This window comes from Seriola dumerili, unplaced genomic scaffold, assembly GCF_002260705.1.
Source record: "Seriola dumerili isolate Sdu_G_001 unplaced genomic scaffold, Sdu_1.0 BDQW01000068.1, whole genome shotgun sequence".
Classification (NCBI taxonomy): Eukaryota; Metazoa; Chordata; class Actinopteri; order Carangiformes; family Carangidae; genus Seriola; species Seriola dumerili.
The window spans coordinates 11589869-11658613 of record NW_019174323.1 but is presented as its reverse complement, the minus strand read 5'-3'; the positions used below and the strand labels follow the sequence as shown (position 1 = coordinate 11658613).

The window sequence follows — 68745 nt, the reverse complement described above, 5'->3', positions numbered from 1 at the left end:
GAGCAAATAGGATGACCCCACAGCTCCACACATCTGCTCTCCGCCCATCATATTTCTCCCCCTGCCAAACACAGAATCCCATTCAATTCATTCACCACTGACCATGTGAAAACACAAACGAGCGTTAATCGATTAAATTCACTGAGATAATTTCAGCTGATTTAAGGCTGGTTATTATATATTATATATAACTTTTCATCGTGGAAAAGAAATCTCCACCAAAAGAAACATTGTAATCCATTTGAATCCAGCACTTAGACAATCTCCGTCCAAAACACTGTAAAACCATCTTTTCATTGATAGAACTGGATAATCTTCTTGTATGCTGAGTGCCCTCAAGAACAACTCTTACTGAAGATATGCCTTCTTAAAAATAGAATCTATGTTTCCATTAAGACTCATTAATTATTCCTCCCAATTTTGCAACAATTAGTGATTTCTTTGTTTTTAGCTCATGCAGCTTTGTAGCTGTGTATGTGTTTGCTAAATGAATAATGTATTAATAACATTTGCTAATTTTAATTATAAGCCAACATTTGAGGAAGACACTGTGCAAGAGCAGGACTCTCACCCGTATAACTTCAGGGCACGCATAATGTGGTGATCTGAAATGAAATAGAAAAGTGTTAGTAGCAACATTACTATGCTTACAATTCTGGACAGTCAAACTAGTAAAATAAATGCAATATATAAATGTAACACGTGTGTGTGTGTGTGGTACTCTGTATATAGGCAGAGCTATCACTGTTGATCTAATGTCTTCAGTAACTACTGTACTCTTTATTGTGTTACATTCCGAGTCCCTGAAATACAAAATATGACCTTTTTTTTATGTGAGTACACATTATTTCTGAACACACACACAGAGAGTTGGTACTCACCCACAGCTGGTCTCTAACAGACTGTCTCCCACCTGTAGGGAGGCCATGCCAAAGTCAGCAATGCGGATGTTGTTCTTCTCATCCAGGAGCAGGTTCTCAGGCTTCAGGTCTCTGTGACTGCACAAACACAGAAGAAACGTTTGTGCTTAACTGCAACAGCATGGGTTTTGAAAAGAGGGCTTTAATATTGGCTCATGCTCATTTATTTCTTGATACAAAAAGTCTGTTTGCCAAAAAGAAATGTAAGAAATTGTCTGCAAACATCAAGTCTGTAAGAGGAATGGTCTATTAAAGATACATTTTTGATGTTACTGACTAAGGCAGCAGGAACTTCTAAATTATTCTGCCATAACATCTTAAACTGGCATTAATTCTTTACTGTTTCAGGAGAGGGCTAAGAATCAACAGCAGTAGAGCAAAATTATTTATTTTCCTTTCAGACCAAAGGCCCCCGAATAGTTTAGTAACTTAGCAGAGGAACCCGAACAATCGCCCTGACCCATACCACAATTTAAGAACCAGTGCTTTATGCAAAAACTAACCAGATGGAATGACTGTGGCAGAAATCCAAAGCAGAGATGATCTGCCTGAAGAACTTCCTGGCCTCTTTTGGAGTCAGCCGGCCCTTCTTCACCAGGTAGTCAAACAGCTCTCCTCCTGACACATGCTCCAACACCAGGTACCTGCAGACATATAGAGACAACAGTGTGATCTGAAACTTTCATCCAAAGAGATAGGAGGAGGACTAAGGGGGAAAAAATGAAGACACTCTTAAACTGCTAGATACTAGCAATTCATTATGTTGGATTCTAGGATCACAATACTGAGATAATTTACCTTTTTTATTTACTCACTGTCAGCCAACTTGCCCATCTACTCCAGCAGCTGTGTTAAAGCATTTTTGCAAGTATTTTTTTCCTCAAGATAGATCAAAACCTTTTTGGTATACTTGTATGAGATGAAGGAAAAGTGAGAATTACAGTGATGAGAGCAGATTAATATAGTTCTTAGAATAATATTTATACCCATCCCACTCCAAAGTTCAGTATTCAGCAAGAAAAAAAAGCATGCAAACTGCAGTGAGCCCAAATGTGAGGCTCTTTTGAACGCAGAGGGAACTCACAGATATTTGTTATTTTCGTAAACATCATGCAGCTTCAACACATGCGGATGCTCAATCAGTTTCAGAATGGCAATCTCCCTCTCAACCTGGTTAGAGAGAAGAGACAGATACAAAGAAGAGGAAAGAGAAAGCAATGAAGACACTAAAGCAGAGCACACGAGCCGGACAGTGTCATTTTTGAAGCAACAGAGCTGAGGTTAATTAATGCATTAATGCAGATGTTAAATATAGAAAATACGGAGCAGCTTATGTACAGCATAACACACGTTGCCATATACAAAATTAGCATTGTTATCATCTGTGTGAACAACAGCCTCAACAGCGTGATACTGTACCTTCATCAAGACCGACTCAGACAGCTTCTCTCTGTTGACTATTTTGATCGCTACCTTCTGACCCGTAATACAGTGGACCCCCAGCTTGACCAGTCCTGAATGAATGAGATGCAAAAATAAGAGAGAAGCAGGCATGAAACACAGAAAGAGGCCTCATCTACCATATCTAATTCTACATAAAATAGTAGCTTTAAATTATTTGTCACATTTCAAGAAAGTTTTGTCATTTCAAAACAAGAGAAAATAATCTGTTGTACTTACCTGTCTGCCCCTTCCCCAGTGTTTTTTCCAGTCGATAGGGCCCAACATATTGAGCTGACTGACTTAGAGACAGTTCCTTACTCATACTGCTCTGACTGGAGGCTAATACACTACTATTACTACTACTACTACTACTACTGCACTGTGATTATAGCAAGTACTTTGATATTATACAGCTTACTGTAAGATACAAGATGGTGCTCAACATAGAATAACGACTAGCTTTTATTTCAGTGATAACACTGCTACTCTGAAGTTACTGGGTGAACATGTAAAAAAACGCAAGCCAGGGCTGATTTACAACATCTGGATGACAAATGAACATTCTTCATCTAAACCTGGTTAATAAACATGGCTAAATATCTTTGCCTTTTTGCTCTGAAGCACGGTAAACATGTATATCATTGATATTTAACAAAAACAGCGTGCTAGTGATAGACTAAAGCTGAAAAACTGAGATGACAATAAGTTACTAAGCTGTTTTATGCGTTAAATACAGACCACTACCATAAAGATAAACATGACAAGGTAGGAAAACTAATGAGTTTTACTTCTGTACATTAGTTTATTTGTATAACTTGCACCTTGTTATATGTATGACGTTAACTGTATGTGACGGTTAATAAGAAAATTATCGCAGTGTAACGTTGACGTTATATAGCCTTAAAACAAGAAGGTTTTTTCACGTCTGGTACGAAGAGTATTGTCATTTGGTGGTTGAGTCTTGCAACAAAACGTCAAATACGTCAAGTTGATGTTAGCACTGGAAATTAAATCAATTTTATTCTCTCTGTCAGGCCTATTTTACAGGTGCAACAACATGCTATTTTAGCCTCGCCGCCGCTCTCCCACACAGCAGCGAGGCTAGCTTGAGTTAGCCTCAACGCCTTGACCAACGGCCGTCTCGCCCGCGCCGCCTGTCAAAAAAACCCACACCTCCTGAAGTTTCTAGGCATCGCCAAACGGTAAGATTCATCGGACGGCCGCCACATTCTCACAATATTTCGAGGTGAAACGCGTATTCCTCGCCAAACAACCATCTTTAGCGTAGCGTAGTCCTCCCCCTCCCTGTCTCTCCCCGTCTCTCCCTCTCTACATCCCTGCAAGTGGCGGATCACAGCATCTTCTCGTCTCTCCTTTGGCGTGTCCTCCTCCCTCACCGGCGGATACACAGGTGAAAAAAAACACAGAGATCCGCAGATCAGCCCGCACTATTATCGACTGCCTTATTCCCCTCCTCACATCTGATTATAGTTCACGCAGGGTAAAGGCCCCCTGTATTATACTCCCTTCGGTCTTCTTGCCGTAAATCGATATTTTCTCTCTCCTCTTCCTTCCTTCGTCTCACTCGCATCAGCATCCGGGTCCCACTCCCTCTCCATCCTCTCTCCTCTTGCCTCCCTCTCCTCCCCCGCCCTCCTCCTCTTCTTCCTCCTCCTCCTCCCGATCATCTTCCACAAAATACGCTTATCTCTGCATTCACCTCAGAACCGGCCACACTGTGGGCGAAGTGAGCTGCTGCGGACACCTCCCTCATTATTATTACGAAAGACATTTTGTAAACATCGCCAGAGGGCAGCGGATGGGACGCTGCCTGTTAGGGGACGCTTTGACACGGCTCTGTCCTCTCAGAATCACCGGTGTCACATAGGTGGTGTTTAGCTTTCGATTTAGTCTGATATGAGGCATAAATTCTGAGATGTCGCATAACTTTGAGGTGTACCACAGAGAATTGAATGAAATGCAGTCTTGGAAGCATTTGGATCTTTTGCTAAAGTAAAAACAGCAACCTCCACTCCACTACCAGTGGTTCAGAGTCAATAACCTACTTTACTTAAGTACAGTTCTTCTTCTTCACCACTACATGTGTTTGCTGACTATAGTTACTTTTCAAATATTATTCATATTTTACATACAAAACATAAAAATAAATGTATACAATACCATGCATTGTTACAAATTAAACCACTCAGCAGTATGTAATGTAATTAATTACATTAAATAAAATACATTGCAGTATTTCTACTTTGACACAAGGACCCAACTACATCTTCTAGTCCTGCATTCATGATCATTTTACTCAAGTAGAAGTACAGAAATATTAACAGCAAAGTCGGTCAAAATAAAAGAATTGCTCCTGCTACACTAATTAATTAATTATTATTATTATGACTGTGCAGAAAGATTTTTGGTTGGATTTTAATACATTTTTGTATTATTGTACAGTTTGAGCTATAAAAATGCAACATACTTTATACAATGGTCATATGTTTTGTATTGTATGTAAAATGTTAATGTTTAAAGTAGCCTAACGTTTAATAGCTGTCAAATAAATGTAGTCGGGTAAAATGTAATGGAGTAGAGGAATGCAGTGGCATAAAATGGAATATACAAATTGTACTTTGGGACAGCACCTGAGTAAATGTACTTCGTTACTTTCAACTGCATCTGTTTCATCATTGTGTGCTCCTTTGATATTTGCTTACTGTCACTGAAAACATGTCACAGTAAGAAAAGCACAGGTGTAGACAGTAAAAATGAATGATGGCTGAATTCCATTTAGCTGCCAATAGTACCCCATAAAAAGGGGGTGATTTAAACCTCACCTCACACACCTCCTCGTCTGGAGGGGAGGGGGAAACTGAAATGTTGGGTTCTGTTTTAAATGGATAACACAGAGAGGACAGTTAAATGAATATAAAAAAAAACAATAAAAAAGAGTAAGTAGGACATTTGAACGTATTATCTGTAAAGTACCTTGAAAAATCTCTAAAATCTCAATTTGAAATGTTGTGTGTGGGTGGATAATTCCCCAAAGCCCATCTTCATCTGTGCATAGCTGGTTGATTTGCACACAGCCAGGAGGATTTGTCTCCAAACATGGAGCAGAAATAGAATGGAAAAGATACTCATTCTACTATTTTCTGGCTTGTTCTGATGGTCCTCTGAGATCAAAATAGGCCTACATCAGTGCAGTGAATGACACACCTTGCAGGAGAAAATGTTCTCCTTTTTTTACTGTAAGAGGAAATGAACATTTAAGACAGATACACTGTAAAAAAAAATCATTCTCTGTTTGGTTTTCCTACAAGCAGCATTTGAAATAGAAGATTGGAGTCAACAAGGGAGTCCAACAAGAGAAGCTGGGGAAAGAAAAGTAGGACAAAAGTTCTCAGTCTGCAGTTGCAGAGGACAGAATGAAGTCTGGTTTATCCATAAACCTGCAAAGATACCGTATACCTTAGTTATCTTTCACAAAAATGAATGTCTAACAACTAACTACACCCCATTCATGTGAATTCTGTCCCTCCAAAACTTTGTCTTGAATCTCTCCTTCCAACTGACAGCACCAGGATCAGTCTCCACTCCAGAAATGCACAGGTTATTCTATAACAGCTTGTGAATAAATACCCTTTCCTCTCATCTATACTGAGAACAGGAAAAACTTTTCTTCTCCAGGTCCTTCCTGACGTCTAATCTTTGTGCATTCCCACAGTTCCCACACTCATACCGGAGCTCAGACTGGAAAACTGACATTAGACTGCTCGGTGCAGGTACTAATGTGAGGATTAAGCAGAGATTAATTAACTCTTCTTAATTCCATTAAGAGCAACTACTCCAGAAGAAGCCTATGCTTGGTCAGGGGAGAGGTTCCAACCAGTACATCTAATGAATCAAGAACAATACAAAAAATGCTGAATAATAAAAAAAAACAAACAAATAATATACTGTGTAGTAATATTCATTGTTTTGTGCATAGCAAAAATTTACAGTGCATAGATAATCAGTGTTACAGTATAGTCCATATTGTAATTATAACCTATATGAAAGAAAAATTCACAGAAGCATAAAGTATCCAGAGTTTAATGTCATCACCCCCTCTTCAGTTTTGGAGATGGTTCAGTCCAATGCAAGAGGCAAGGAAGGGGATGCTGGGAAAGTGAAGGACTTTGATAAAGTGAAGCTGTGATTTAAAAAAAAAATCAAAGACAGAAAAAGTTATGAGGCAGAAATAACTGAGGCTGAATATGTGACAAAATGATGTGATTCAAATCATGCAAATACATCATGATACAATATAAAACAATGTGGCATCAAAGGTACACAAATTGCAACAGACACTCTATAGTTTCTATAGTTTCTTTTCTGTTGTACAATAGTTGTTTATTTTCCATTTTCTCCTTTAATTTTCCTTTTTCCTCTTTTAATTTTAGTCTAATTCAAATTATCCTCCATAAGCCACCGCGTTTATCTAAAGTATAGTATCTAGTAAAGCGATGTTACAAAAGGTCAAGAAAAAAACTTTTAAATAGAAAATCCCACAGAGGCAACAAAGTACAAAAATAAACAAATCAACAAATCATGTGCACATAGACTCGTCATTTTAAACCAGACTGATATAGCTTTGACATCATGTCTTTGCCTGTCTGCCAGTGACTGCCTGATGAACATCACAGTTTACTGTTTTGTAGCTTTAAGAGATTGTTATTCTGGTTTACAAGCACTGATTATCCGTGCAAGACCCCAGGAAAAGTGTTTTACAGATGATTTTTTACTCCATATGCAGTAGGGGGAAAAAAACAGTTTGTAGTCATTCGTGTGAACTTACATTTTATTAAGATGTATTTCCTTATGTATTAGGAACACTCAGACAGGGTTTTTATACAGGCCTGGAAGGCATCTATCAGATCTCTACAGTTCTCCACTCCCTTCTCTCTGACACTGAAACAAAAAACAGGCTTATGAAACACGTAGCACCCTCTACACACACAGCCATGTTATCCTCTTTGGCACATAACAGGGTTTCAGATAAAATTGTGGAAATTACATGATGGAAATGTGGAGACATCGGAAGTTATATCACCTAGTCCGCATAAGGACTATCTATTTAGTCTACATGTGCATCAAAGGGATTACAACAGTATAGCCTGATAGTAATGTATTCCAACTCAAACCTCCACAGCTGCTTTTATCTGCACTCGGTGAAGTACGAGGACACGAGTGAGTAATCTGCACGGCAGCTCCACTAACACTAATCACTGCTGCACGTGGACACACACCAAATGTCTGTCGCTTCTTGAGTGCACGTAACACGAACCAACAGCCTGGAATGTGCCGGTCTTCTGCGATAGGTCATACATGTAGAAGTCTATTTTAAACCTTAGGTCTATTTATGCTCCTCAAGACATTCATGTTAGTACAAGGGCCCTCAGCAAATGCCTTTAAACTCAGTCCATTGATGTAGAGTGGGTTTATTTAAAAGTTGTGAACAAGTATTCTACATTAACTCCAATTAGAGTTAATGATCTGCCCACAGGCGCTCTTACAAGTTGAGCCCAGATGAGAAGTTGATATGAATACATTGGAAGGCATGCATAGAACTCAATAAGTGATGACTGAGAATGGACAAAGGGATGTAATGGAAAGTGACTTGTATTTAACTGGAACCCAAACACAGTTAATGAATAGTCCTCGAGGGCACAAAGTTATACAAAGACACTCTGTACAGGCAATTACACTCACAAAAGACTGACACGTTGGCTGGAGAAAATGTAATTATTCATTTTAGAAGTTTGAATGTATGTGTATTTGTATAAATGCCGTTTTCAGCATCTGCAATTGTACATCATTATTGTCAGAACTCACCATTTGTCAACGTCCTCTTTGATAACCTGGCATGATGCTGGCACGGCTTCGTTGCAATCTGGCATTTTGTCAGAGGAGAGCTGGAGTTTGTAGAGTCGTGCTGCTGCAAGGGCTGCAGTCAAGTATGCTTACAGATTGGTTACAGAGATGGAGGGAAAGACAGTCGAGGGAGGGAGGGAGGAACCATGACAGTGACTGTGTATGATAAGCTTTAGAGAGGAAGAAACCAAGGAATCGGATAGAAAAAATTATCATGTGCAAGCGATTAAGATTTTGAGTTGACTAGTTTTACTATTTATTGCAATATGTGTAAGTGAGTTTTGTGTCTTTGCCCCTTTCTCTTAGTTTTTTGTTTATGTTCATCAACCTATATAATTTATTCTTAAAATTCCTTCATTCCTGTCTTTTGTTTTATTGTCCTTCTAATGAATATGCAGATGACTGACCTTTTGAGTCAACCATTATGCATTACAAGGGCCTCATAATGAATCTTAAATACTCACTACAGGGGAGCTGGCACTAGGCTTTTTCCTGAAAAGAGACTGGGGAGCCTGACTTTGTTTTATGCTGTTGTTGGCCTAAGAGGTTGAGCTGAGAGTTGTGGCATTTGTTTAACCAATGAAACACTGAATTAGCATCAAGCACGCCATCAGAAAAGATTCAACTAATATTCTAGGAATAACCCAGAATTTGCTTTTAAAGATAAAAATAAAAGCAGATGGGGGCAGCATTAGTGACGTTAATCCCTGCAGGAACACACATTTGTTTCTTATTTTGAACTCATCCTGATCAGATTGTGTAGTTACATCCATATATTGCTACATTTGAGAAACATACTGTTTTTTTTGTTTGGGTTTTTTTTTTGTTTTTTTTTTTTAGCATTTTTTTACTCAACACTGAGTAACTTTTTGTCCCACAGTCATACGTTTTTCATCATACATTGAACCTTTGCATAGCACATCTGCACGTTCATTTTCATGCATGTAGCTTTTTACTGCAAATAAATAAATTCTTCCATTAATGCTCATCAGAATGTCGTGATTTTAACCATTCATCATTCATGTAACCATAAAATTTTCAGTGAACATATGAACAAGATTTCTTCCTCTAAACACAATAAAAACAAACAAACAAACAAACAAACAAACAAACAAAACATGTTTTTTTTAAATGAAATATATAATAATTCAGCATGTTATATAAAGTTAACCCAGGGTTTGGTTGGATTTGAAATTTATATATTTAAGCAACATTTACCTGAATCAGCAAAATATGACATGCCACTGCATCACTTTTGATACAGCTCATTCTTTATGATGCAGGGAAAATAACTAGTACAAGATGTGTCCACTGTGCATGTTATAGACATTGTAGGACAAAACATTGGCAGATGGATACTTTGCACATATGACCCAGTGCCTCAAAAACTACAAGTTAGACAGAGAAAATGTTGTTGAACTCTTACAGGAGTGTTTATTGTTTTGTAGTTGCAGATTTTAAATTCACCACTAGAGGGCAACAAACACTCATATACACACAATGATAGAAAAAGGGACAAATAGGCCTCCAGAGTGTGTGCATTATCATTACCTGAAAACAAAAGGGATCACGTTTACATTCAGCGACACTAACTAGTTAATGCCTCTTCACATCTTTTAACACTTCTAATACTTTATCTCAGATGATGAGCGCAATCGCAGATAATGACAGGTTAATATGATTGTTTCGCCAATTAGTGTCCCAGAAAAACCCTGATCAGATCTAGTGTCAAACACCGAATATGTGAAATATGAACAAGAGCAAAGCATCTCTCTGCCTCAGCTCTCAGTGATCCCTCCTCCTTTACCGCGACAATAAAAACCAGAGTGCCATCTGCTGGCGTACAAATTAAGTGCATATGGAGTCTGGCATACAGGTTCTCCAAATAATAAAATAAGCTAAAAAAAAGGGCCTAAAACAGGCCTCGGTATCTTCCATTTTGGTACGTTAGTGACAAAATACACCATAAATGCAGACCACTGATTATAGTCAAACTGCAGTCTGTATAATTAATTAAGCATCTGATTGGAGGCAGGAAATGCCACTGTCTCACACAGGCTGCTCAATTTGGATGTGAATTTGCAAAGTGACTGCGGAAGGCCTATGTAAACCTGGTTATTACTGGAAATATTTTGCACCCGAATACGTCTCAGCCACTCGCGACGTTCAGGAAAACCCGTTGTCTATTTTTGCTCGTGTAAAATACAGTAATAACAAGCCTCACAATAAGGTGAAAATCTGGAAAAGCATGCGGGACTGGTTGGCAGACTGAGGGCCGGTGAATGGAGGTCACCGCAGACACTGAATGAGTCTCAGCGGTGAGACAGAGAGGGGGAGAGGGAGGACGGACAGCGGCCAGCCGCCTTCAAAAATGGCGTCTCCGGAGGAAAATGAGTAAAAAATATTAAAACGCGGCCTGCTTTCTTTACACTTCCTCGTTCGGTTTTTATGCTTTTTCGTACTCTTGCTATATTTTTCCCGGCGCGGGAGAAACTCGTCGTCGCCTTTACTTGAATGGCCAAAGAAAGCAGAAATACGGGGAGCGAGCATTTGGGGAAATAAAAGCAGCCCTGTTTTATTTTGATGCGTCGTTACTGACAGCTAGCATCTGCTGCTAGCCCACAGCTCTGCTCCGGAGGGGGGTGGGAACGATTTGCATGCAAAGAAAAAAAAGAAAAGATTTTGAAATTGGGGATTTCTTTGCTCGTCTGTGGGGAATGGTTGCTACCAACGTGGCCTGTCGATTGCAATCCTTTATAGTGCTAGCAGCGTAGCAAAAACTAGCCTAAAGAAAGGGGAGGAGAGACGGTGAAAAAGGACGCATTCAAATCAAATGTTTATCAGCAATTCGTCCATCACCGGCCAAATCCGCCGCATCTTCATCATGACCGTGACTGATTTTGGACTAAATCTCCATTCGTGGAAATGATAAATGTGAAAGGCGAAGGAAAAGGAGAAAGACTGGCTTTTTTTGGAGGTGGTTGGATTATAACCCCGTAGACCCCCCTCTTTTTTCATCCAGCTTTCTCCTCCTCCCCTCCATTTCTCTTTCAATATGCTGTTTTCCACTCCTGAGGACTTGCTTATGAAACCGGGAAAAATAGCCTGAAACCGAGAAAGGGAAAGACTGGATTTTTTTCCGTAATCTGCTCTGCGACGTTGTCGTTGCTTTCGTCCTCATCGCACACATTGTACAACACATAAATGGATAGAAATTACCCGGGAACAGGATTTGGTGATTTGGGCGCAGGAGCAGGATGGAGTTACGAGAGATCGGCAAAAGCAAGGTATGCATTGGATTCAGACAATGTGCATGCATCACTGGTACTTTGCAGGGCACGATGTGACCCATGTAAACAAATTATCGCCACTGGCTTCATAAATAGTGCCATGCCTTGCCATAATGTGTAGTGCATTGTCATCCAAACAGTTGCATAGTAATAATATTATAAACAGGAATGGAGCAGTGAGCGTGTCGTGGGGGTGGGCGGGGTGGAGAAAGGAAAGGTTGGGAATATGAATTGAGGGTGATTGACAGACGTGGGTTTTAGGTAGACCTGGCGGGGTGGAGGTGGGGGGAGGTGGGGGGAGGTATGTCTGGAGCATCCATAGGAATTATTGTTCCCTGTGTGCAGGCCTGGACACAGACCCTGATAGATAAATTCACTGGATTGATAGGAACTGCGAGGAGTGCAGACGCAGCAAACCCCCTCTCAGCAGCCCCCCTGACAGACATCAACAAGAAGAACTGATACATATTAACCGGGAAGATGCATTTCATCAAACAACGTTAGATTGTAAAGAAAACAGGAAATAAATATCTTAAAGTGGGGGTGATGCCATACTCTCAGAACTGAGATTTATAATGCCCAATCGTGATCTAGATAATTGGTGGTGGGTTTTCTATGGTTTATGTAAATTTGCATAATGAAATTGTGCCATATTCACACTGCATCAAACTTACAATTTACTGTTTGTATAAAATAAAATAACATAACATATATATATATATATATATGTTTAGTAGTAAAGTGAGGATGAATTCTTAAGATGATGATGAAAATTGTCTGGACTGTGCAAGATAGCTTTTAGCTTTATGTTAGCCTGCAAGCTAGCGTTATGTTGCATGGAAGTCATTTGAGGCCTGTGCACGCAAGCATCACTGCCTCTTATTGAGCTGCACATATGTGATATTTTGACCCAGAGTTATTTGCCTGGTCATATTTGAAAGCCACCGTGCCACTGTGGGAAGTGATATTTGGCTAAACAAACCTGGCTACTTGCTGGTGTTTGCATGCAACTTAGCATGCATTTGCGTCGACTTGCACCTTCCAGCTGTTAGCCATATCAACATAATCAGAGGTTGCTGACAAATGGGGTCGTTTGTCTGTCTTATAAATTGAGCACACTGTATTTTTCAATTGGTCTAAATGTGCTCATTACTCACCCATGCTTTATTTACACGTAAAACACTGGCCTTGCAGTTTGGGCCTAGTCTCTGCATTTCTCCCATAGCTGCTGTGCATTGCTGCTAGGCGGTGCTACCAACAGCACAAATGCTAGCATGTTACCTTGCCAGGCATCAACGCATTTCATCTGTCTTTTGTAAAGCACAGTTCTGCAACTGGCTAAAGTTTAGCGTTGAAGCAAGAAGCTTATTTAACCTGTAAATTTTCAAATTATATAATGATTGGGTCTTGAGACCTCCATTATAATTACAAATTAACTATCCCATTATTTTTGCATGACACTTATATTGGTGATTTGACAGATTTGCATCTACTGTAATACACTTTGGTATAATAACCAAGTTTGTTATCCTGTCACAGATATTTTAATGGGTATTTATCAGAAAGATTTTCCTTGTAAATATGGCTCATCAGGGATTTTGGTTTTCACATTTAGGTTACTGTTAAGAAGTTGCATGTTGAGACCAATCAAATGAACAAGTGAACATCTGGTGTGTGGATTTTTAATTAAAGAACAATTTACTTGCATGTCAGACTTAAAAAAAAAAAAAAATTTTTTTTAAAGTGAGTCTTTTCTCAAGGGTCACATTTTGGGAATAGATTAGCTTTATGTAAATGTACTCTGAAATTAATGACACTTCACAATCCCCAACTCCCCTTCTTCCCTAGTCTTGTATATGGGAGTTCCAGATCATCCCACCCTGAGTCTGAGCTCCTTCACCGACAAGCCTACGCCACCCCACACCCTCTGCAGGGCTATGCCACCAATCACCACCCTGGGAGCTCTGGCCAAGGCGGGGCTTGGGGAGCAGCTGGACGGAGTTTGGGTGAGATAAATGTCATACCTTCCATGTAACCACCATAAGGGGCCCCAGCAATGAATTATTGTGTCTCTCCATGCGGGCCCTGGTGGATTATTGTCATTGAAAAATGTGCACATTATGCCTCAATTGAGTTGTAGCCCTAGATGTCAGAGCCTGATTTTTAGAAAAAAAAAATCAAACATTCATTTTCATTCAGTTTTGCCAATGTCTTAAGGGTTGTTTTCAGCAACAGAGGTTGATGTACTTAAAGTTAAAACTAGGTACTAATAACATCTTGATTCAGACTCACCAAATACATTTTTTAGACAAGATTAAATCTCGGCAAAAAAGTTCTGTCCTGTTTTAGATTCCACCCAGATCTGTACTAAAAGCTGTTCATATTTGCATTTTCATGGTTCTGTCTTTCTTTCCCAAAGGTCTGTCAGGGCTCTTTGACACTGGCCTGCACCATGCCAGCCCCTCTGCCCCCGATGCCTCCGTCATGAATCTGATCTCAGCCCTGGAGTCCCGGGGTCCCCAGCCTCCGCCCTCTGCCTCCTCCCTTCTTTCCCAGTTCCGCACACCATCCTGGCAGACAGGTGGGGCTGTGTTAGATCTTCCCTCTTGTGTTGACATTCAAACAGGCCCCACAGTCAACATGACATTTAAAGAACCTCCCAATGTTTGGCTGCATTATTATTCTGACAGTGTTGCTATGTGAGCATTTTCATATAAGATTGGAGATTTTTACTATACTGGTCGATGGTCTTACTCCTGAATACTTTATTATTTCTTAATTGAAATGCTAGCCACATGGATACTGAGTAATTTTGCAATATGTCTTCCTTTTCCTAACAGCGATGCACACGCCTGCTCCTCCTGAACTATTCATCTCTGGAGCCCTTCCTGGCTCTGGCTCCTTCCCCTCCTCTTCAGCTCTCTCAGCCTATCAACATCCAGCATCCTTCTCCAGCCGTTCTTTCCCTGCCGCCTCCCTCTCCCTCCAGGACACGCCTACGTTTAGCCCCACATCCAATGGCTTGCTCTCCCCACATGACCCCCTACTACACATCAAGGCTCCTTCCCAGTCTAGCCTGGGTTTTGATAGACTCCTGTCCTCGCAGGGTGCTGCTGCAGCTGCCTACAGGGGCAGCCAGGATCCCACAGGAGCCACATCAGCCCAGGCGTCGTCTGCCAGGCACCTGCAGTCCCACCAGTTCAACCTGCTGTCATCACAGCTCCAGGACCAGTCCTCCCAGCTGTATAATGCATCAGTCTTTTCCTCAGCCCAGCCCCAGCCTCAGTCCCAGTCTCAGTCCAATTCGGCTCAGGAACGGGCTGTTCCCCGGCAGGACAGCGTTATCAAGCACTATCAGCGGCCCACGCCAGCTCAGTCCCAGCTCTCGTCCTCTGCTGCCCACTCCCTTCAGCACTACCTCAGCTGTGGAGGGGCGGGGTACCAGCAGATAGCCACCCACCACAGACATGCTGGCCTTTCTTGCAGCCCACTGGGTGACCAGAGCCCTTCATCTGACCACAAGCCCACCTCTCGCACTGAGCAGTATCGGCCAATCATCCAGCCTCCCTATTCCTCATCGTCTTCCTCCTCGTCTTCATCCTCAGCTGGGAAAGGCACCAAAAGCAGCTCAAGCAGTGGCTATTCCTCTGCCAGTTCAGCTTCATCCTCAAGAACTCCTCACACACCCCCTTCTGCTTCCTCTACCTCCTCTTCCTCCTCCTCTTCTTCTGCCACTTCTGGTGCTCATCCTTCAAACTCCATCCCCACCTCCAGCTCCAGTGCAGCCCCTTCCAGGCAACAGCCACCCCCTCAGCCAGCTCCTCCTCCCCCGGCTCCTCAGCAGCAGCAGCAGCAGCCCCCTGCCACCTCCACCTCAGGTCCCCAGTCTCTCCCCAAATCTTGCCTCTCAGGCTATGGTTCTCCTGTGCCACCAGTGAAGACCCCCACCTCTGCTCTTACTGGCCAGACCCCACCCCAACAACAGACACAGTCATATTCCCCTAATCAGCCGCCTACTTCCCACCTGGCTCAGTCCTACGGAGGCTTCAGTTCACCACAAGCCCAAGACCTGAGCTCAGGTACTGCTGGGAAAGGCTATGGGAGTTTAGGAGGGCGAAGCCAATCATACTCCACAGATATATATGGAGCTGACTCTGCTTATGGATCACTTCCATCTTCTCTGGGTGGAGCTGGAAGCCCGTCACTAGGCTACGGAGCCCCAGGTCACTCCCCTGCTCTTTTAAGATCAAGTGGTTCATCAGGTAGTGGAGCATCTGGAGGAGGAAGCAGCAGCGGCACGGGAAGTGGGAACTCTGGCTCAGGGGGAGGAGCAGGAAATAGTATGACAAATGAGAGAGGTGGAGGAGGTAGTGGTGGAGGGTCGTATCATATTCCAGATTCTAGCCCCTCTCCATCAGGCAACTCAGGCATCATCCGTCCAGGGTTGCACTCCCCAGTGCCCACCTGCCCCACACAATCTCCGGGAGGTGCAGGCTCTAATAAATACATTTCCTCCGTTCTCTCCCCCACCTTCCTAGCCTCCCCACAGGGCTACCCTGACACCAGAGGGCCCAGCTCCCAACCCCAGTCCTATCATTCCACCTCCTCCAAAACAAAGGCGGACACTTCCATGCTAGGCGTAGGCTCTCAGAGAACCCAAGAGGAAGTGGATGACGACGATGAGTTCTTGATTCAGCACTTGCTGCAAGCCCAAGCAAGTCCTGCTCCCCAGGCTGCTCATCACCATCCTCAACAACCACCCCAACAGGCATCCCAGCAAACACAGCCTCAGCCTCAATCAGTGCCCCCAACTACTGATTCAGGCAAAGGGCTGAGCTATGACATGGGTAAGACCTCTGAGGAGAGGTACCATCCCCAGAGTGTCATACGTACCCACAGTGCCACATCCACTGCCGGGGTAGGAAACGCAGGGTCCGGAGGGTCCATCTCAGGGCTGGACAACCAGCTGGAGATGTCACTGAAGAAACAACAGCAACAACATCAACAGCACCACCATCCACAGCAACAACAGCAGCAAAGGAACGAGCGGTCTGTTGGAAGCAGCAGAAGCAGCGGAGGGAGAGGCAGCGCTGAACAAGTGCACTCCCATCTCCATCACCATGACAACCTCGGCTCGGTAGTCCACTACGGGCGGGGTGACCCATACAGTCAACACTCCCTTGCCCCCCAACACTCCTCACATAGTCAGCACGTGTCCTCTCACTCACAGATACCGTCCCACAGCCAAATGGAGCTCCAGAAGAAGCCACAGGAGCGCGCTGAAATCCCTTATCCTCGGAAAACCCCCGAAGTCCAGCAGCAGCATTCCCAGTCTCAAGCTGCTGCCTCCCTCATGGACTCCCCCACCGATCAGTCCCGTCAGCCGCCACACCTGCTCCAGTCGGTGCTGTCCCACACCACCCGCAACAAACTGGAGCCTCATCAGCAGCACCACAAAATGGACTCTCATCGGCAACACCAACAGCACCACAAAATGGACTCCCACCAACCGCATCAACAACACCCAAAAATGGACTCCCACCCTCAGCATCAACAGCATCAGAAGATGGACTCCCATCAGCATCAGCAGCACCACAAAATTGATTCTCACTCGCAACATCAACAGCACCATAAAATGGACTCTCATGCCCAACAACAGCAGCACTCTATTAGCCAACAGCAAGCTGTAATGGAAAGTGCTGGTGGGAGACTTGGCTCAAGTAAACACCAGGCGCAGTCTCAGTCACAAACCACCCAGCTCCAGCTTCAGCTCCAGTCCCAGGCTTTGGAGGTGGCAGCGGCTCACTACAACCACGGGCCCCCTCCACATCAGCACGAGCAGAGCCAGGTCAAACAAAGCTCAGTGGTGTCTTCCCTGGACATGCTGGAGCGCTCCCTTTCTCAGACCTCCAGCACAGACGTAGCTGTTGCAGAAGACCGACGCGGTGGAGCGGGCAGCGGGGGAAGGAGCGGAGGTAGCAGCGAGCGCCACAGACAGCAGCAGCAGCAAGAGCAGCACCCATCCCACCATCAGCCGCAGCAAACCCACCACTCACAGCAACACTCGGCCTCCGAACTCCACTCTTTCCTCTCTGAGCCCGACATCAGCTTATCCACCCCGTCTCACATGCACCATCTCTCCCAGCACCACCCGCAGCAGCAGCAACAACAGCAGCACCCCAGCTCTCAACACCAACAAACCCACTCTCACCACCCTCACAACCAGCCCCCACTCCCTCACCACATACCCCCGCCTTCTGCCTCAGCCCACTCCCAGCCTCAGCCCGACCCGCAGCAACCACTGTCGTCCCAGCTCACCCCTCAGCAGAGCCAGCTGGACCAGCAGCGCTCAGAGCAGCACCAGTTTGACACAGTCAGCCCAGTGGAGAAAGCAGACCAGAATCAACAAAGTAATCGCTTTGTACCGCTAACTTCTATCTGCTTCCCGGATTCCCTCCTTCAGGATGAGGACCGCTCTTTTTTTCCAGGTATGGAAGACATGTTTTGTGCAGAGGACTACAAGTCGAGCTGCGCTGGAGGTGCAGGTCCAGGGCAGGGGGAGATGAATGAAAGCCACACTGGGCAGGAGGGAATGGATTCCATGAAAGCGGGACAGAGCGGAGGTGGAGCAGGGGGAAGTGCCGGAGCTAGCTATGACATAATGGGTCACCATGGTGGAGATCAGGGTTATGAACCATACTGCCATGGTCTGGAAGAACCCAGCAACAACACCATGACTCTGGATCTAGACTCCCTTAAAACTCATGAGCTCCCATCCACTGTCAACACCGAACAGCTGGGATTGATACAGTCCCAGGCACCAGCTATGGGTATGGGTTCCAATACTGCTGGTCCCAACAACGCTGGAGCTAAAATGTCCTCTGGGCCTGGAGGAGCTAACGCAGGGGCCGGCTCTGGAGGCCTCCAGTCTCCCATTTTCTGTTCATCTCGTCCCAAGAAACTCCTCAAGTCCAGCTCTTTCCACCTGTTAAAGGAGCGCCGGGACCCCAACACACTGCCTAAGAAAAGTTACGCTCAAGAGTATGAGTTTGAAGATGATGAGGATAAAGCGGACCAGCCAGCTGATATCCGGTTGAACAGCCGGAGGCTCCCGGACCTATTGCCAGACTTGGTGTCCAGCTGCAGAAAAGGAGGAGGCAGCGGGTCTCTCAGCCCTTTGATGGGTGACATCGACTTCTACCACTCCTCCGGCTACTCCTCTATGGGTTCACACTCTCTTCTGCCTCAGGATGGACCCAAGAAGAGGGGCAGAAAGCCCACTAGACCCAAGAGAGAGGGCCCCCCTAGGCCAAGAGGCAGGCCTCGCATCCGCCCAATGCCTGAGCCGTACACTCCGAGAGGGATGATGGGGGAGATGGGTGGAACAACAGTAGGAGGAGGATTCAATGTGGAGGGACGAGGTAGAGGTAGGGGTCGTGGAAGCCGAGGTAGAGGAGGAAGGAGGGAGGATATGTACATGGAAATGAGCGGGAAGGAGCAGGATCAGATGCACCACCATCACCTACATCAGCAGCAGCAGCAGCTCCATCACCAGCCCCAACAGCAGCAACATGAGCCTATTCCACCTCTGAAGGTCAGTGGCATTCTGCCTAGAAAAGGCTTGGGGATTTTTAAATAATTTGTTTTTACATTTATTAGCATCACATCTGTGCTTAAATGACAAACACTAGTTTTTGAAACTGAATGTGGGGATGTGGGTAAAAGATGTGGTTCACTTATGAGCCCTGTTTTTAACTTAATAAGAATCTGCTTGTGTGGTGGAAGGCAGGGTAACCAATACCTGTAGATTTTGTTGTTTTGTGTTACCTGTGCATAGCTGCTATGGCCATGTGCCTGCTGAGGACTTTCATTCTACTTCCTCACTCACTCTCTTTTTAATTTAAGACTTGTCAGGTTTAAGGTTAGTCTCAGTCACCCTGTTTAAATTGTCTTGTTATGTAAATGCCAAAATTATTAAACACATTTTCCATCCTGGCTTCCTTCCCGGTTCTTGCGCCATACATCATTATGTTCAGGCAAAGTTGCTTTAAATCTTCCCCTTTTCTTTATTCGATTTTCTAGATTAAATTACCAATTGGTACCCTGTCCTCCTCCGACGCCTTGCTGAGGACAGACTCTTTGTCTGGCACGGACCCTGCTTTGTCGGACGGCTCAGTGGGCTCAGCTCCCTCACTTGGTTTAAGTCCTGGACCCCCCTGCAGCACCGAAAGCACCAGAAGTCAGGACAAGAACAAGCAGAAAAGCCAGATGATGGGTGAAGGAGTGGATGACGAGGGGCTGGAGGAAAGGGTAATTATGTCCCCACACTTTAAGTTGCGTAAAGATGAAATTGAATGGATCTAATTGCTTGATAGCTGCGGCGAGTGAGCTAAGTGACAGTCTCTTGTTTTTCTTCTAGGGGGATGAGAAGGACTCTGAGTCCAAGGCCGGCTTCGTTGCCTCATTCTTGGACTTCCTCAAGACAGGGAAGAGACCTCCAGGCTTGGACATCTCACCAGGAATGGAACCTGATAATGGTGAAACCTCACCCTGTAAATCGGGGGGTCTGCGGCCACTGTCTCCTGCACCTCCTCCTCCACCACCACCTCCTCCATTCGGGGATGGTGAAGGGAATGGGGGTCTGGCTCTGGGCAACTGTCCCAGCCCCAAACGCTTGGAAGATGAGCTAAAGAGGAACTTGGAGACGTTGCCTTCGTTCTCCTCTGATGAGGAGGATTCAGTCGGAAAGAACCAGGACCTCCAAAAGAGCATCTCCTCAGCCATTTCTGCTCTGTACGACACTCCTCAGCTAACCTCTAATATCCAAGCCCCGCTACCTCCTCCACCCCCCCAGCCTCAGCCTCAGCCTCAACCTACCCAGGCCCCTCTTACTCCCACACTGCAACCCCCCACGCTCAGTCCACAGCCTGCCATGCATACTCCCCACACCCAGCCCCAGTCCAACGAACCTGATATCCTCCAGCCAGAAGAAGGAGACATGGATGAGAACAAGGAGGAAGAGAATGAGGAGGAAAGAAGCACGGGAGGGGACGAAGAGAGCGATATGACAGAGGAGAGAGAACCACAGCTGGAAACCCTGGGTGCCCCTAAACTTGATGGTGAGGCTGGTTAGCTTTTTATTCATCTCATGTCCTTTTTTTTTTTTTTTTTTTTTTGCACTGTGATTTTTCTGCAGCTCAGCTTAGGAAAATTAATATTTCCCCCTGCAGACGAAGCTATTTTTAGTCTAATAAAATGTCCCATCGTGTATTTGTTAGAATTAATAATTCAATTCTTGTGGCTGTTGGGACATTGTGATGAATTGATCTGTAAAACTGACCTTACCCTTCTTTCTTTCCAGCGCCCCTCCCCGAGATCCCTGCGGCGCCAACAACTCCTGAACCTCCCTCCATCCCTCCATCTCCCGCCACATCCTCCTCTCCTTCTCACTCTCCCCTCCCTCCCCTCTCACTCCCCTCACCCCTGCCTCCACCAGAAGAACAACAAGAGAATTCCCAGCCTCCGAGCCCTGTTGCTCCCACATCTCCATCTCCATCTCCATCTCCATCTCCATCTCCATCTCCATCTCCATCTCCGCCACCTCTGCCCCCACCCGCTACTCTCCCTCAGCCTGCCACTCCTCCTCCGACTTCGCCTCCTCCCCCGCCTTCAACTCAGAAGGAGTCTCCCATGCCATCTCCGGAGTCGCCCGCCTCTCCCGAAGAGCCCCCGGCTCCTAAAATCACCTCCCTGCACCTCGCCCAGAAGCAAGAGGATGCTGCCATCGTTGGAGAGAGTGAGGAGGACGAGAGCGAGAGCGGAGGGGAGGGCATCTTCAGAGAAAGGGACGAGTTTGTGGTGCGAGTGGAGGACATTCGAACTCTCAAGGTATTTGTGTGAGAATATGTGGGAATGCATTTTGCTTCTTTTGTGTGTGTGTGTGTGTGTGTGTGTGTGTGTGTGTTATTGACAGTTAAAGAGAGTTATTGTTCTCTGGTTGAGAGGCAACAAACTGAAGAAATAGATTTGAATCTTTCAGTTGCTGTTACAGAGACATTTTGCACTTACCTGTGTGTCATGTGTTATGCCACAGCTGGCCCTGCAGACGGGTCGTGAGCCTCCACCCATCTGGAGGGTGCAGAAAGCCCTGCTGCAGAAGTTCAGCCCGGAGATCAAAGATGGGCAGAGACAGTTCTGCGCCACGAGCAACGTGAGTTCACCTCAAGCCTTCAGTAATCTAAACACACCTGCAAACTTCCATGATGATTTTGTACCCTTCTCACAGGCCGTGCTACATCATAGCATATGATACAGATACTGCAGTGTAGTATATGCTCAGATGTACATCATGGGTCTATTGTGTCACATCATCACCAGTCAAAATGAGGCCATTTGAAGTTTATTGTATTTTATATTAAAACATGTTTTAATTTCTTTCTCTCTCAGTATCTTGGCTACTTTGGAGATGCCAAGAGGAGATACCAGCGAATCTATGTCAAGTTTTTGGAGAATGTCAATAAGAAGGACTATGTCAGAGTCTGCTCTCGGAGACCTTGGCGCAGAGCCACACCTGCTCTCAGGTACTGGTATTTGGAAAATCTTATTCAGATTGAGTTGAGCCTTGCTAGATTTAGTTTGGGATAAAATCACTTTGCTCTGATAAGGGAATACAAGGGGCCCAAGTTGAGCTCCCGACCCGGAGGTCAGGTTTTAGTCCAAAAAGCCCCCAAAAATATGTTGGGCAAAGGCTGAACCATAGCTACAGAAATAAGATATTGATCCTTGAATTTTGAGACTTGTTACAAGTGAAGGTAAGATGAAGTAAAAAAAAAAAAATAGGTGGACAGATGTGACCCTAGAAGTTATGCTGACTTGTAGTAATTGAGCTGAGCCTGAAGGAAAGTTGATGTAGGTTCCAGCCCTCAGCTGTGGGCATGAACTACATTTGCCAGTACACATGACTGAAAGGAGTTTCCTTCTGTGTCCTTTCTAATGTCTTGTACCTTGAATTATTATATCAAAATTTGACTATAAATAGAGAGAACGATTCTGTTCTGTAAAATCATGTCCATCTCTAAAACAATATATTTATGTGCCACAGACGCCAGTCCCTCCCCAGAATGGCATCCCCTCCCACTACCCAGCCGACTCCGAGAGCAGTGGAGAAAGAGGAGAGAGTAGCTCCGCCGCTCCAGCGCGAACAGAGGGAGAAAACAAGAACAGCAACCACAACGACAGCAAAAGAACAACGGGAGAAGAAGGAGGCTCCAGCTGCGGTGCCCAAAGCCAGGGAGAGGGAGAAAGAGAGGGAGCACGAGAAGGAGAAGGAAAAGGAGAGGGAGAAGGAGAAGCGAGTACAGCCACAGCAGGAGAAATTGGAGAAACGCGCTGCAGCAGCAGAACGAGGGAGAGCAAAGGAGGAGAAGAAAGTGGTGGAGAGGAAAGAGAAGGAAAAGGCTGAGCGCCCACCCAAGTCCAAGCCGGCCAAAGTGAAGGCAGAGCCGCCTCCCAAGAAGAGGAAGAAGTGGCTGAAGGAAGTACCTTCATCATCAGACTCAGACTCATCGGATGAGGCAGCTAGTGAGAATGAAAGTGAGATGCTATTTTGATTCTTTGTGCTTGCATTCTGTCATTAGAAGTCAATGTAAAGGAGTTTCCTGTCACATTTGAAGCCATAATAACAAAGCAGTCGTTATTTATGTCATGTCCCGTGGTTCTGGATCGTTTAAAGCTCTGGTTCTTACCCACTCAGTGCCAGTGAAAGGTGGAGTGAACAACCGTGCCATGAGGGAGATGTTCAGGAGCTATGTGGAGATGCTGGTCAGCACGGCCCTGGACCCCGACATGATCCAAGCTCTGGAGGACACAGACGGTGAGAACTGCACACCGCACACACTGCCTCCTCGGCGTAGCTACACTTTAAGCTTTTATTGAAAAATTGACTGACGTGTAAAGAACAGAAATAGATTGTGAAGCTCAGATGCAGCTTGTATTGTGTGAGAACATATCTCTAACCCAACCAGACCTGTCTGTCTGGTAGCATGTTGTCTGCAGCTTGAACGTCTGCATTAAAAGTGCTGTTGTGATGGTGTTTTCAAAGGTGGCTTCAAGTGTCAGTGCAGTTTGGGCAGGTTAAATAAACATCACGACCACTGAGAAGTAGCAGCTGCCAGGTTTCAGGTCAAGCCATCCAGCTGGACAACCGGCCCTTACGACAGCAGGGAAATTTTTTTTTTTTTTTTTTTATAGAATTGTGTAGTATGCATATTTAGATGAATCCTTGAATGGAAATCCAAATAAACAAGGTGTGACGGGTTGAAGGGAAGCCCCGGGAATGCAGAAAAATCTGCAGCCAAGAAGAGCTGCTTTGAATCTGTGCCCTTGGTATTAAAATGATTGACAGCTGCATGGATGATTGCTAATGAAACTCCCTTGACATTGATTGGCCACCAGATGAGCTGTACCTCCCACCGATGAGGAAGATTGACAGCATCCTCAGCGAACAGAAGAGGAGGTTGTTGAGGAGAGTCGGCATGAGCTCTCAGCACCAGGTAATCTGTCCTGAATGTACTAGTCCCTCTCTCTCTGTCCGTGGCTGAAATAACATCTCTGATTTTCTTTTTTTCCTTTTTCCAATTTTTATTTCACATTGCTGTGTTTCCTTCATTTCAATCGCCGCTGCTTTTTTCATTCTGTGGTGCAGGAAATAAATCTAGACTCCTGTTAAATGGCCCAGTGATTCACTATAAGAACAATACTAGACTCACAGAGCTGTGTCATCGATGTAGGGGAGTCTAGTGCTGAAAACAGTCGGTGGATAAATTGATTCAATAAGCGCAAAATTAATTGATAACTATCAATGAAACTCTTGCTGTTTCCTGCTTCCAAGGTGTGAGGATTAGCTGGCTTGTGGTGGTAAATTGACATCACCTTGGGCTCTAACATTTTAAACATTACATGATAATTATTAGAAAAAATGAACAACTTTATTGGTAATAAAAATAATCACTCACTCAGACTCAAAGTCTCGTCTGTCTCCCTTCTTCACTCTTATTCTGCCTCTTCCTCAACAGGAGGTCCTGCATGCTTACCCCCAGATCATTGTCGACCCCCTGGACACAGGAGTGGTGAGGGTGCGGCTAAGCGGGGACGCTTACAACCGCAAGACCCTCAACAGAGTCAAGAAGACCCTGCCTAAACCACAGGTATGCCTGTGTGGGAGTGAGGGGGTCATTGGGGGACTTTTGTATTTCATTAACTCTGTTTTAAAGAAATTGTAATGGAGTTCTTCTTGCATCATACCCTCTTCACATTTGTTCAGTTGAGTTCTCAAATACTCTGAATTACATTAACGGGACTCTCTGAGGCCCATCAGGACATTTTTAGCCCATGACCAGGTGATTCTCTCTCTGGTTTCTGGGTGAGATAAATGAAGCACTTGTGGATCACCAAAAAAAATGAGTACAAGCTGCAGCAGGAGGAGCAGAATATATAGACACTGAAACCACTGCCTCAACAAAATTAACCGTTACCGTTAAAAGCTCCACAGTGCAGGGTGAGTGACGGAGGGATCGCTGGTGATGGAGAGAATAAATCAGTTTGAGCTTCCTCTCTAACACCTGCTGCAAGTTTCTAAACCTGCTCCACTTTCACCCCTTCTTACACAGAACTGTAAGGTTAATATAGACTTTAGCTTTGGGACTGATTTGTTTATTGATGCTTGTAGAGTTTGACAATTCTTAATCATTTCTTTTCTTTTAGGACCTTAAACTGTCGGCCGACTCATATCGGATCTACAGTCTCTACCACTCCCTGCATCACTATAAATACCACACCTTCTTACAGTGCAAGAAAGAGGTAAGCAAGCATGTTGCTATTATCAGTTTACCCTTCAGTCAGATTGGATAAGTTTTATTGACAAGATCTCATCAATTTTGAGTTTGAGTTGTCGTGACAAACATGCTTGAAAATTTTGAAAACTGTTTCAGTGCATTTCCCTCAAATATTCTGTGTGGTGCACAAGTCTCATTAAATAGACCACCACTTTCTTTTTTTGGCTTAAGACCCTGATTTGAGCATCACAGTTGTCTGTGTTTTCGTGCCACTTTTCCAGACCAACACCATTGAGCAGGCAGCCGAGGACCCAGGCCAAGAGGAAGTAGTGCAGCAGTGCATGGCCAACCAGAGCTGGCTGGACACCCTCTTCAGCTCCTTCATCGAGCTGCTCACGCTCAGCACCAAAGCCTGAGCCAACTGCAGAAAGAGAGAGAGAATTAATTAAAGCAAGAGGATTTAAAAAAAAAAAAAAAAAAAAAAACTAAGAAGAAAATACAAAAACGGAAAGAGATGGATCCTACTGTACAGCCCCCCCCTGACCCTCTTCAAATCTCTAATATCTGAGGATGAATTTTAAAGGCCCTTGACGAACATAAGGGGGTCTGTTCATGTGACCTCAGACACTGGCCTCTGTTCTTTTTCTTGTTGTTGATCAATGACTTAAGAAATGTCTTACTTTGCGAGAAGGGGGACCCCACCGGATCAGGGGTCACTGGTGGGTCAAGAGGGAATTGACCATTGGTGAAAAGGGAGAGGCGCGAGGTGGAAGGACAAAGAGGAGGAGCCGTACCGCCAAGTCAACGGAGAAGCCACTGACATCTTGTTAACTGTGTGTCATAAAGACAATAGTTCAAAGAGAAACTATTACCGCTTAGTTTTTACATAAATTATTTTTTGAAAAGACTAACATCAGCTGTTGGCTTTTGAAAAGAGTGGAAGAGGGTGAGAATGCTTTTTAAACTGCGTGTAGAGTGTGCCGTGAGCAGCGTGAACATGGACTCGTCCACGGATAGAAACATGAAATGTGTTATTAAACGCTCTCCCTCTCATCCTGTGCTATGTGAAGGGCAGCACCAGTCAGCTGTGTGATAATATATAAACACATTTTTATTATTTATATGAGGAGGTTTTTAACTTAAACTCTCACAAGCGCTGAGTTGCTGCCCTAACATTTTAAATACCTTTTTATTTTCCACAGGTTCAGTATACAATCGTAACCCACATATCCAAGTCGTCTTCCCCTCTATACAAAAGAACAGACGTTGAGACAGAAATATTGTATCAAATACAGTGGGTGTAAAATAACAAAAAAAAGGAAGAAAAGAAAAAAAAGAAGAGAATGGGAAATTCTATTTGAAACTTACATTGTTGTGCTTCAGTTCAATCATCAGTCATGCAGGTGCAAAGAAAAAGAAGTAAACTATCCATTTCCCATGTGGGAAGGAGTATAAATAAGTAATATTTAAAGAGGAAATAGTCATTTCATTTTTATCATTTTGATGTTTGTGCATACTATGACTTATTTTGAAAACAATCTAATTTTCCATAAAAAAAAGGAAAAAAAAGGCGTGTAAATATTGTACAGTTCTTGATGAAATTCTTTGTCCTTCTGTACATTAACTCTCCTGTATTTGAGAAACAAATAAAATCTGCAAAGAACAAATGGTGTTTAATTTCCCTGCAGTGTGCACATGTGTGTTTGTGTCCTTGTGAGGACATTTTGACTTTGCACACCTCAAGACGGGACATTTGTTTTCACTTATTCAAAAGGCTTTTTGGGAAGTTTAGACATAGTTTAAAGTTAGTTTTTTAAGTAACTAAACCATGTTTAAAGTAAAAGTAAACCTTTATAGTTTTTTTTAATCCTCCCTTGGCCCTTCTTTCTGTAACATGATCTTTTTCGATAATCGACTGTTCTGGGCTGCGCGTACAGTCCGTGTGCGTAAATCAGCTTGTTCAAGCCTGGTTTGAGTTAATGGTAATTAGGCTCGGCTGGGTTGTGTTAATGAAACGGCTCGAGCCTGAAGTGAAAGTCGACATTAATTCTAACCGGGCTTTCTCAAGTAAGCGCAGATTTCCTTAGCTTTCCTTAGTTAATGGAAATCAAGTTGACTTGACATAAGCCAATGTTTGAGATGTGTCTTAAAGGTTGGATATGTAGGACACCCCCTTATTGCAAGTGGTAAGCCATTCTAATATTTACTTTCCTCTACTGGTAGCACAGTTGATCCACAATGATCTGCTGAAGGAGGAAAGTTTTTGAGTTTAAAGATATGCAGCCACAAGTATTATTTATGACATATGAGGTATGGTCTGGAATGCAACCCAGGCTAATTTAACGGGTAAACTTAAGACCACTCGCAAATAAACATGAATAATGTCTAACTCGTTAAATGATTTCCTTTTTTCTTTAAAAAAAAAAAAAAAAAAAAAGAATATCAGGCACAAACTTAATAATCAAAGCAAGGCATTATTTGATGTGCTTAAACACGTTTGAATTGCACCTTTACCTTCAGGGTATGGTGTCTGTCACGGGCCAACGTGTGATGTCAATGGAAGGTCCTCACAAGTATAGACATACAAACGCGCGTGTTCGACCCCACCTAGCGGACCAGCTGGTATAAAACCCAGCTGACGTCACATCTGGAAAACGAAACTGGAGACTCGGAGTTTCCCCAAAAAGACTGAGAACGCAATCGGGCTGGTATTTAGAGAGTTAGCAGCTGGGATTGAACGTTTTTCGCATAGCTTCTGATTCGCCTGCAACACAACACTGCTGCCACTTTTCCTGCATCACATGTGTCTGATTTCTGGCCCAGAAAACGACTGGCCTTGAACTCAACACCAAGCTGCACCGACTGAAACCTCGTCGTTACAGGTAGGAGCCTTTTTTTATGGAGCTACCAGTGTTGTTGAAACATTTCATGTGGGTTTAAATCGCTCCAGTAGTGCTTTGTTGTGAAATTGTGGACGGCCATTAAACCTATGAACAAATATGTAACTTGTGTAACTCCTCGGCTCTTATCTTTCCATATCTGTTGTCAAACATAATCACACAGCCACAGGATTATTTCACTACTGTTGTACTGTTGTACACAAAAAGACAACTTCTACTGTTTGTTTGTTGATTGTTTGTTGTTTGTATCCTGTTTCTATTTGAAGTGACTGTGAGTATTTCCTCTTCGTGTAACCTTATAACCTGTTTAACTTCTACTTGAAATGCAACAGTACAATGAAACAGTTCAGAGTAAACAACTATTATGCACCAGTAATATTAAATTACCGGCATTATGGGGGTGGGGTTGGGGTGGTGGATTTACCTGTCATGCTTGAATACATTTTACTGTGACAGTTAAAGATAAAGTATGCAGTATATATGTATGTATGTATGTATGTGTGTGCGATGCAGTATATATGTATGTATTACTCATATTGGACTGTTTGGTATTGAGTGCTGAACATCTGGCATCATATTCTCCTGCTTCCTCTTTCTTGCCATTTAGAAATATGAAATGGAAACTGATTCTTTTTTCCCAGCAGCAACAGAGTAGGATACTGCAGAAATCAGGATACTGTACACTGCTTATTTTTTCTGAAACCTTTGATAATGTAGTGGGAGTGGGAAAATAGAAAGTTATTCTAATAATTTAGGATCTTGCATAATTTTTCTACACTTGTTTTAATTGTTCATTAAAAATTGTACAGTTTAAGTATTGTTTTGTTTAAATTTTGTCTGTATGAATCAGGTTGAAAAACTAGTAAATAGCGCCCTCTACAGGCAAAATGTGTCCTTTGAGATGGACCTGAAAATTCTAATAAATAATATAAATATATAATATGGACGGATACTTAGATAAAAAATACAGATACATATGTATAACTAAGGGGATTAAACAGCCAGCCAGGCTTAGCTATTTTTATTTGAATAAAGCATTTCAAAAATTCTCCACCAATATAATATCATATAAGCCTTGATGACACTTTTGACATGACAGTTTTTCTCGCTCCTGCAGAGATGTCTCATTCCAAACCTCTGCTCATCCCGTGGCTGCGAACCCAGGTTGACAGCGGCAGGTATCCTGGTGTCAACTGGACAAACCCGGAACGAACAGAGTTCTCCATCCCATGGAAACACGCATTAAGACAGGACTCCTCCGACACTGACATTCTCATCTTTAAGGTTAGCACTCGTAAATATCATAGTATAAAAAGTTATCAATGGCAGAATGATGGGGAAATAATCATATACATGAATTTGACCGAACTTATCCCTTGTGTTCATGGCATTTTACACAGTGACAGTGTATTAAACCTTTGGCCTGGTTTTTGTAGGCCTGGTCAGAGTCGAGCAACAATGGCCAGGCTCAGGGAGACCCGTCAGTCTGGAAGAGGAACTTCCGCAGCGCCCTGCGAGCCAAAGGCTTCAAAATGGTTAGCGACAACAAGAACGATCCCGCTAACCCCCATAAAGTGTTTCGCTGGCCGGAGGAGGTGACATCAGAAGGTGAGGATCCACCACGGCGTCCATAGACAGTCACCATTTGGTCCTTTTAATGTAGTGGATAACAGGCAAGTTAAAAGAAGGAGTCTCTCTTCTGTATTAAAAATGACCTACTATAAAAAATAACTGAATTAAATGTTTATGTATTCACTGGCACCTGGCATTAAAATTGCACACAAATGATACAAAAAAGATTGCTCTCCCCCTTTTCTCTCTCTCTCTCTCTCTCTCTCTCTCTCTCTCTCTCTCTCGCGCAAAATCCAAACACACATTTCCATTTGTCTTGAAGGTTTATTCATGCAAAGTTATTCAGCTTGTGTCTTAACTATAATCCCAGGAAAGGAGTTTGTGCTGCTTAATGTACCTTTTTTTATTAGCTTACATAATCTAATTAACACAGCATCAGTTAATTCTTCATATTACTGTACTGTTGTTGATTGCAAATTAGATAAATACAAAAATCGGGTAATGCATTAGGTGACACATGTGCTCTCATGTGGGTTATGTTTGAATCTGAACTGAAAAGCACCTTTCTATCAGTGCGGCCACAGACAGTACACACCTGATCTCCTCCTTACCTGATTTGGATGATCTCGTCGCTATCCGTCCTACATGCACTTCTGTCTGGATTTCCGTTTCTGTGGTTGAGATTTGTCGAGGGGAGATGCAAATGCAGAGCATGCAAGTGAATACCATTTGTGAATGGGATTATAAGATTAAAGAGGTGTTTCTGAGCAGAATGAATGATTAAAAGATAGTAAGCAGAGTTCTTTGCTTTCACTCTCAAAGCTAACTCTTCTGCTGGATCCCAGGACAAAGATGACTTTGATTTGTTCCAGGATTGTGTCCTTCCTACACAAGAGGTAAGTAACTAAGTAACTGTGTTTGTGGTCTTGACTTGTAGGAACACAGGAAGTTAATTGTAAATGCTGTGTAATTATGTGACTGTATATGAACTCATTCATCACTGATGTGTATGTTCTGATATCTCAGAGCCAGGTTATCCCGTGCTTTGATGACTGCCTCTACCTTCCAGGAGGAGTTGTATTTTCAGGTAATGGATACCCTCTCATACTATTTATTTTCTCCAGGCATGAATTATTTATCTTAGACGGAAAATGTACAGGATGATAAATGTTCATTAATTTGATGTTAAAATGTGCAATCACTGTCTGAATATTTCTGAATCAATCAATATTTCCAGCAGAATCCACTATCAATCAGGACATTCTCCAGGAGTGTCTGAAGGGACTGCAGATTGGCCCTGAAACAGGTAGACTTATCATCTGTGCTGATCATTACCTCCTCACTGCTGCAGTATGAGCAGAAAACAAAGAGTAACCAAGGTACTTTCCTAGTTACAGTTTTTTATTTTCTTCAACTTTTCCACAGAGGGAACCGCAGGCTTTGAGCCTCCTCCCGAGCAACAGCAGCTGCCGAATCAGGTTGTGATTGGTGGATACGCGTTGCCTGGGCAACAGCAGTATCCAGTAACGATTGAGGGTGCAGGCGGTGAAGCTGGGTTGCCTGAGCAACCAGCACCTCCAATGGGGGGAGCTGTAGGAGGGGCCTGTGGTGGGCAGCTGGCGGAGCAGTTCCTACATACCATGAACAAGACCAGCGATGGAGATAATTTCAGTAAGTTGATGGATGTCGGTGTAAAAAAAAAAAAAAGAGATGTGGAATTTACACTGTCACTCAAAAATGCCCTCTTGAAATATTAAAATATTAAAATTTTTAAAATGGTACTAACTCCATAAAACTACATGTCCTGGTGTGGTGTTACATTTTTGCCCTGTGTGAAGAGCAGAGCTGTGAAACACCTTTTCTCCTCTCTCTGAAACCTTAGAGACTGAGTTCAGGATATCAGTGTACTACAGAGGAGTGAAGGTGTCTGAGCAGCTGGTTGAGAATGAAGCTGGCATCCGCCTAGTCTACAGGTAACATCAAAGTAAAGTTTTCATCAAAGGAAACATGTCTGATAAATGTTGAATATTTCCAGTTCAGCTTCAAATTGAGTGCCATAGTTACATATTAGATATTTGTTAAATGGCTGTAGCTTCATCATTTAGTAGTACCAATCTTATGTAACTCGTGGCAACAGAGCGAATGAGTTTATTTCTCAAAGTTATTCCTTTAGTGTCCTCAGGGCCTCTGCCAGTCACACAACCTGCTGTTCAATTATCTCAGCAATCAAATGATTAAACGTTGTCTTCACATCAGCCCTGAACCCACCGGGAAAGTTTTGGACTACGACTCAGGCCTGACCTTGGTCTGTCTGCCAAGTCCTGGGGCCATGTTGGATCAAACTCAAGCCAGTCTGACCCAACGCATCCTGGACAAGCTGGGCAACGGTTTGGAAATAGGGGTGTCGGGACATATGGTGTACGGCCTGCGATGGGGTGAAATGAAAGCGTTTTGGAGCTTCTCTAAGTATGACCGGAGCAGACAGCCCCAAGAGATTTCCAAACTGCAGCCTCAACCACTTTACATGTTGAAGGAGTTTGTGCGAGGTGGGTGAAAGGAACAAATGAAGCAGCTTTTTATTAACGTGCCTGTGAATAAATGTGAAGTACATGTTGGCTTGATATAGTGACTGATTGTCCTATCCCTCCAGGAATATTGGACTTCATTGAGGGGAAAGACAGCCCTCCCTGCTCCCTGTTCTTCTGCCTCGGGGAGAAGTGGCCTGACCCAGACAACAAGCCCTGGGAGAAGAAACTCATCACAGTGGAGGTGAGAGAACCTTTAAATTATTTAAAATGCTCAGACACTGTTGTGCTCTCAGACCTTTTTAAAGCAGTATCTCAGTTTGGCAGAATATATATATATATATATTTATTTTGCTGGCATATAGCTCTATCAAATTTCATGAGTGATCAAGCCCCAAAAATTGCCCACTCAAGGAGCTGTAGTCAGCAGCACTTTTCACGGGGCAATTTTGTTTCAGTATTGATTAATAGCACTGAGGGAACAAAGCCTGAATACCAGTGGTGACAGCCGATCCCTCAGGTGTAAAAAGCCTTTTTTTGCTCCCGAGCCGTTGCTGAGAAATGAAAAGCTTATACAAAAAGTTACGTTAAAGAAACCAACTCAACACATCTCATTGCTCAAACCGTCTCGGCAGTTATGGCTTACGTCAAGCTCAAATTTGCCGTCTCGCCCTTGTCATTCTTGTCATGGCATCTGATTTCTGCTCCTTGTGTTTTTTGTCTTTTTTTGTTGTATTTTTCGTTCGGTCTCAGGTGGTGCTGACTTCAATGGAGTTACTGAAGAATATGGCTGTTGATGGTGGCGCCTCCTCCCTGAAGTCTGTAGAGCTGCAGATGTCACTGGAGGAGATGATGGAGTTGTGCTGACGTACTTTACTGAGCCTGAAGAAAAGACATTGTTTACTCCTTTCTTTGTTATCCCTACACTTGACTAGAGAATCTCAGAATTAGTCATAGTTACATGTTTTATTTACATTTTTTATCTAGATTTTAAACCCAATAGAAAAGATCTAGTAATAATAATGATTTTAATAATTGCACCAGTGCTGGTGCAACTTTGCTGGTACTGCTCTAGGGAACAAAGCAAATATGTTTAAAGTGAAACTTGTACCAAGGGGCTCTAAATTAACGCACACCTTTTTATATTTTTTCAAGAAATACTGATCAGGACAGATATGATAGGATCTTCCTTTACATTAGTGATGTTATTGGCGCTAGTGTTACATAAAAATGAAGACCACATTCCCAAAACACCCCACTGCAAGAAAAAGAACTAAAGAAAAGAGCCCCTTCAATCAGGTCAAGAGGTTCACCCATTCTGCTCTGGGCTTTAATAATGTGTTTGTGATGAAATAAGTGCATTCCTCTGATTTTGTGCATTGTGCATTTTGTGTATGAAATGTGAAATGCCGCCCAAAGGTTCAGTCATCTTGTTGATGATCTAATTTCTTCATTTGTTCACAGTATTCATGCCGTGTAGAGCAGGTATTGATGTACATGTAGGAACTTAGTTTCACGAGGATCCGCCTCAGCAAACCTGAAATACTGTGTTAAACAGTAGAATGAAGATACTGTAACAAAGACTAAAGCCTCTGAATGGTTCAGTCACGGTGAAGATTACACACTGAAGATCAAGATGATTCAACAACACATGATCAGAGCATCGTCTGAATGCTTTTTATGTTGTGTCACATGAGATTTATGGTACAATATGCTCAACATACACCTGAGCACAAGGTGGATTTGTGCTAAAAAAAACATCAGAGACTGCAGAGAAAAGTAAATGCTGTGCAGAGAAAAGTAAATGCTGTGCAGATGTTTATTTCATCATGTTTTATTTAAGGGTCACAACTAACCTGACTCTGTGTACTAGATGTGGCCTGTTGGAATTTACTCTACAATAAGATTTCAAGGCTTTAATCAAATATTTTAGGATATTATCATGTTATTACCATGACATCACTTCTTACTCAGGACTTACTGTCAATTCAGACTGTTATTCTTATCTCAAACCAGTGTAATTTACCGCTCTGTTATTATTATGAATGCAATGCAGAAGAAATAAAAAAGATTGTCCAGTTCCATCATGGCTGACTGGGTGTGGATGAGAACTACATCACCTTGCTTTCATGTTGTGTGAACATTTACAACAAATATTTTTGCAATGTCAAACTTTAGAAACTGAACATTTACAAAAAATGAATGAATAAATGGGATGAATGGATTTGACATGTTTCAGTTCTTCTCTCCTTCCTCTGCTTCTGCGTCATTCTCTGACTCAGACCTCCCGTCTTCAGTGAGGGAATTTTCTCTCAGTCCCGACACTGAGACCAGCTTCCCCTCTGAATCCACTCCCATCGGCTGGATGATGCTGTCTCTGCAAAACACACGAGGTGTAGAGGAAATGGACACATTTCACTTTAATCATCAGTAATAACATTGTTCTACTTGTGCTCATTTGATCTATGCTTGCTCTCAGTCTTTTTGGAGAGGGCCCTTTTTCATTTTAACCTGTTGCCATTAAGATTTATACAAAATAAACTTGATTTAGGGATCTCTAATATTTCTGATGGTGTCAGCTCCATCATGAAGTCTGCAAATATTAAGAGGAAATAGTGACAAAGATACAGAATAACTCAGTGTATGATATGAATAGATATTAAGATTTCACATGTAAAAAAAACATAAGGGATAGAACAGACTTATATCTAATATATGTGAAATAAAGAATAGAGTCCCATAGTCTTTAAGATGTTAGAATACTTTGATAACTGAGATTTAACAGAAACTGCGGCCTCTTTATTATGTAATAGTTTCAGCAGCAGTTAAATACCTTACCTCTGCTTTATTTGAAATGAAGTTTGGGAGTAAAAAGTTTTTGGGCAAAACTCTACTTCTAGTTTTACAGTGCTTTCAGTGCGTAGTTATAAATCTTTCTCCCTGTAATTGTTTCCTCGTGGATTTATTGAGACCAATTGAGTCAGATTTGCCTTGTCACAGCTTTTTAAGACTCTTTTACATCTTTAATACCATTAGTAAAAAAGACGCAATATAATATCTATAAGTCTTTGTCGTTTCACTGACCTCGACAGCTTGTTAAAGAGCATGATCAGTCTCCTGGCCTCCTCCTCCTTCTCCTCCTCCGTCATGCCCTCCATGGGGTCTGAATGCTCTGCCTCCACCCGCCCCGTCACCGGGTTGATGCGATCTTTGACCTGCCGGTACTCTTCAGTGTCAGAGTCAGAGTCGCTGGAGTACTGGGCGTCAGAGCTGGAAGTCCTGGACCCCTGGCCGCCCAGCAAACCCCTGGTGGCCAGCAGGCCGGCCGCGTTACCGTAACCTGTGTACTTGACAAAACGCCTGACTGGAAGAAGAAGTGAGGGTGAAAATAGGAGATGGAAATTAGAAAAGCTACAAAAACATTTTCAACACTCCCACACAAGGGGGTGATTGATCACAAATGAATGTTGTGCTGACAACAAAACCAAAACCACTGAAATGTATTTCAAATTCTACCATAGAGCCCAAATCTTCTGATTATGTCAGGCTGAATTTCAAGAAATGTAAATAAAGTCAAAAGAAGGATATTTCCATTCCATTGTACAAGCAGCAATTTAGATCTGTATATTTTTAAAATATTGCATCGATTCAAGGATTCAATTGATTTTAGAGCAAATTTAAGAAGATGACAAGGATTGAAGGATTTAAAAGAGTACTACTACTAGAGTTGTAAAATTGTCTCGACCTTTGCATCTGTATCAGTTTTTTAAAACCACATCATAACAAAAGCAAAGCACACCGGCTGTTTTGATTTTTATGACTAGACTTTGTCATTTAATCTCCTCATTAATCCAGAGAACGTGATAACGTCTGGTTTTACCATTTTCCTTGCAGAGGACAAAGATGAGGTCGGCAGCACAGTGTTTGAGGTCTGTATCCAGATGAGTCATGAGACGGATCAGACGACTCTTCACTGTGGAGCCTTCCTCCGGCCTGTGTGATACATCTGTCAGAGGGGGCAGGATCTAATGATAGGGATAAATTCCAATTTCAATTGTCTATGGTATTTGAAAAAAAATCTGGCTTTAAATTTAATCAACATATCGTGAGATGCAAAATGTGAAATGAGCTTTCTAAAGGAGTCATGTTTTAACGGGGGTTATTACATGTTTCCTGATGTAGTGGCGCGTTTCTCTGTGGGCCCTGCAGCTCTCTGTCAGAAGATTGAGTATAGGTGTGAGCTTCTCTTTGATCTTATCACCCTGAGGATAAAACAAACAAGGAAGGCAGCTTCAGGTTATTTCAGTATTACCAAACAGTCTCGCTTTAAAAATCAAAAATGTAAACTTTTTAAAGGAACAAAAGGGTTGCTCCAAACATCTCCGCCATTCTCTCCATACGACTTTGGCCCCTCACCGACTCCAGACGTCTCTCCATGAACGTCAGCAGGGTGTGTACACAGTCCATGTTGACCCCCTGGCACTGCTCTGAGTTGGGCCCTGGAGGCACCATCAGCAGCACATCCAGACACTGGAGAGGCAGCGCTGTCAACAGGTTGACTGTGTGACTGTGGCATTGACGGACGATTACAGGAATGGGGAAGCACAGAGACAGTTATATACTGGTAAACACAGAACTCCAGTGAGTGGGAAAAATACTACTAACAATAAAGATGTGATAAATTCACTGTTATAAAGTTAAACTGAGATATAGAATGAGATGAATGAAATGTTATAAAGTAAGAGTGAAACCAGCAACTTTAAATGCATCTGCATCATTATTAATAATGTTTGTCACTGCATATTTCTTTCTGTCCGTCTTCACTTTGGTTTATGCTCACCCCTGCAGTTCATCCGTGTCGTCCGACAGCATGCACTTCCTCATCAGGCAGAGACGCAGGATTGCCACCAGGTGTCGGTAAAGAGCTGCATCATCCTGAGGGAGGAGAAAACATTTCTCTCTGAAGAACAGTTGAGTTGTGTGGATAATGTATACGACACAGTTGAGGGACAATAAAGGTCAAGGTAGGGAAGGTTTTGAGTTAATCTGTTCTTTAATGCATTTGAAATGAATGTATTTCCTCGAAGAGAGACAGAGATAATGATAGATATCAGATGAGAACAATAACACTTAACTGTATTGTTTTGGCCATTAAGTTTAACATTAATGATAGGCTGTAAAAAAAAACATCATTACAACAAACGTTTCTAATATCTGAGATGTTCCAACTTCATGTGAACTACTTCTTCCAGCTACTTCTATTACACCTGAAGGATGACAGGTTGATATACCGCACATATTCACTGACCTCGCTTGGCTCCTGCCTGTGGGTGCTATAGGTGATATTAAAGAGGATTTTCAGTATCTCTATGATACGCTGAGAGGCTTCCAGAGAGATTGGTGGTGCTGCTGGGTGCAGCACACACTCATACTGCTCCTTCCACTGAACCTCCAGGCAGCTCTCCATGGCTGCTGTGAGGATGGACACCCCACCCTCCTGGAAGAGTAAAACAATGTGTGAGAGCAGGAAGGACAGTACAAGAATCTGGGTCTGTTCATATCAGTATTAGAATAAACTAAATCATATTAGTCATATTAGTCTAAGTCATATTATTGCAACCATAATATATTCTGCACTGTGTATTTAATGCAGTAACTTTGTCGTAAGTGTGGTTGTGTTACCTGTTGAAGCTGAGTGCTGAGCTCTGGCCGCAGTGCAGTGATGAGGAACATGAGGCGTAGTTCATAGAACTGAACACTGGAGGGAGAAGAGCAACTGACGCTTGAGGATAGACGCTCAGTGAGACCACACATGAGCCTGGGGGAAAGAAAAAAGGAAAGGTGCAGATTTGTACAAAAGCCAAATGAAGGCTGTGACTAATTAGCGAAACACAAAAGCCAGATCGCCAAAGAGTTATCGAACACTCATGTCATGTCACTGCTTTCTCTACAGTGGGTTTCTCCCTTTGCGGCTGTAGAAAGCTGGTGCTAAATACTGAGGCTGAAAAGAAGTGATTCAAAAGGGTTGACATCAGAGCTTGGTATTTACCACGGATGAATAACAGGGTTTGATTGGAATTATATTTTGCTATTTTTATTCTATTGTAGCTATAAGAAACTTCATACTGTCTGCTGCAGTAAGAAACAGCTAAATGGGCCCAGACATGCAAGGCCAACAGCTGTGTTTAACTGGATTGTTGTGTGTGTCTGCGACTGATTTGTAAACCCACCTGAGACCACTGAACCTCTCCTGTGCCCAGGTGCTGTTGTACACCACATTGCACAACACCTTCATGGCCTCTTTTCTCTGAGCCTCCTCTCCCGACTCCGTGTCCTCCTCCTCTTCCTCCCCCTCCATCTTGCTTTCCCTGCGGTCCCTCCTCCCTCGCTCCAGCACTTTGTGATGGACGCCGCCTCTGTGCATTTCGTTGATGCTGGTCCTGTGGCTCCCAAGCCAGCTGATGCTGTCCAGATCTCCGCTGTTGGCGATGCTGATGTCACTCTTGGTGTCCTCATCAAAGCCAGAGCACTCTTCATTTTGGTCATAGGCTTCAGCGTCACCTTCATCCTCATCGGTGTGGCACTGCAAAACTTTGGCCTCAGCGAGAGAAGCAATGATGTTGTCATAGAAATCAGAGTCTGGGTCACTGGTTTCATCACTGGCATCACTTGTGGTCAAACCAGCTAGTTTGGCCAGAGTCAGCAGAGCGCTGTCGGTCACCAAGGGCCCCAGGACCTTTTTGTCCCTGGACAGGATCCTCAGGGTGCGCAGAGATACTCTTAGGAGACGACATTTAACTCCTGTTCTTATAAACCTCACCAGGACAACAGCTAAATTCTGAGGACAGGAACAGAGAAGTAGACATTTAGCTAAACAGTATTCTTCAGAGGAACAACTGACAACACCTCTGGGTGTGCAGAAAGATACAGTGTCAGTTACCTGTCTGAGGATGAGGCCTCGATCCTCGTGGTCATACTCATCAAGGTCAGAGTCAGAATCAGCGTACTCCCTCACTTTATTCTTCCTGAACTGGTACAGCAGGGCATAGAATGCATAAGATCAAATGCCTCACACTTTATTACAGGTTATGAATAAGTTAAGGGCTTGTTCTTGTGTGCATCGAAAAGCAACACTCAAAACTGGCGGCACTGTACCTCTTCTAGTTTTCTTTGCTTTAGAAGGTGGACAGTCCAATTTCAGTGAGCAATGCAGCAGAAGAGAGAGGAAATGATATCAGCGCATATTCATAAAGCAGAGATAAACAGCACCACTCTGATTCAGGGGCCACATTCACAAAGTGTCTTACCTTACTATTAGAAATCCTCTTAAGAGCAATTCACAAAGCTGCTGAGAGCAACTTTTACTGAGAGAACTCCTAAGCTGAGCTGAATTAATTTATTAACTATGTCTGCAGTGATTGGTTGACAGAGAGTGGTCCGTGTCATAAATACATAGGAGTATGAAAAGAAGTTGATTGGAAAAGACAAGATTAAAAAATAAAAACCTAACTGATATTTAAAAACTAAATTAAAATAAAAATTGTAGTAAAATTAAACTTAGAAATTAAATTAATTAAAAATCGAATTAAATTGGTTATTTTTTAAATTAAATAATTAAATCAACTTATTCGATTAAAAAGAATTCAACTGATTTAAATTTTAAAAAATCATATTAAAATCATATCATATTGACTTAATAATGTAAAAAATGAAATTGAATATTATTTAATGAAAAAAGATAAACAGATACACAGACTTTTAAAAGGTCACTATTTTTGTATTTTTCCAAAACACTAGCACAATGATTGTGAGCAGGTTGTAGTGATTTAGGAGTCCTCAGGACTGCCTCTAACTTCTCTTAGATGTAGGACTTACATTTAGTTCAAAAATGTTTTGTGAATTACTTTAAGACAGAAACGTATTGGAGTCCCAAAGCTAGGAGTTTCTTCAAACTCAGCCAATTAGAAAATGTTGTTGTGAAAACGGCCCAGATCTGCTGTTCAGTGGCTGCAAATGACAGAGCGGAAAGTGTCGAATAGATTAACATGGAGTATGCTGGTTATTCAATCGCTCTGCCTGGGCTCAATCTGCCTGAGCATGCAAGGAGAGAGGATCAGGGATACAACTGATACAGCAGAATTACTAATCACAGACAGACTGTGGAGTGGGGGGAGGGAGGGGTGGAAGACATGGAGGAGTGGGGTGGGAGGTAACGGAGGTGAGGGTTAAGGAACACTAGGAGAACAGGGATAGGACAGTAAACTTAGTCTCTGTAAACGAGTGCAGCAACAACATAAACCAGCTCACTTTCCTTCGGTCCCTCTCCTCTGCATCAAAGAAGAAGCACTGGGCGTACTGTGGGGAGAGAAATGATTACAGAAATGATCTGCAGCAGTAATAAGCAGCAGCGTATCGTCCAGACATGAGAATGTGTGCGCTTCTGTGCGGCGTTACCTCTTTGTTGAACTCCTGCAGCTGTGTCTGAACACCGTTCTCATCCCCCTGCTTGATGCAATGGATAATCCCCTCCACGTCCACGTCCATGCTTCCTACACACAGAGAGAGAGAGAGAGAGAGAGAGAGAGAGAGAGAGAGAGAGAGACAGAGAGAGAGAGAGAGAGAGAGAATCATTTAGGCCATAACAAAATTAAAGTTACACAACAACAATGATGAGGATGGCAGAGGTTATGCATTATAGTGACAAAAACATATCTGAAGTATATGTTGTCTGTAATTTGCTTGTAAGATGGAAACAAGATGAAGTAAATATGAAATTAAAGAGCAGAAAAGATTCCATTCAGTAAAATACTCATCATACCATCACATCAAAACAACACTGTCACAGTCACATTAGTTTGATCTGATAAATATTTTCTGGCTATAATGAAAGATGAATCTCTCTACATGACAGTTCATACATCATACAGGAATGCATTCTGTTATTTTTTACATAACTAAATGGAGATACACAGAGATAACAAGAGTTCACTTTCACAACATCTATCTAAACCTACCTTGGACAATTCACTATCAGCCAGGTGATGTACCGTAGACTCTGCCAGCCCAAAGCGCTGTCACCGCTCCAACTTTACTGCAGCTTGTTTCCCCGTGTTTCTCAGTCCACCTATGCGCAGGCTGCTGTGTTCTGCCTTTGAATTTGCTCAGTTCACTTGCTTTCCAGTCACACTCATTCACTCAGTCTAACTCTCTCTCTCTCTCTCTCTCTTTAATCCACGAGAGATGCAGTAGCCATGGAGTGGTTATGGTTATAATCCACTAATGGACTCTAAGCTTATATCTCTCAGTGTTGACCCTCCGACCTTTCATAGGTTTTCCAGACTTGTGCTGCACAGCTATCTCTCTCTCTCTCTCTCTCTCTCTTTCTGTCCAGTTTTAACACACTATTTTTGCTCAAATCTGTTAATTGCTCAGGAGACAAGAAAAAAACCATTAAGATTTTGCTCATATCACGGTTCTCTAGCTGTTGCATAACCACACTGGAGCTACTGATGGCTAAGCCGGACTTGAAAAACATTGTGGCAACATCAGTATTTTTCAACTGATAGTTTACATCTTAAAACATCAGCATATTCATTTGGCAAAATCATTCATAAATGAGAATGCACAGTGAACTGCATTTTGTGCAATCATCATAACAATGTCTGTGTCTCCTCCCACAAGATGGAGGTATTTTTTATGGTCAATTCACTTGGAAGAGGTTATTTATCTTCTATAATACAGTATGTGTAACTGTGTATTATCAAATGTTTCTGTTCATAGTAAACTTTAACATTGTACTCTAGCCATAAGCCACAGAAGACACTAATCTACACCAGAGCAACTGCAGCAGAAATCAGTATGTGCCACTGGGTGACAGCAAACATATTGGAATAAAATATTCTGCTTTCATTCCAGTAAATAAGCCGTTCTTGTTTTAAGTTTAGCAAACCCACTTTCAATAGTTACAGTCAGTGTATGATACTTGAAAGTAGGTTAGCTGAAAAAGACGTTTACATTCTTGTAGCGAAGTGTCTTGAGTGACCTCTAAGATGAAAACTGTGAGAAGATGATATGTGAGTGAAAGACAGGCTTTCCTGGCAGGATGCTCACTCTTGTGCCCAGTGGGTGGAGGAAACAGGGCAGAGAGGCTGAAGTGGCTGGCTGGTAGCTGCAGGCTTACAACAACAGGATGCACACTACGTCAGCAATAGCAGGAGAAAAGTCAGAGGAGTCCTGACAAAGTGCTCTCCTGGAAGTAAACGCATATGAGATACAAGATATCAACAAGTCAGGAATACAAGAGGCTGATGAACCTCAGTGACCTTTTACAGTTAAAGAAAACAACCGTCGAACTGACGTATGCAAACCATGACTATCCGCTTTAATCATTCTGACACAGGCTAACATCATAAGTTGCTCTCACAACACCTGGGACACAAAATACTGTATGCAGCCTAAAGTCATGAGCCCTGTCGGCCTTCAAGGGTCAATCCACTGTGTGTGTATTTGTGTGATGCATATATTCTCATAAGATGAGTCCCCACCTAGTGTGACTATTTTATATGATGCAAATTTTTTTTTTAAGGTATTGAGTGTGCTCAACGAATCAGCTATTTATATATATATATATATATGTATATATACATATATATATATATATATATATATGTGTACAGTGAGAATGGACTGTTCAGTTTATGGAGAATACTTGTTCCCAGTACTTATTTACTTTAACCCTCTCTATTAAGCATTTAAATATGTTGACATCTAATAAATGATTTATAAGACACTATAATGTAGTGTAAGTGTTTATTAATGTACAGTCTTTGTCAACAATTTCAGTGCCAGGACACTATTGAATGACGTCGTATTGACGTCATTAACTTTGTTTTCTAATGTAGAATAAATTTACTTGGGTTTAAAATGTTTCCTTGCTCATGTTTTTTTGTCAAAAATGATTATCTGCTCAGAACCAGGCAGCATGTGTTCAGGAACTGGTTAGCAATGAGGAAACTCTTCATAAAACAAGACTTGGTGTAATTAGTTCTTAATTATGGGAAATCATAAGACTGCCTTATCATTTGACTGCTAATGCTCTTGTGTGAACGTGCGCCAGTGATGACTCAGTGCACTACTCTGACAACACAAACTGCACAGATGGTAGTCACAGGAAAGGTGCACAATGGAGTCAAGAGGGGAAGTTGTGATTTAGAGAGAAGGAGAGAGGCTGAGAGAAAACGCGTCTGGATGTTGGAAAAACGTGACACTGGCTGCTCATGGATTTGTATCAAAGATTATGAATTATGAGATAATTTCCTAGAGAGAGGTTAGAATGTGGCTCGGTGCCAAATCTGAAAAGTTCATAATTTCTTGTTTCTGTGACCATTTTTAGGTGAGCTAATAGAACCACGGACCAATCCTAAATGCTCCAATTTAATCAAAAATATTATCTTTGAGGAAAGGGGTAAGATCAAGCACTTGTTTTCCCAAACACTGTACGGGAGGGGGGGTGAGTGAAGGACATTTCAGGAATAAACACATTGACGGCAAAAGTGACTCAAGGGAAAAAGGCACAGGAAAAAAGGGGGCGATAAAGAAAAGCCTGGAGGAGAATTGGGGTTATTTTGGGCTCTGCGGGCTTCCTGCAGGTGATGGAAATGAAAGAATGATTTCTGGAACAATTGCTCAGCAGCAAGTGGAGTGAGAGAGCGAGAGATGGAGGAGGATGTGGAGGGGTGGAGGATGGGGGGGGGTGGTGGGGCAAAGAGTGAACATAATAATCAGTGTAAACATCACACAACGTACAAGGTCACTGCAGGTATAAGTACAATGTAGTGTTTGGTTGTTAAAAGGTTGTTTTCGTTAGCATCACAGCTTGTGTAAATAAAGGATAAAACTGCCACTGTAACTGATTCATTATGAGTGTGGGAGTTGGCCTGGCTGTCTAATGACTGTTACAGACACACCCCCGCACCCTGCTATCACACTATAAAGGGCCAGAGGTGGAGAGGGATAACAGACTTGGGCATCCAACGATCAACAAGAAACTACAACTGCACATCTGGATTGATGGTTTACTCAAAAAGGCACAGCAGGTTTTTCCATTTTCTTGGTGGTAAGGTTCATTATTCTTTGAAGAGGTCTCTAATGCATGATAGACATGTTTATTGACTTTTCTGGTCAAATACGCTTATGTCTCTGTATTACTGAGTTCTGAAAACCATTTATTGGGAATAAGTTTGGTCAGGACGATTTGTTTTCCTCAGCATCGCTAATTCTTTTTCTCCCACAGGCCATTGCGGTATGGAGATAACTGTTCTGCTGCTGCTGACTGTGCCTTTGACTGTTGCCTCACCACTTAGACCAACTCACAGGTGAGTGAAAAACATCAGTAAATATACAGCCAAAGACAGAAAGGAAACACAAAGAATTTTAGGCAGGAGGAAATAATGGCTTCCCTATTTGTTTATCTGTATCTTACATCTGTATGATTTGTTTGGTTCATAAAATGTACAGTAATCAATACCTCATTCTGTTGCACCCGCAGGTCAGGCGCAAACACTGTCCTCTCAGGGGACACTGTTCAGGCTTCGGAGGTGAAAAGGTCAGAGGACACACGGGAGGAGCATGCTCCAGTACTGAAGATCATCCCATTTCATTCAGAAGACAAACATCTAGACCTGGATGCACTGAAACACAAGTACGAAAGTGCAAGAAATTCAAAACATACCCTGAGTGGCTGTAAACACTAGCCTTCTTGTATCATTTATTGTATTGTACTGAGTATGCTAGGAAGTGGTCTGTAGTTGGCTCCTAATGTAGGAAGTAAATGCTGTGGGTGAAATTCAACTTCTACTGAAAACTGAAAGTTTTTATTTCATAAAGTTTATGTCATATTTCAAGAGCCAAAGTATGACTTCTAACCTTGTTTTTTCTCCTCTTTATCATTGGCAGCATGGCAGTGAAATTACGTTCACGACGCGCACCTCAGCGTGGTTGCCAGCTTGGGACATGCCAGCTTCACAACCTGGCCAACACTTTATTCATCTTCAGCAAAAGTGGAAAAGATGAGTCGAAAAAGGCCAACGACCCACGGGGATACGGCAGATAGGGCCAAGGGGAATGGCAACAGTAATGGACTAAGGAGGTGGAGGGTTCTCAACATAGTCTCCATCTAATTACAACCAAATATCTCTTTATATGTTCTGAATGACTGGTACTTGTTATGGATTTATGCTCATGAAGCACATAGAATATGGATGTTTGAATGCTGTGTGAAATGCCTAATCATATTACTTCTTAAAATAAAAATGTTTCAATATTTAAATGTATTTTACAATAAATATTTAATATCAAACAAGTATGTGGAAGTATAATTTATGTATACCTGGATTAAGCTGCTCTGGGAGCCTTGACTAAAAATGAAAAATTGATGCCAACAGCTTGAATTCTGCTTAGATGGGCACCTTCATTTGTTTTTTTTAAAAGGAATAAGAGGGCCCCAAAACAACAATCTTACACTAGATATTGCCTTTGGGATCACATATCATAAATTGTGGCCCTGCACAGTATGTTTCTGGGACCTTTTGGGTCCTTCCTTCTGAGTTTGTATGTCACTTTAATAAGATGAGCAAATATTCTGATTGAAATTTGATGTTGAAAATGTTTCTGCATTATAAAAATCTGTCTGTCCTTGCCCTTGATAGTGTGGGGTCCATTAAGGTGCATTTGCCCCATTTGGTAATCCAGGCCTGACTCTGTGATTAATTCATGCTGTAAAAGGATTATAATCAGCAACTGCCTAGCTCACACCCCTGGTAGTAAATGTCTGAAGTTTTGTCTGGCCCCACCTATTTTCAAAGTTTGGAGGATGGCATTTACAAACTGTGTGGCTCCTGTAAAACCACACCCTCACCTGTGTGGTGTGTCTGCTCTGCAAACCCGGTTTCCTCTGACTGGCTGCTGAGAGACACTTAGAAATGGCATTTACATAGATGCGGGCATGTTAAACTTCAGCAGTCCAGTACATTAGCCTATTCACTAGAGAATGGTCAGAAAGAAATCCTGAAGTCTTTCCCCCTATCTCCCACTGAGTCGAACAACAAAGGGGAAAGAACATGAGTGACACAGAAGGAGGAGACAGCGGAGACAAAATCCGTAAATCTGAGAAGGACCAGGTGGGTAGGCTTTCCGTAAAATCATTCGGTGACTCTCGTGATGGCGTGGCGTTTTTGCCAAAGGCTACAGTCGCGAAGAGATTAATAAAAGGAGGGAGTTTACAAACAACAAGTTGTAATGAAGGCTGTGCCTGGCAGTAACTCCCTCTGGATCTGAGTCACGATGACGAAGGACTAACAGCCTGCTTTATTCAGCACGTCTCAAATGGTCGTGTAGTAATGTAATACTCAATGTAGGGTCTGGTCTTGGAAATCTTAAGGCTCTGTAACAGCGTCGAGGCCGGGTGTGTAAACATATTGGCATGTTGTAACGAAGGGCAGCTAGTTTCTGCTCGTGTGTGTTGACACTGTGTGTAGTCAGTTGTCAGACCAGCGGAAGTTAAGCTAACGTTAGCGTTGTAAGTTGTAAAACTGTCCAATGTGTTTGTTTTTTTTCCGCAACAACACTAACGACTAATTAGCCGGTTAACGTTTCCCAACGTATCGGTTTTTTAGTTCAACGTTTACTTCCCGTAGAACAAAGACGAGAACCCGCCCATAACAATATTGCCCAGCAGTTCACCAGCTAACTAAGGTTATATAATATTCACCACTCCATTAGATTATATGGTTTATACTTACAGAGTTAAAGCTGAAATAAATCACTGTTAATATCGCGATACCAGCTTCCAAAGGATAAAAATACAACAGGTGTAAAAGTTGTAAAAAAAAATATTTTCACATGACAGGCACAGGTGCAATTCATTGCATTAATAATGGCTGCATTCCGTTTAGTCGTGCCAGCTCCAGGGCTCAGGTGTTGTGCCCACTGGCTCGCAGACAGGGCTGCTGGCACAGCTAAACGGAACGGAGCCATTCTTTTAGCAGATGCACATGGTTTTCCTGATGTTTGCCTGCCGAAATGTCCTGTGAGAAAGATACGGTCACGTGACCACACAGTTGTTGATACAACAGTGTATCTTGGGAATTCATTTTTTTAAATTAAAAGAAACTCCTCATGGTGTTAGTTACATTTCAAAGTAGTAAAGAAAGTCCAGTCCAGTTTCTAGTTGTAAAGAGTCTCCTGGGGCCCCTTTGTTTGATGAGTAGGTTTGCAGTTGTCCTGCAGAATGTACTGAATGAACTAAGGATACCTACGTGCCCACCACACACGTGCACACACACTGTCTCTTGAGCTGAAACTACAGCACCACGTCAGAAGTCACAGCCAGGTGTTAAGGTGCAGCATATCTCACCAGCCAGGTATCAGGTATTTCACGGAGGCAAAGTCAACATTTCTCATTTAACCAGAGTTTGCTACACCCTGCAGCCATGTGATTTCCAGGCATACAAGGGGATTGTCAGAATTGATCTTCCTAAAATTGAAACAGCCTTCACATAAATTCAGTTTATTAACGTGTTGAAAATGTTTTCAGAGTTGGATCCCCAAAATCATAAAGAAAAGAGTGTGCACCACCTTTGTAGAAGATTCTTTCAGGTACTGTGAACCCTGGAGCACATTTCTTTGTGACTTAAAAATGTCTCTCTAATGACTGTGGTGATGCATCTTAAGACGATCATGTTTTCACATTGATGTGTTATTCTTTCACCTCTCTCAGTAATGGTGTGCTTTGCCAGTGTGGGGGTGCGAGAGATGCCCATGCCTCTGTGGCTCTCGGTGACTATTTCAGCACGGCGATCGTCAACCACTGGGACAGCGCCCAGCACTCCTCTGAGTACCCAACTGATGCCTTTGGAGAGCTGCAGTTTGCAGGAGCCAGCAAGAGGCATAGCCATGTTGGTGCTTTTCTGTCAACTTGATCAATTTTCTCCGACTGGTTCATTAAATGCTTTATTCCTATAGTCGTAGACTTTGTGATCAAATCTGCAGTGTTATGCTAGTGTTAAGTGTTTAAGACAAATGCTTGGAAAGGTTCAAGGCCAAATAATAGTTCAAATACACCAAAAGCTGTAGTAGTCTGCACGGTTGCTTTTCCTAACCTTTAACCTGCCGCTGCACTTGAGTAAACAAACACATACCTGTACTGAGAGTGAGATCTCAGACCTGTGCTGAGAAGCTCATTTGGTTTAGCATAACAAATTGGAGACTCTTGTAGTATAATTCAGGATGTGTTATCATACTAAAGTGATCAAAATTTTTTATTTTTGAAGTCTTAGTTTGTCTCTTGGCTCGTTTTCCCTCTTTTGAAAAATTGTTCCATATAATCAAACAAATGCCTACTTTGTTTTTCTTGGGTATCTCAGTTCCTGCGTCTGTCATGGGACACATCCCCGTCTATGGTCTACACCCTGATGACAGCCCATTGGGGCCTGCCTGCGCCCAATCTAGTGGTTTCTGTTGTGGGTGGAGAAGGAAGGACAAAGGTGAAGACCTGGGTACGGGAGGTCCTCAGGCAGGGACTGGTGAAAGCCTCACAAAGCACAGGTAAACGCATCATGAAAACAAACCGTAACTCTGGAGTAACTAAATCACCACTTAAAAACCCTCTACATAGGTGGGTCATAGGCTGGAAGCCAGTTAACAGGATTACATCTATATACACTGTTCACAGTCTCTTGATAATATCAGTTAGCTTCAATTGGTGAAGCAGTTGTCATGATTTTACAGACAGTTTTGACTGATGTAGCTACCTTTTAATTGGGACACAGATACTATTATGACACTTAACTTTACATTCATACACTTTACATCAGGTTAAGTTACTTTCGGTCCTTTCCGTGAAAAACCTCCCCTATATGTTGAGATGAAAATTTTCTTTAGAGGTCAAGACAACAAAAAACTACAAGATATAGTACCATTTAAACAGGATCATTTTTTACTTTACATTAGAGCATAAAGAGTGACATACTTTTCAGTTTTATATTTTTTATTTATTTTTAGCTTGAAGTCAAATCGCAAACCCCATAAATAATTCTAAGGAACTGACTAATAATGTAAAATAATGAGTCGACTCTTTCTTGGAACACATTGAACCTACTCATTGTGGTTTAAACAGGAAAAATGCAGTACCATTCCACTACATGACTCTCTGGGGTCTGATCCTAATTTGATACTACAATGGCCATTTTCCCCCTGACTACTGTGCCAAGTGCAGGTGGCACACGGTGATACTGATCTCCAGCCGACTAGCTGTTCTCTCAGAGGCCCCAGATCAAAGCAAAGACAATAAGACGCGTGCAAAAACATTCAGGCGTACACATGAACATACATAAGCTGCAGGCATGGACACAGGGTACTACATGGAATAATTATAAACATGCTGGATAACACATTTGCTGCTTTTGTACTGCAGAAATGTTAAAGCTGTTGTCACACACAAAAACATACAACAGCTGTTTGCATTACTATGGTATCTATTGAGTTTTTCTTGTACAAACTTTCAAATTTCTTCTTTTACAGATCAGCATACACATGCAATCTCCTCTGCTATGACACTTGAATTTATCCCTTTGGGATCCACAAAGTGTTTTCCTTTCTTTCATTTCCTTCTGGTTTCAGTTTCTTTTTTTTGTTATCAGTTTTGTTTTCTACAATTCAGTCCCTGCCTGTTTTGTACCCTAAATGAAACGTGTAGTAAGGGACATGGCTCTTGTTAAACTTAAGTGAACAGAACTGGCAATAAATCCTAAGCAGAAATTAATAAAGGCCAAGTGATGGAAGCATGTGTACAAATATGTAAATTACACAATAATTTAGAAATGCAAATATAGATGTATGAATTTATATTTTCTTAAGAGTTAAGTTCAAGGATCTGGTGAAATATGACAGAGATTTACATATTAGTACAGAGGTTGTTGTGGAATGAAATGACAGTCATTGTCCAGGCTTAGTAAAATTCCACAATTTCTAATTTCTTTTCGCATTCACTGTTTAACTTTTCCACCCAGGAGCGTGGATCCTGACGGCAGGCTTGCGTGAGGGTGTAGGGAGATGTGTTGGAGAGGCGGTGAGGGATCATGCCACTGCAGCCTCGTCGGTGTCCCTCAACAAGGTGGTGGCGCTGGGCATCGCTCCCTGGGGCCTGGTGCACAATCGACAGCAGCTCGTCAACCCTCAGGTTGGACTGGCACTCACATATTTACAAATTTCTTCACTGTTTAAAAAAAAAATACCTACAACAATCTCACTGTAATATTAGCTTTAAAAAGTGAGAGTAATTTCAGATTTTAAAATTTGTGCAATAATCTTCCTCTTTTGCAGGGCAGCTTTCCTGCTAAGTACTTCGTCCAGAATACGACCCGGGACTCCTGTTGCCTGGACAACAACTACCAGGCCTTCCTGCTGGTAGACGATGGGAGTGTGGGGCGCAGAGGAGGGGATACGGGGTTCAGGGCCAAACTGGAGGACTACATCTCCCACCAGCGCACAGGCATCTGGGGTGAGAGATGGCATAATGCAATATCATTTACTCTATCACATATAGAATGATGATACAGATTGCTTGCTGTGGCAGAGCTAAAGAGTATGACACTTGTGACTTAAGGAAGTAGGCTTCGCCATTTTTTGCTTCTGTTGTGTTGTTTTTTATTCATCTGAACAGCTGGTAGAACTGGATATGGGATGTTGTATTCAACCATTGAAAACTGATCATGCCTAAATTAAACAGCGGATCGACGAGTTGTTTCACATTCAACCCTGGTTTCAATCTATTTGGCCCTCTTGTGGTGATCCCTCACTGATGCATGTGATGATAAGATAATTCTTTGGTATCCACTGGATGAAAGCAGTTGCATGCCTGTGCATGAATTTGATACACAGCTCAACATGTAAAATCAAGCAGAGAGATTTTCCAAAAATTTAACAGGCTGTTCTTGTTGTTCCTGTGCTGATCTGCATTTATGAGTTTGAATTTACCAATGCACTTAAGGAATTTGTAAAAAAACAAAATGTGGATTGCATTTTTGTAGGCAGTGGCAGCATTGACATCCCTGTCCTTTGTATGCTGGTGTCTGGGGAGGCGAGCATGCTGGAGGTACAGTCAGTGCTATTTATGATCCACGAAATTATTAGGTCACTTTTAATAATGAAATTTACTTTTTAATGATACCATTGTATTCCATGAGTAAATATCCCTCTCCTTTCCTGACAGAGAGTGGATCTTTCCCTGAAGAACAACATGCCCTGGCTGGTGCTGGCGGGCTCAGGAGGCGTGGCTGACTTCTTGAGTGATGTCTTGGAGAACTTGGCGTCAGCCCCGACGGTCCAGTCCTCCAGCGAGGGTGATGGCGAGGCGGGTCCCAGCGTGGATCTGAAAGACAGAGTGGCAGAGCGGGTTAAAAAGTACTTCCCTTCTGAAGCAGAGACGGACAAACTAGTTGAACGAGTAAGAGCTTTGGGCAGAGGCTTGCGTGTCATTGTTGTGCGGTTATTGACATACAGAACAGGCCCGAGGGATTTCTTCATCTCATATATTCAACAGCTGGTGTGTTTTGTTGTGGACAACTACTGGCTGGCTGGCTGTGAAATTTAACCGTGATATTCTCGGCCTCAGAGGTTTTCAGATGTTATCAGTGACTCTTTGATCTGTTGTTTTTTAACGCCGTAAGGTCATGATTCCAATTTTAGTCACACAAGATACTTCATAATGTAATAGGCAGATGGCCAATACATTTGCTGAGCATGTTTGTGCTCCCAAGTGGATGAAGTCTTTTGATTTTTTTATGACTCCATAGACTCTTTTTCAGCACAACCCTCAGGGCAAGCTCACATTTTTAGTCCCACTGCTGCTAAGGCTCTAAGAACAGTTAAAATATCAGCATGTTGCCCTGTAGACTTTGGGCTCTTTCTCAAACAACTTCTGGCCTCAGTTTGTCCCAGATTCCTGAAACTGCTGGCTGTTATTCATTTGTTCTTGCTTCTCCACAATGCACTCGCTCACAAGCTGTGTGTAATTTGGAAGCACGTTTCAGTTTTAATGTGGCATTATGGGGTTGTTTTTTTTTTTGTTTTTTGTTTTTAACACAAAAGTCTGAAAATGGATTGGCTGTATAGTATATAGCCAACAACATGCAATTGACTCGATCTGTATCAGTCTCCTGAGAACATCCGTAGCCAAAAAACACCCTCTAATACACTGGAATTTGACTCCGGAAAATTTCCAGAATGCAATATCAGTATCCAAAGTATCCTCACTGTGCTCTCTGTTTTAAATGGAAATTTGACAATTGGCAGGAACTGACGAGATTCTTGCATTAGCTTAACGAATCTATTGTTAAGTTTCTTAGCTTTTTTCCACTCTGTGACGTCTCTGTTATAAAAGAGTCCATTGAAAAGCAAATGTAACTGTTTTTACTGCTACACAGCTCATCACACGAAGCTGTGTTGTTTATGTAACACCAGTATCACATGCTGCCTCAGAGGTGTGTGGCTCATCAGTGTCCTAATGTTTATTGAAACAGTAACGTAATCAGCGCTTACAATCCAATCGTGTTGTCACTCGCTATCTGGTGAGCTGGGGAATGATTGGAGTCACACTCTCACGATCGTCTTATTCATTTCTACTCATTGCTGTCGGTGCTTAGGTTCAAATGCCGTGATGAAATCTTCGTATGTCTGATATGCTGCTCTTTCAGTGTGGGACGGCCATGCACTTAATGATGTCATGGGGTTGACGGTACCCTCTGTCACCAAATCTTTTCTTTATCACTTTCTTTTCTTTTAATGTCTTTGTCAGTGTTACCAGATATTGTCCTCATTCGTTCATCTGTCTCCAGGCTCTGAGTATCTACCAGAACAGAGATTTGATTACGATCTACCACGGAGAGCAGGAGGGCCCAAATGATTTTGATACAGTCTTGCTCAAAGCCTTAGTGGGAGGTACTTACTAATACTAATACTAACTAATTCATATCATTAAGAGTTCAAATGTTTTACATGGCAGCGCGTCTTTATTTGGATGTTTGTGGTGTGCTTCTGTGTTTTTCAGCCAGTAAGCACCGTGCGTCAGTCGATGCCAGCCCTTACAATGAAGAGCTGAAGCTGGCGGTCACATGGAACAGGGTCGACATTGCCAAGAGCGAACTCTTCAATGGAGACATCCACTGGAGGGTGAGGGGGGGGGGGACACACACACAACACATCATATGTTACTTTCACAGTAGTCCTACCATTTTAAAGGAAATGGACTAGTGTAGCTGTACTGTACCACTTGTGTCAAATAAAATACTTTAAGTGATGTGCAGTGGCGTTAGATATAAAATAAATAAAAATATGAAATGGAGTATTGACCTTGTATTGAAACCTGCTCAATAAACAATCACCTTCATCCACTCATACAGTACGAAGACTTGGAAGACTCAATGACCGATGCCTTGATCAACGACAAGCCGCAGTTTGTGCGTCTTTTCACTGAGAACGGCCTCAACATCCTGGACTACCTGACTTATGGCAGGCTGGAAAGCCTCTACCACTCAGTGGCTGATGGGACACTTCTTTACCATCTGCTAAAGCGCCACCTCATGGAGCGGGTTGGAATTTTTACTACGTCTTACCAGCAGGGCTCAACTTCTAAAGTGGGAGCAGAGAAGATGCAGAGCGGGCCAGTGAAGGAAATCAGCCTTTTTGAGGTTTTTATTAATTTATATATATATATATATATATATATGCTTTTTAGTTTAACTGAAATAAAATCAGAAATAATGTGAAGAAAACTTGTATTTGCGCTCACTCTTGTGTTGTGTTTTTACCCCCTCTCTTCCTCAGGTGTCAAGCGTCCTGGAGCTGTTGATGGGTGATGTCTGCAAGCCATTCTACTATGATGCTTTGGGCTTAGAACAGATCACATCCAAGAGGAGAGCTCTCCGGGTAATATAAACCGTAAAAGTCGTAAAATCTACCTTTTTATAAAGTTGATAATGTTCAGTTTTTGTTAATCCGGTCAGAGGTGTTTTTCTAATACTCTGCCCTCCTCATGTTTAGAATTGCGTGGGCAAAATATTAGAAACGCCTCTCAATATAATGTAGTCATGTTTGACAACCCCAGCGATGATAAACATAGAGGTGAATTAGCAACCTGTCTGACAGTGTCAACAAAAACTGAGCAAAGCTATCTTTGTAACGGAAGATTTTGTGGTTGAGCTCTTTTATTGGATCGTATTAGATTTTGCACATGCACCTAATAAAGTGTCTGTCAATGTATATCAAAGCTTATATGATTGATGAAATCATGAGCTTGTATGATTTCAGAAGACACGAGTGAATGTTAGTCTCTCACCTTCGACCCAATATACCCTTAGTTCATTTTTTCCATTCACCCCAGCGCGCCAGTAAGCTGCTCCGCGGAGACTGCTTGTATCGGGAGAGACGCTGCCTCTTCCCCTGGGCTTCGCTTTTCATCTGGGCCGTCCTGCAGAACCGCAGCAATATGGCCACTTTCTTCTGGGAGATGGTAAATCTCTTGATACTTACAGGCTCATGGCATATTTGCAGTTGCAGAAAAACCAACTAACTGACAGATTGAAAAAAAAAAAATGTTTATGACCATACTGACTTAATTGCAAAATGCTCTAGGTCCTGTCAGTACCTGTTTCAAAAGGAGTTTCTCTGATATCCCTCATTGTTTCTCCCAGGCAGGGGAGTCAGTGCTGAGCGCTCTGAGCGGCTGTAAGATCCTGAGAGAACTGTCCAAGCTGGAGATTGAGAATGAGACCAAACTGTCCATGAAAGAGCTGGCCCAGAGGTTTGAGAACCTGGCACATGGTAAGACCGTGAATGCATCGACCACTGATGTCCCTTTAAACAATAAGTGACTCCATTGTATGATGACTATCCATTCCTTACTTGTCAGACATCTTCAGCTCTTGCTATCGGAGCGATGAGAGTCGCTCTTTCACCTTGCTGATCAGGCAGTCTCCAGTCTGGGGCGGTACCACCTGCCTCCAGATGGGCATGAGCGCTGACGCACGGCTCTTCTTCAGCCATGACGGAGTACAGGTGTGTCGCTGTGCTCACACGTGTTCGACTGACACGTGTTCGACTGACATGTTATCGACAACAATGGAACCAAGTCACTGCTTTATTGTTCCAGTTCAAACTGTTCTATTTCTGCTTAGTCTGTTTTAAATGTTAAGAACTGTATGTTGTTGATGTATGTGAGCTAAACTTAATTCCACGTCTTGATAAAGAATCATATTAAAATCTTAAACTTGTAAAGGGAAGCTGAGTTACAGTGTTACCGTATTTTCAAATAACATGAATGGTCTCTCCTCCTCCAGTCTCTGTTGTCCCAGATCTGGTGGGGGGACATGAAGAGGAGCACGGAGGTGTGGAAGCTCCTGCTCACCTTCTTCTGCCCCGTCCTCTGCTACACCAACCTCATCTCCTTCAGGTAAAGTCCACATATTCCACACTAGACTTATTTTAGCTTTTTTTTTTTTTTTTTGAGATCCCAGAACCGTCATCAGTTTGATTTTCAACGCAAACTTACACTTTGTATGTAGGAAACACGAGGACCAGCAGATAGAAGAGGAGAAGCCTCATGAGGACGGGCCGGGCCGGGACAGTGACAGCCTCTATGGCACCACCATCTTTTCTTTCTCTGACATCAAGCACATGTAATACTCTTATACATTAGCCAAAGCTATTATATAGAACTTCAGGCGTCTGCTTTTTACTGCATGTTTTTTCTGTCATCTTAATGCAAGTGAATGGGATCCATTGGCTTTGCAGTTTTAAATGGGACCCACTGCTTTGCATTTGTTGTAGTGTACTAATTTGTTAAATTTGTGTCACTGTTGTCCCAGTGAAGCTGATGCACAAGACGCAATCACTCCCCGGACAGCAACCATCAAAGGTGAGTCTTCTTTAAACGCAGCACCTCTGGAAAAAGTGTTGTCACTCGCACAACAGAGGAGAGGAAAGGCTGATTGCAGAAATGATTATTGTATCAGCTACTAATCCATATCCGATGACCTTCCCGTCAGGCATACCTCTCACTCACAGACCACCAAAGCGTCCATTCATCGTGTCAAGATGGCGCCAGTTCTGGTTTGCCCCCGTCACCTCATTTTTGGGCAACGTCCTGATGTACTTCCTCTTCCTGCTGCTTTTCGCCTACGTGCTGTTGGTGGACTTCAAGCCCCCTCCACCCTCTGGTCCGGCCATCACCGAGTACGTGCTGTACTTCTGGGTATTCACCATCGTGTGTGAGGAGATCCGGGAGGTGAGTGCAGAGAGATGTCTTGAGTCATACTTGGTGTTTGACGCATCTTCTTTACATTTTGTAATTGCAGGAGTACAGGCAGAAAAAACAAAACAAAGTGCCTGATTAAATGAAGTGATTCAGAAGTATTTGTTATATATTTGGACACACCAAACACTAAACCATTCTGTAAAAAATAGAATAAAAAAATAAAAAATAAAAGAATTTCACTCATCCTTGAAAACACTGTACAGTATTCTGTTTCTAGGCTTGTATGTGCTTTACATAGGAAACAATGCAGTCCTAAGTTATATGTATCTATTAAGTTGGTGTTTTCTTCGCCTAGACTTTCTTTTTGGGGACGATGACTTGGCGTCAGAGGATCAGGGTGTACATTCAGGATGTGTGGAACAAGTGTGACCTCACTGCCATCACGCTCTTCATCATAGGACTAATCTGCAGGTGTGATTGCACACAGGACATGTATATTTTTGTTGTTACTGGATTATGCCCCCCCCCCTTCACTTTCAGTAGTGTAGTTATTTTAAAAGCTGGTCACTGGGCGTTGCTCGCACCACAGTTTATTCACTTCACTCTCTTTGTGTTGTAGGATGTTCCACTGGTCGTACGGATTTGGTCGGGATGTCCTTTGTGTGGACTACATGGTCTTCACCCTTCGCCTCATTCACATCTTTGCCATTCACAAACAGCTGGGACCAAAAATCATCATTGTTGGCAAGATGGTGAGAAATATCAAAAGATGTCAATAACATGACATTTTAGCAACATTATACGGTGTGACATGGGCATTATAATGACAACAAGATGATTGATTTCTCCTGTTCAGATGAAGGATGTTTTCTTCTTCCTCTTCTTCCTGGGGGTGTGGCTCATGGCATACGGAGTAGCCAACCAGGCTTTGCTTTATTCCTACGACCCTCGCCTGGATCGCATCTTCCGCCGGGTTTTCTACAGGCCGTATCTGCACATCTTCGGACAGATCCCCGTGGAAGAGATAGACGGTATAAGTGTTTATGTGTGCACAACCGCTGCATCTTTAAAGTTCTCCACAATGATTAGAGTTAGCTAAAATGATCTTCTCTATATTTTCATATCTATCCCAGTGGGGAAGGACTGGGGCATGGTCTGCACACACAACGTGACATTGATTGATGGCGGTGCAGAGCCGTGCAGAACACTGTACAGTAACTGGCTGGTGGTAATTCTGCTGGTCGTTTATCTGCTGGTCACCAACATCCTGCTCATCAACCTGCTCATCGCCATGTTTAGGTAACGGAAAAGGAGAGTAGTGTCCGTCACTCTGTTTCTGGGGCTACACTGGACATGCCAATCTCTCTACACAACACTCTCTAACCCTGATTGCGTCCTCACAGCTACACCTTCTCTGAAGTGCAAGCGAACAGTGACATCTACTGGAAGTTCCAGCGCTACAACCTGGTTGTTCAGTACCACTCTCGTCCTTCCCTGGCACCCCCTTTCATCATCCTCTCTCACATCAATCTCTTTATCAAGAGGAACATCCGCAAGGTGCCCTCGATCAAGATCCACCACTTTGGTCAGTATTTGAACAGTCTCAAGTGTGTCTTATTAATGGGATAAAGTTATTGCCCAACACACATTAAATGCTGTTTGAAATCAAAACTCTTTGCCTACTGATTAATACCTTTGCCTTTTCCATCAGTACTGCAGTTAAGAGGGAAAGTAGCTAACAGGCTAATGACATGGGAAACCATTCAGAAGGAGGACTTCCTAACTGCACAGACCAAGATCCAGAAAAGCAGCGACTCCGAGAGGCTCAAGCGGATGTCTGTCAAGTAAGCATGCCTTTCTACACCTTCCTACACATTAGCATATTCTTATCTTTTGGCTTCACCATACTGAGGTGCAAATCTCCTTTCTTAGAGTGGATGGTGTGCTTAAACATCTGACTGAAAGCAGAGACTTTGACCACAGACTAAGGGCTCTGGAGAATGAGGTAAAGTTAAATCAAAATGTTTTCTTTGTATATACGTGGTGTTGAAAGATTGTGTTGGCTGATCAAACCTAGTCTGTATAAAGGTCAAAAATGTCACCCATCTACATATAGCAGGGCTGGGTGACTATATATCATGACAACTACAACACTGTGTCACAGTATGTGTTTAGGTAATGAAAATCACACATTTGTTAAAGGAATGGCTCGACATTTTGGGAGATATAGTTATTTGCTTTCTTGCTGAGAGTTAGATAAGAAAATTGGTACCACTCTCATGTCTGTAAAGTAAATATATAGCTACTGTAAAGCCTGTGAAACAGGATATAACATGTTAATTAGTTTTGAGGTGCAAGTAGCTAGGCAGCTGTTTACCCCTGGCTCCAGCCTTAATGCTAAGCTAGATAACTGGCTGGCTAAGCGGTAGCCTCATATTTATTGGGCAGATACGAGAGTCTTCTCATCTAACAATCTGCCAGAAAGCTAACTAACTATTCCTTTAAGTTCAGACTGGACTGTGTGATATTCTCATTTCCTGCTCCATTCTCAAGTGTTTCAGAAAGACAGTGTTTATAACTTAGGTAAGGATAAATAAGGTAGATTTGAATGTAAATCCTACTGTATGGCATTATCCAAATAATGCCCCCCCCCCAGGTGTTATAATATATATAATTTGGAAATGACTGTTTTCTAGTAGAGTATATTTTTTTAATATGTTCCTTCTCTTCAGATGGAGTATTGCTCAAACGCTCTCAGCTGGATTGTGGAAACTTTGGCGCAAAGCAGCACATTCAAACCTCCCCGGCCTCCACCGACATTAAGAGGTGCTTACAAATGACATACATGCATTTTCGCACATGAGAATAAGTCTGCATGTTCAAATGCCACAGGTGTGTTTGCCTCGAGGCATTCATACTGAACGTCTCCCTCCTGCCACCTTACTGTACCTCTTCTTCTACACAGATGCGTTCCCTTCTTCTTCCACTTCCACCTGATTCAGCCTCGGTGATGCCTTCACTTGCTCAGGGTCAGTAAAAGACAAGACTGGATGGCTTTTGGCTTAGGCTGCTCTCATGCCACGCACCCACCAGTCTCAGTGTTTTCCAGACTGGACACATTCACCAAAGGTTATCAGTGAGTCTTAATTTAAAAAAGAGAACAGATATCATATGACATCACTTCTTATTACAGTACTGAGCAAATGCAAAAGATGATAATTTAAGTGTAAAATCTATCTTACTCTAATGCCAAAGACAAGAGCATGTATTTATGATGTGGTATGATATATTATATGTATTTTATTTACCAATGCTATTATGTCTTTATTGCTGTAGTTTTAAGCTGACAGGTGGAATTCTGTTTTTAAGGTTTTTATAGTTTTTTATTGTTACATTCAAACTATGATGTTGTTACCAGGGTTACATTAGTTACAGATAGTATCACTTTTGTGTTCAGTTACTTTCTGGCTAAAGGGTTGCTTTAAACAGTCTGAAATGTTAAATTGTGTATTTGTATTGCTACATTATTTTATTCTGTTCAATAAATTGTACATATAATGAATACATGTTTAATGTTATTGTTACAGGAATAAGACTAGTTCATGCAATGAGGGAAATACATGTATTCACTTTGTTGAGTTGGATGAAAAGATCAATACAACTTTAATGAGCCAGAAAACAGCGTAGACTGAAAACAGGGCAACAGCTAGCATGGCTTAAGATATGACATGTTAATTACTGAGCTTTAGGCTAGGCTAGCTGTTTCCCCTTGTTTCCAGTCTTTATGCTAAGCTAAGCTAACCAGCTGCTGGCTCCAGCTACATATGTACCATCTGACTGTCGGCAATAAACCAAATAAGCGTATTTCCCAAAATGTCAAACTAATCGTTTAATGATAAATCATGTGGAGGCTCTGACATTCTCTGGTGTCAGGCCGAGAGCTGCACAAACAAACCAGTAGAAATGAACAAGACATGCGATCAAATGATGTAAATTTCACAAGAAATTCTGCCAGGAATGTGTGTGACTAAAACTTGGAAGCAAGGCAGTTATATTGTATGTGTGTGTGTGCATATATGTATATATATATACTGTAAAGAGAAGAGGATATGGATAATGTGAAAAGTGCACCAGTGCTTATTTTCAGTATGCCAGAGTTCTATTGAAGGTCACATAGTGGAGCCGCGCTGTTGAAGGAGCCTTTACTGTAAATAGCCAGCGGGGCCACCTGTCAATCGCACCAGCAGCTCGCACCGAGAGAGGCGCTGTCATCACTCTCTTCCGTCCAGCCCTCTTGCTGCATGTGGAAACATTCACCTATGTAAGTGATTATGTGTCTCACTCACTCCCCATGTCTGTGTGTCTCAGTCATATTAATGTAAATGCTTCTCAGTTCACACAACCATGCAACAGTAGAGGGCTTCTGAATCTACATCTCCTTCCTGTCTCTCTTAATCAAAACCCTGGAGTAAAAATGTTCAGATGTAAACCATTTCTTTGGAATGTCAGCTGCCCACGTCTGCGTCTAACGCACTGCACATGTGCAGACCACTATCACCTCCATTTTCTTCTATTTACGTCCATTCCATACATCATCCTGACATGCTGTGCTCTGCTTTGGGAATGGCAGGCAAATATTACCTTCGCTGTTGAGACTGTGTCTCAGAGGTGTTGGTTTAAGCCTGTGGTAATTTCATAATCTGTAATTTAAAGAGCATTACATTCCCTCATTTTGCAAGTCATTCCAAATATTTTTTATTACATTGAGCTTCAGTGAGGCTTGCATGTGCATTCAAATCTGCAGTAGAGTTGTGTGCACATGCAGCCCTGAGTAACAACCACATTAAATGGTATATTCATCTATAGGGGAGTATTGGTGAACTTCACTACACTTCAAGCAGCTTTACTGGGCTGAAATATACAGCAAAGTCAAAGTTGTTGGAGTGTGTGAATGTGTTTAGAACTTCTTTACTTTAGAATCATCAGTTTGATTTTAACTTTATTTAATTATTTATTTACTGGACTAGGTTTTATGGATGTGGATCATTTCTTTGGGGGATTTACTGACATTGGAAAGTTTCATGGGTCACTGTTACATGAAATTAGAATTATACATAAATAAATAAATGAAACAAAATAATAATAGCAGTGATAAATAACAGACATGAAAATTCATAAACATGCAAGTGCGCATATATACATATATACAGTATGTGTATATATATATATATGAAGTGTTGCTGCTTTCCTGGAAGTTTAGCATTACAACTACAATGGTCATATTAAAGGAAAACTTCATCTTCAATTTGAATTATTTAATGTCAACAATTAAACTTCCCCCTCCCTCTCATTTCCATATGTTCTTTGACCTCTCTTTTTCCCACCCCTCCTGCAGTCCAAAAAACCCCCGACTGCCATATGTACACGCCCACCTCTCTAATACACTGTGTTAAGGGCATCAGGAGCATTCTTCCTGGACATGTGCCTCTGTCACTCACGCACACAGAGCCACACAACCACACAACTACAACACACACACCGTTGTGCTTCCACTGTGTCCTCTGTGTTCCCAGCACAAGGCTGGCACACTGCTCTGTCAGTCTTGTGAACACGGCCCTCCTCTCCCCCTCTGTCTGTGGCCTGGAGCAAAGACCTGAATAATATCCCTCAATCTTCTGAAACTCTGTTGCGTTTCCTGTGGATTTTATGTTTTTTAAGTGTTGAAAACCCAACGATTGTTTTGGTTTTTGGTGGGAAAAACAGGGAAAAGACATTCTTCCAGTCTGGATTTGTAGCTAAGAAGAGCTGTGTAAAATTTCCAAGATGGCATCTTTGAAAGGCTGGGTAGTGGGGCTCCTGCTGGTGCTCCTGTGCCCGTCCCAGGTGCCGCTTTCTGGGGTGGTGAGTGCCCAGGACGTGGCTGAAGCAGAGGCAGACCTCCATGCCAGAAATTATGAGGAGGCCGTTGCAGAGGAAGGTGAAACTACTCAGGGCGATGATGGCGCTGGTGAGGAAGAGGAACAGGTAGCAGAAGAGGAAGGTGAAGAAGAATCAGATGATGAGGAGGAGGATGAAGAAGGGGAGGCTGAGGAGGAAGATGGGGAGGAAGAAGAGGAGGCAGGAGAAGCAGAGGAGGAGGAAGAGGAGACTGCTGATGAAGAAGCGGAGGAGGAGGAAGAGGAGGAAGCTTCTGATGAAGAGGCTGCTGAGGAAGATGAAGAGGAGGAGGAAGATGCTGTGGAAGAAGAGGAGGAGGACGCTGAGGACGAGGCTGCTGAGGAAGACGGAGAGGAGGTGGCTGCTGAGGAGGAGGAAGAGGCTGGAGACGAGGAAGAGGAGAATGATGCAGAAGAAGAAGAGGCTGATGAGGCAGCAGCAGAGGAAGATGAGGAGGAAGATGAGGAGGAGGAGGAGGAGGAGGATGCTGATGAAGATGTGGAGGAGGAGGAGGACTCTGAAGGAGAGGAGGTAGCTGCGGAGGAGGAGGCTGATGATGCTGAGGAAGAGGAGGATATTGCTGAGGATGAGTCTGAGGAAGAGGATGCAGCTGGAGCAGAGGAAGACGACGGTAAATCCACTTTTCAATATATTGAGATTTTAAATATTTTGATGGTTTATGAAACTTAAACAAAGTAATTTGGTATAAAATATGACCAATGATTATTTTTCTTGGGCCCCTCGAGCAAATCTTGACTGTAAAGTAGCTTCTCTGACTTTGTTTATTTTAGCTGCAGCTACTGCAGGATCACTGTCATACATATCAGTCCTAAAATAGACTGGCTTATCTGTGGTGTAGCTGGCACCCAGAAGTATTTAACTATTCATGCCTTTTGTTAAGCCAATGTGGCTATTTTGGGACAAAACCAGTACTGTGAAAGTGTAAGTTCAGAAAAGCTAAACACTTGTTGATCACTGGCTGTGATAGTGACCATTAATTTGTCCCAAGTGGTTTTTCTGTTCAAGCTGTTCTTTATTCCTCACAATGCAACCGTTATGTTTGGTTATAATTCATCTGTGGTGGAGGAACTTTGTTCACTTGGACGTTATGTCTTGCACCTACCTGCACATTTGGTCTTCTCTACATATCTTTCTCAGTGTTTCCAGTTTCACAGCTGACTCCCTTGAAATATTGAGCATATTAGCATTTAACACGACCTGACACTAATAACATGATCTGTGGTAAAAGGGAGGTTTACATGAAGGAGAAGTTATAGCCCAAACTAGACTAGCTTTTGAGGGCTGATACTAATATTTATATATGGGAGTTAACATAAACATATAACATAAAAAATAAGATTTTTAAAAAAAATAATAGATATGTTTGTTTTACAGTTTCTTTTTACTTATCAGCTGATAAGGACACACTGATATATATATATCTGCAGCTAACATTGGCCGATATAGAAGCCTAATTTGTCGTTGACTCTGCTGACTTTACGCAGATGAGCCTGAAGCTGACGACATGGCAGAAAACCAGGAGGACGCAAGTGAAGAGGAGGCCGCCACTGAGAGGCCGCAATTCCACTCTGGCTCTTTGTGTAGCGTGTGCTCCATCTGTGAGGTAAAACGATGTGGAGGGACTGCCCTGACACTCTTTATTAGTAAGTCTAGTATATGAGTTAATAAACACAACTGTCCACTGTGTGTGTGTGTTTTGTCTTGTTAGCACTGCTCTAACAACTGTGACAAGTGTCCCTGTGAAGAGGGAGATGAGTCAGATCACTGTGAGCACTGCCAAGTAAGCATCTTCTCCGTCCTGTAAACACTGTTAATTATATACAACATTTGGTTTAGACGAGAGCCTCCTCATGGAAACCCTTTTTGTGTTCCAGGGATGCTCATCCTGCTACCTTTGCCCCATACTGTGTGACACAATATGCACCCCAGGTAAATACTGCAAGTAATTATTCATACTGTGCATGTACCATTGTGTGTTTGTTTGTTTTGTCAGCGCTGGCACCCCTTAACTTTAGTTATGTGTCGCTTTTTTTTTCAGGTGGCCTTGTTGATGAGCTAACCGGGTCCCTCTTTCAGTAAGACTCCTCACTTCTCACAGCGTACTGATCCATTTAATGACACAATAGTAGGTAGGCACATAACCCCAGCGGTGGTCTACTTTCTCATGCCCTGGCCTTTGTTTTGCAGGACTGTTGCCTCCCTACTCTGAGCACCCAGGATACTTTGTCCTTTGGAGCCATCACGTGGTCACAGGCGGTACTGCGCTCAGGACTGGTTGTCCTGCTGCTCATACCTCACTAGTCACCTGAGAACTTCACAAATCTGACAGCTGACAGAAAAACCTATTCTTGTGTTAACTCGTAGATTTTTAAATACCCTTGTACTACAGGCTTAAAGAATTTCATTTCTTTTCCTTTATTTAATGACCTACATCTTGTATATTTTCAATGTACACTGGCTATTATTTGTTCAGATTTTTTTTTCTTTTCTTTTCTTTGTTTTTGTAGCAGCATTATTGTAGTTGCAGCTGAGCAAGATGTTTATAGGCCTATCTTTGTGGCAGGAGTCTGCATTAATGCACCAGAAAAATGAAGTCTAATGCCAATCATGTAACATGTAAATATAACATTTCTCAAGATAAGTCCTTTGAGTTTGTAACATGTTACAGTACAATTTTACTACAATGTTACTGATTCTCACCTGACAATAAATTTCTCCTTATCTATAAAACCTTTTGCCTAATGTGGCTGATATGTACAAGTACAAGTTATATCTGTCACAAATTTGCTTCCAATTAGTTTCTAATAGGCAGGTTTATTTTTGTGAATGCACTCACACTTGTGGCCTAAACCTGAAGTTTATGTTAAATAACAAAATGTCAATAAGTTGGGTAAAAGGGCCTTCAAAATAAAACACTCCATCTAAACTTTAAACAAACCACTCTGTGGATAAAATCAGGTGTTTTGATTCAGCGTATGGGCTACACATCTTTTCAACATAGCTGCACACACACACAGCTCAGTTGGCACTTGGATTTCTAGAAAGATTTGCGACCTCCACAGCCTGATGGAAAGTAATGAAGTCAGTTGTTCAGCCAATCACACACTGATTACCAAACGAGGCCAAGCTGCTGCTCAGCTCACGAGAAGTGATTTGAGTGAACTCTCTGGCTGAGAGTTCACTCAAATCTTACTGGTCGCTGTTCCTGCTGGGAGGTTTTCAGGTGAGCTTCTCTCCTGTGTCAAGGACAAACAAAGGTCTCAGTGACTTGGCAAAAAAAGGAGGAAAAATCTCTTGAGTGTGTCGTTGAATCAACACAATGCAAGCCAGAGCCAGGGCAGTGTTGACCTTTTGACTTTTGATATGAAAATATTGATACAGCCCACTGAATGTAAGTGTGGCAACAAGGTTTACTATTTTTCTTTTTTTCTTTTTTTTTTCTCACGGCGGTGAGGTGAGATGCCTCCGATAGTTATCTTGGTGAACTTTTGAAACACTTGAAATTTACAAGTGTCTTCACTGACTGGAAGAATGAGTCTAATCCCATCCTGGGGCCTCTTGACCTACTACTGCAAATGGTAGTTCTGGATTTCATTTAAATAATGTTTTATAGTTACGGACCTAAAACAAAACTGAAATGTTTTTATTTATTTTATTTTATTTTTTGCATTTTTGTCACATTTCTAGTATACTAGGAGACTAAAAACCAGAGTGCCTCTGTTCCTTTGATATTTTCCAATGGTTCTTTTTCTTTTCCTTCCGCCTTATTGATTCATACACTACTGATTCTCTACATGACATAGTAATTTCTCTGAGTCATTTGACTTGGATAAAATTCTTGTTGATTTTAACAGAGGGTGCTCTGCTGTTTTGGAAAAGCTGAGCGTAATGAGGTGTGGCATTGAGACAACACGGTGAGGTGTTGAGCAGGTTCATTTAATTTGTCTGTCTCTGTGTGTGTGTGTGTTGGTGTGGAACAACAGTAGCTGTTACAAATAAACATTACCAGGTAAAGACCAGCCTGTGGTCATGTTGCACGTCTCCAGCATACAGGTCTAGTGTTGTATACACAGTGCCCACCCCCCCATCCCCCACCCCATATCCCATTGCATGTCCCTCCTACTATATAAACTTCTGGGACACTGTCACCTTCTCCTCACTGATGGACACCTCATACTAACATACCTTCCTTTTTTTTTTTTTTTTTTTTTTTTTTTTTTTCTTTTCATTTCAAGCCTTAGGGACTCGAGACCTGAACCACAAGGTAGGACGATTAGTCAAACTTTGTTTTTAGGTTCTTCAGTGTTTAAATGAGACAAATTTTAAAAGTACAGGTGGATGACTCACTGTGATTAATGACGTATTCCTTCCTCCTGAAGATGCATCACTCCCTGCTGCTGTACCTGAGTTTGGGAGCTTTGGTCAAATTTGGTGAGTAAAGTGCAAATATTTGTTAATGAACTCTGTAAATGACTGTTGTTTCAATATTTCAGAGTAAAATGCAGTTTATTTAGGCTTTACTTGAACGTGAGAGTGGTTTGAAGGAGCACAGACTACAGCTGTCCATCATACTGCATGACTCCTGCCAGGTTTCCTGCCCGTGGTATTTATTAGACAGTGGTGGAAGACGTGCTCATGTTCTTCACTTAAGGAAAGATACCGTTACAATAAAGTTAAAATACTCCAGAGGTATTGTGTACTCGTATCAAAAGTAAAAGTATTATTCTGTATTGCATGATTTGATGATGTATTGGTACAAAAAAAAGAAATTAATGTATGAGCAGTATTTTCTCGTAGCTGGTGAAGTTGTCACTATAGTTTTTTAAGTAGGCAGCTAGATGGAGTTCTGTTAATTAGTTGTGATTCTCAACCTAGAGGTCAGGCCCCTCTGAAAGGTCAATAAGATGAACTACTGCAGTATTCAGAGCATGTTGGCTATATCTCTTTCAGCTGCTGGGAGTGACTGGTGCTATAATGGCTGTGGTAAGTAAGGACAGATTTCTGATTCACTGAATGATTTTGATCAAACCATCAGTCCTCAACATTAAGAGCTCCTCCAACTTTCATAGACCACACACCATCCGAATGGCCACAGCTCCATGGTTCTTTCTGTGGAGGAAAACGGCAGTCTCCCATTGATATAGTCACCAGCCATGTTAAGACGGACCCTAACCTGCTTAACTTTACCTTTGTCAACTTCTCCAAACACGTCATCAAATCCATCGAAAACAATGGCCATACAGGTACAGAAACAGTGGCTGCAGGTGTCTTTTTGTCCTTGCATATATATATATATATATATATATATATATATACATATACATACATACACACACATACACACACACACACACAATATGTGTATTTGTGACAGGAGTCCTGGAAAGGGCACAAAGCTTAAACTTCTGTATTGTATCTACATAAACCTGCGTCTCCGTCTCTCCCATAGTGAAATGCAGGTTGGAGGAAAATGAAGTTGAAGTGAGTGGAGGTGGACTCACTGATACGTATTCCACCATCCAGTTTCATTTTCACTGGGGTGATACAGAATACCACCCAGGTTCGGAGCACAAGATTGATGGGCACAGATATCCAATGGAGGTACTTTGGTGTTTGGTGTTCATAGAGATGCGGCTCCTCCTTTTAGGATTGTGTATTTTTTATTTTTATTTTTTTTTAACCTTGCTCAATTTCACTAATTAATATAAACTCTTGTAGATGCACATTGTCAGTCTGAAGAAAGGTCTTACTGTGGAACAGGCCACGGCGAATTCAGATGGAATTGCTGTTCTTGGATTTTTCATAAATGTATGTGTACACAATTATTTCAAAGAATCTTATCATGGCAAGCCTTTCAATACACACTGAAAATGGCACTAAAATGTTTATATTTCTGCAGAATTTCAGCCTTCTCATTGGAAATAGGTTGTGCCTATGAGATTAGGTTTTGTATGCTCAATTTGTTTTGTTTATTTTACACCTTGACATGAGAGGTCATGCACTGGCTCTCTGAAACACGGACAACCCACTCAAAAAAAAAATTACATGTACAGTGAGTTAATTTGCACATTATTGT

At 42.4% G+C, this 68745-nt stretch overlaps 7 protein-coding genes across 12 annotated transcripts in view; 5 read left to right on the top strand and 2 right to left on the bottom strand.

Moving 5' to 3' along the window:
* Window positions 1-3952, bottom strand: part of LOC111219981 (serine/threonine-protein kinase BRSK2-like) — a 13941-nt gene extending 9989 nt beyond the window's left edge. For 2 of the 5 annotated variants that reach the window (XM_022742877.1, XM_022742878.1), the window contains exons 1-7: window positions 2601-3949; window positions 2340-2434; window positions 2005-2090; window positions 1424-1564; window positions 882-998; window positions 572-605; window positions 1-61 (exon numbers count right to left, since the gene is read on the bottom strand). The exon at window positions 1-61 is cut by the window's left edge and continues 8 nt beyond it. In XM_022742877.1, coding sequence (XP_022598598.1) covers window positions 1-61; window positions 572-605; window positions 882-998; window positions 1424-1564; window positions 2005-2090; window positions 2340-2434; window positions 2601-2685 — 619 coding nt within the window. In that variant the 5' untranslated portion in view covers window positions 2686-3949. Of the gene's footprint in view, window positions 62-571; window positions 606-881; window positions 999-1423; window positions 1565-2004; window positions 2091-2339; window positions 2435-2600 lie in introns of all 5 variants that reach the window. The other 3 variants (XM_022742874.1, XM_022742876.1, XM_022742875.1) reach the window with 3 other exon arrangements.
* Window positions 3953-11359: 7407 nt separating this feature from the next.
* On the top strand, window positions 11360-25853 carry LOC111220009 (proline-rich protein 12-like). The gene is made up of 15 exons (XM_022742935.1): window positions 11360-11572; window positions 13424-13581; window positions 13995-14156; window positions 14416-19169; window positions 19658-19885; window positions 19995-20694; window positions 20937-21463; window positions 21669-21785; window positions 22022-22155; window positions 22677-23167; window positions 23328-23447; window positions 24029-24126; window positions 24649-24780; window positions 25337-25432; window positions 25689-25853. The coding sequence occupies exons 1-15, from the start codon at window positions 11490-11492 to the stop codon at window positions 25821-25823; spliced, it is 7935 nt and encodes a 2644-aa protein (XP_022598656.1). The 5' UTR covers window positions 11360-11489; the 3' UTR covers window positions 25824-25853.
* Window positions 25854-28052: 2199 nt separating this feature from the next.
* LOC111219805 (interferon regulatory factor 6-like) lies at window positions 28053-34633 on the top strand. Of its 2 annotated transcripts, none has more exons than XM_022742599.1 (11): window positions 28053-28289; window positions 29425-29591; window positions 29744-29915; window positions 30702-30775; window positions 30906-30966; window positions 31120-31185; window positions 31305-31550; window positions 31762-31852; window positions 32136-32425; window positions 32530-32648; window positions 33158-34633. In XM_022742599.1, exons 2-11 carry the CDS (start codon window positions 29427-29429, stop codon window positions 33269-33271), a joined length of 1398 nt encoding a protein of 465 aa, XP_022598320.1. In that variant the 5' UTR covers window positions 28053-28289; window positions 29425-29426; the 3' UTR covers window positions 33272-34633. The 2 variants fall into 2 exon arrangements, with proteins under 2 accessions (XP_022598320.1, XP_022598319.1); XM_022742598.1 differs by having other exon boundaries at window positions 31117-31185.
* LOC111219804 (synembryn-A-like) lies at window positions 34068-41718 on the bottom strand. The gene is made up of 14 exons (XM_022742597.1): window positions 41419-41718; window positions 40859-40953; window positions 40712-40759; window positions 39560-39577; window positions 39345-39434; window positions 38635-39242; window positions 38087-38222; window positions 37713-37901; window positions 37245-37339; window positions 36821-36971; window positions 36571-36666; window positions 36285-36429; window positions 35489-35768; window positions 34068-34781 (listed from the first exon to the last, which is right to left on the bottom strand). Exons 2-14 carry the CDS (start codon window positions 40946-40948, stop codon window positions 34640-34642), a joined length of 2088 nt encoding a protein of 695 aa, XP_022598318.1. The 5' UTR covers window positions 40949-40953; window positions 41419-41718; the 3' UTR covers window positions 34068-34639.
* A 4633-nt stretch (window positions 41719-46351) lies between these two features.
* LOC111219808 (transient receptor potential cation channel subfamily M member 4-like) lies at window positions 46352-60251 on the top strand. The gene is made up of 26 exons (XM_022742601.1): window positions 46352-46581; window positions 47997-48058; window positions 48180-48357; window positions 48826-49006; window positions 50470-50639; window positions 50783-50960; window positions 51490-51554; window positions 51672-51905; window positions 53296-53398; window positions 53508-53629; window positions 53860-54147; window positions 54284-54385; window positions 54840-54968; window positions 55150-55279; window positions 55368-55513; window positions 55795-55907; window positions 56522-56741; window positions 57067-57182; window positions 57331-57463; window positions 57568-57742; window positions 57845-58010; window positions 58115-58296; window positions 58423-58555; window positions 58644-58716; window positions 59444-59537; window positions 59677-60251. Exons 1-26 carry the CDS (start codon window positions 46522-46524, stop codon window positions 59706-59708), a joined length of 3585 nt encoding a protein of 1194 aa, XP_022598322.1. The 5' UTR covers window positions 46352-46521; the 3' UTR covers window positions 59709-60251.
* Window positions 60252-62282: 2031 nt separating this feature from the next.
* On the top strand, window positions 62283-64748 carry LOC111220246 (cilia- and flagella-associated protein 251-like). The gene is made up of 5 exons (XM_022743269.1): window positions 62283-63257; window positions 64207-64272; window positions 64378-64449; window positions 64544-64598; window positions 64708-64748. Exons 1-5 carry the CDS (start codon window positions 62535-62537, stop codon window positions 64746-64748), a joined length of 957 nt encoding a protein of 318 aa, XP_022598990.1. The 5' UTR covers window positions 62283-62534.
* Window positions 64749-66876: 2128 nt separating this feature from the next.
* The window catches only part of LOC111219624 (carbonic anhydrase-like), a 15680-nt gene continuing 13811 nt past the window's right edge, over window positions 66877-68745 (top strand). Inside the window, exons 1-6 of the mRNA XM_022742339.1 lie at window positions 66877-66933; window positions 67049-67100; window positions 67620-67652; window positions 67739-67912; window positions 68119-68270; window positions 68388-68477. Coding sequence (XP_022598060.1) covers window positions 67049-67100; window positions 67620-67652; window positions 67739-67912; window positions 68119-68270; window positions 68388-68477 — 501 coding nt within the window. The 5' untranslated portion in view covers window positions 66877-66933. The remainder of the gene's footprint in view (window positions 66934-67048; window positions 67101-67619; window positions 67653-67738; window positions 67913-68118; window positions 68271-68387; window positions 68478-68745) is intronic.

Excerpts from the sequence above, each read along its gene's own strand:
- LOC111220009 (XM_022742935.1), top strand. The coding sequence starts at position 11,490 with ATGGATAGAAATTACCCGGGAACAGGATTTGGTGATTTGGGCGCAGGA. Across the intron at positions 23,168-23,327 it reads GGCAGCTAGTGAGAATGAAA|TGCCAGTGAAAGGTGGAGTG; the intron begins GTGAGATGCTAT and ends TTACCCACTCAG. Across the intron at positions 24,127-24,648 it reads GCATGAGCTCTCAGCACCAG|GAGGTCCTGCATGCTTACCC; the intron begins GTAATCTGTCCT and ends CTTCCTCAACAG.
- LOC111219805 (XM_022742598.1), top strand. The coding sequence starts at position 29,427 with ATGTCTCATTCCAAACCTCTGCTCATCCCGTGGCTGCGAACCCAGGTT. Across the intron at positions 29,592-29,743 it reads CTGACATTCTCATCTTTAAG|GCCTGGTCAGAGTCGAGCAA; the intron begins GTTAGCACTCGT and ends TGGTTTTTGTAG. Across the intron at positions 32,649-33,157 it reads AGAAACTCATCACAGTGGAG|GTGGTGCTGACTTCAATGGA; the intron begins GTGAGAGAACCT and ends GTTCGGTCTCAG.
- LOC111219804 (XM_022742597.1), bottom strand. The coding sequence starts at position 40,948 with ATGGACGTGGACGTGGAGGGGATTATCCATTGCATCAAGCAGGGGGAT. Across the intron at positions 36,972-37,244 it reads GACACGGATGAACTGCAGGG|TCACACAGTCAACCTGTTGA; the intron begins GTGAGCATAAAC and ends TCAATGCCACAG. Across the intron at positions 36,667-36,820 it reads TGGAGAGACGTCTGGAGTCG|GGTGATAAGATCAAAGAGAA; the intron begins GTGAGGGGCCAA and ends TTTTATCCTCAG.
- LOC111219808 (XM_022742601.1), top strand. The coding sequence starts at position 46,522 with ATGAGTGACACAGAAGGAGGAGACAGCGGAGACAAAATCCGTAAATCT. Across the intron at positions 54,148-54,283 it reads AGGAAATCAGCCTTTTTGAG|GTGTCAAGCGTCCTGGAGCT; the intron begins GTTTTTATTAAT and ends TCTCTTCCTCAG. Across the intron at positions 59,538-59,676 it reads GCCTCCACCGACATTAAGAG|ATGCGTTCCCTTCTTCTTCC; the intron begins GTGCTTACAAAT and ends TCTTCTACACAG.
- LOC111220246 (XM_022743269.1), top strand. The coding sequence starts at position 62,535 with ATGGCATCTTTGAAAGGCTGGGTAGTGGGGCTCCTGCTGGTGCTCCTG. Across the intron at positions 64,450-64,543 it reads ATCACTGTGAGCACTGCCAA|GGATGCTCATCCTGCTACCT; the intron begins GTAAGCATCTTC and ends TTTGTGTTCCAG. Across the intron at positions 64,599-64,707 it reads TGACACAATATGCACCCCAG|GTGGCCTTGTTGATGAGCTA; the intron begins GTAAATACTGCA and ends TTTTTTTTTCAG.